Source organism: Aythya fuligula, chromosome 2 (assembly GCF_009819795.1).
Source record: "Aythya fuligula isolate bAytFul2 chromosome 2, bAytFul2.pri, whole genome shotgun sequence".
In the NCBI taxonomy this organism is placed as follows: Eukaryota; Metazoa; Chordata; class Aves; order Anseriformes; family Anatidae; genus Aythya; species Aythya fuligula.
Window position 1 is genome coordinate 32,996,313 of NC_045560.1, and position 72,089 is coordinate 33,068,401.

At 38.2% G+C, this 72,089-nt stretch overlaps 1 protein-coding gene across 8 annotated transcripts; it reads left to right on the plus strand.

The window, feature by feature from the left end:
* The first annotated feature begins 5,836 nt into the window (after positions 1-5,836).
* ABCB5 (ATP binding cassette subfamily B member 5) lies at positions 5,837-40,483 on the plus strand. 8 transcript variants are annotated; one of them, XM_032181502.1, is made up of 29 exons: positions 5,837-5,931; positions 6,652-6,721; positions 7,837-7,924; positions 8,037-8,082; positions 9,113-9,266; positions 9,673-9,739; positions 9,970-10,161; positions 11,270-11,441; positions 12,640-12,764; positions 13,824-14,001; positions 16,004-16,117; positions 17,000-17,110; positions 19,477-19,602; positions 20,890-21,093; positions 21,746-21,916; positions 24,118-24,279; positions 24,496-24,735; positions 26,759-26,905; positions 27,934-28,038; positions 28,802-28,879; positions 29,952-30,035; positions 31,968-32,171; positions 32,957-33,057; positions 34,486-34,626; positions 35,103-35,259; positions 36,787-36,984; positions 37,858-38,064; positions 39,054-39,200; positions 39,754-40,483. In XM_032181502.1, the coding sequence occupies exons 2-29, from the start codon at positions 6,673-6,675 to the stop codon at positions 39,949-39,951; spliced, it is 3,966 nt and encodes a 1,321-aa protein (XP_032037393.1). In that variant the 5' UTR covers positions 5,837-5,931; positions 6,652-6,672; the 3' UTR covers positions 39,952-40,483. The 8 variants fall into 8 exon arrangements, with proteins under 8 accessions (XP_032037393.1, XP_032037394.1, XP_032037396.1 ...); XM_032181503.1 differs by lacking the exon at positions 27,934-28,038; XM_032181505.1 differs by lacking the exons at positions 39,054-39,200; positions 39,754-40,483 and having other exon boundaries at positions 37,953-38,058.
* The last annotated feature ends 31,606 nt before the right edge of the window (positions 40,484-72,089 follow it).

Here is a 72,089-nt window from a genome sequence, read left to right on the forward strand (position 1 = left end):
TGAAGGGCTTCTTTCACTACTCTGATGGTAAATTATTACTGATACATTTAAGACTACACTGGACAAAACTTGTTTCTAAACTCTGCTCACCTCTCAGCTGAAGAACTGGATTGTGAACTTATGGGAAAAGGAGGCAGTGTTAGATATCAATCTGCAGAGTATGCAGAAGACATCAGAAACAAAGGTCAGTGAATACTGTTACTACTCAAATGAAATGAGGAAGAAGTAGAAAAAGGAGACTGTAGTGACATCTGAGAGCCTACCACACAGTAATAAAAAGGGGTGGATAATTAGAAGATGCCTGTGTCTTCCTTTTAATCACTGGGGTTTGAATAAATCTGCTTTGGACCATGGCATTCTTGATCTATGTCTCATCACAAGCTATCAGTAACAAAAGTAATACTTCAAACCGCCCCTCAGCTCTGGCAATCAGTTTTGTTCCATCCTAACCAGAATTTGGTCCCACAGAACTCAGCATCAGGATTAACCACCACGAGCACAGAAGTCTGAAAAGCACAAACAGCAGATTGGCAGAAATCCTACAGCTGTTGCCTGTAGTGCCAAAACACATTTCTTCAGAGGAGAATAAAGCCAAGTACATGTGAATGGGCTGCCACAGAAAAAAACAGCTACCCCAAGGGAAAACAATACTGTGATAACATAGTGCAACTTTAAAAGCAGAAGCTACTTCTCCAACTCAAGATTTAAGCAAGGTTTACAACCAGGTTAATTTCTTCTGCTGATCCATAGTACTTTGTACATCTTAGAAGAAGGCAGCTACTTTCAGTAACTTGCTCCATCCCCCCTGTTTCAAGATAATTTCTCATTAATACTAGGATGTCTTTCCCTGTTCATGCCCTCAGGAATCATTTAACTCAGAGGTGCCGCAGCTCTCAGGAGTGAGGACAACTATGGCTTGGAGCACTTGCTTGGGGGTCTGTAGAAGGTGATTTAAGAAACAGCTGTGCTACTGTACCACGTGGCATCCATTGATGTTATTTAAATAGGGAGCTCATTTTTATTTGTCTTCTTAATAGAAGAATATTTGAAATTGGATTTCCATTTTCACTGTGGTCTGTCCTGGCAATGAAAACATTCAGTGATGTGCTCATAAAAGTCACAAGGTGCATGGAAATAACCTCAGTGAGCAGGAACTTTTATACTGGTTTAGAAGAAAGGGACAGCATTCATTGATCCTTGGGAGCATGTAAACAATCCATCAGAATGTTATTCAGTCATAAACATGCTCTACTTATATGAATAACACCTGCTTGATTCAGTAATTTTATATATATATATACACACACACACAATCTACAAAACTGGATTATTAGAGGAGAGACTAGACCAAAAGAGAGAGGTCCTTGCTCTCAAGATTTGAAAAGATTTGTATTAAGAAATACAAGTATTTAAAGAAAAGTAATTGTCATTTAGTAGGTCCCTAAACTGATAAAAGTAGGGACTTAAGTAATAAGCGAACCGAAATTCTCTGTGTTGCCTGCACCCCGGCTAGGGCTTTGCAGCACATTCAGAATGTTTTTAAGATCAAAACAAGAGGCTTGGCTAGTGCTAAACTTGCAATAAAAGCATCTGATATTTCCTCCACGTTTTCAGATGTGAAGTGTTGATAATTCTACATCACCTATTTTTTTTAATGTGAGATAGGACCAATTCCCCGAAAAAAGATCTTTCAGAAACAGGATATGTGGTTTCTACCCACAGGACTTCATTCACCCAGGGTTATGTTAGGAAAACACTAAGCAATTCTGCCAGTGAACAAACCCTTTCAGTGGTTATGTCTACACTGATAAAAGTATCCAGCATGAGGAGAGGTCTATGGCCCTAAAGTTACAGATTTCAACAGCTTTTATCAGCTGCAGGACTACCTCATACATTCAGTCATTATAGAACATTTCATGGCAACAGAAAAATAATGAAGTAATGAAAGTGCTGTCAAGAGGTGAGGCTTTCCTTTTGTATTTATAATCATAGTTAACTAGCTTAAACCAGCTTAAGCTTAACTAACTTAAGCTTATGATTAAGTTTATCTTAGTCAACAGAGTTTACCCCAACTCTTTGCCCAAGCTGGTATTAAATGGTGGGCTTTCTGTTTTGTACTACTCCAGCTAGGTTTAGTATGGACCACAGTAACAGAGAATGGGGGAAAAAAGGGCATCCTCTAAAAGACACAGAAGCCTAGAAATGCTCCACAATCATGCATTCCGTTTTAGTCATATTTCTGAGAAATAAGAATGAAAACAGATTTATTTTTGTACATAAAAATGTATATAAATAAATTTAATATTTATATACATTATATAAATATGTATATATATACATTATTTATATATTATATTTATTTATATAAATATAAAAAATATATAAATATATATATTATCTATATATACATACATTATCTATATATACATACATTATTTATATATACATATATACATTATATAAATATGTATATATTTATATAATATTATATCATATATATTTGTGTATATAAATATATAAAATATAAATATATATTTTAATTGACTATGGCAAGTCTTTTCTGGCTGAATCACAAGCATAACAAAGATGCAAGAATCACAAAACAACTATTCCAAATAGCAGTAAGGAAAGATAAAGCTTTTTATAGCTCCATCCTGCTAATTATGACCCAGCTACATAGGAAGGGTAAGAGATCAGCTACAATTAAGGTAATGAATCAAATACCACCCATGACTGCCCATATGTAGCTCATGGGTGCAGACCGGGTGTCTTACTGATGCTCTTCTGGGCTGTTGCAAAAGTTGAAAAGCAGTAAGTTGTTACAATGCTTGTAAAATGCAATGCACCTTCTTTCTGTTTGATTATTATTTTGATGAGATGTTCCAGTAAAATTGGGTGTCTTCTGCTTTCACATACCATGCATTGCATTCTCATTAGTACTACTGTTTTGCTAAAGACATTAATTCTTGTTTCCAGCCTGTGCTTTGGGGGAATTTTTGGTGTTGTTTTGTTTTTCTATTTGTTTTTAATTATGCTGTGATTCTGATTAATAGATCTTCAGATTAGGTATCTCTTCTAGTTAAGTCAGTTATAGAAGGTGTTAATTAATGCTACTTGATTGTGTTTATTTCTTCAATTCCTGTTGCTAGCTGTTCTGGACATATCCAGAACCAAATGCATAGAATCATACTCTCTGTTTTGATTAGAGGAGAGTTTTTCAGATGTAGCAGGTGTTTTCTGAAGTTAAAAAATATTTTTGGATAAAACAGAAAACAGTATTTCACCTCCAAATCACATATGATATTTTATTGTACCAGTCCCCAAAAAAGTTACAGAGGCATTACTACAAACTACCAGCTCTTGCATTACTTCCTTGCCATTCTCTATAAACTGGACTATTTTATCCTTGACATCTGCATATTTTAGTGCAGAACTTCTGTTTCTGAAAAAAAAAAAAAAAAAAAAAAAAAAAGGCAAATTATGCTGACTTATTTTTGATTGAAACAAAGAGTAGTTTACTGTTTTTATACTTCAGTGAGGAAGGAGTCCATGTTGCTCAGTAGACTGGATGAAGGTTCTTGCTAAGAGGCTACTCCTTATCTGGTTGGTTGATTGTTGTGGTTGGTAAGGGTTTTGTTTGTTTGTTTGTTTCTTTCTTTCTTTCTTTTATTTTTTTGTGGTTGGGGTCTATGTCTCCCTTTGGGGTTTAATATCACTCCTGAAGGAAGAACTATAAGGGGAGTGGGGAGGTCAAAGGAGGAAATAACTTTCCTTGCAACACCCTGTGATTCTCTTCATTGTACTATGAGATGTTTGCCCTCATTATTTTCACACCCTTTTGAGTCTGTATTTTCTAAGCTGGGGAGATCTGAGACTTTCTCTTACCAGGTGTGCAGTGCATAAAGCAATGGATCTGAATGCTAGTTGACGCTTCAGTGCTACTGTGTGTGAATGACTGATAACAAGGCTTTGAAAAGTGAACCCTACTCTGTGCTGGTGCAGCCTCACCTCAAGTACTGTGTGCAGTTTTGGGTGCCACAATTTAAGGACACAAATTAGTGTCCAAAGGAGGTAGAATAGTGTCCAAATGAAGATGGTGAAGAGTGTGGAGAGCAAGACATATGAGCAATAGCTAGGGTCCCTTGGTTTGTTCATCCCAGAGCAGAGCAGGCTGAGGGGAGGCCTCATGGCGGCCTGCAGCTCCCTCATGAGGGGAGCGGAAGGGCAGGCACTGAGCTCTGCTCTCTGGGGACAGCGACAGGACCTAAGGGAACCACATGGAGCTGGGACAGGGGAGGGTCAGTCTGGGGGTTAGGTAAAGGTTCTGCACCCAGAGGGTGGTCGGGCACTGGGACAGGCTCGCCAGTGCAGTGGTCACAGCACAGAGCCTGAAGGAGTTCAAGAAGTGTTTGGACAATGCTATCAGACACATGGTCCAATTTTTTGGTTGTGTGGAGCCAGGAGTTGGATTTGATGATCCTTGTGGGTCACCTCTAACTTCTTGCTCATCGTGAGAGAAATAAATAATAAAAATGATTTTTAAAAAGTTGTCTTTAGTGATGAAAATTCTGCATGCAGCTGTGAACCTTGGGGCTGGGGCAGCAAGGTATTTCAGCTTGCCACTCGCCCTTCTGTCAAAGTCCGTAAATGAAGATTCTTCATGGCTGCAGAAGTTAAAGCTTTCTGTAAGCTTTCTGGAACAGAAAACACAGTTGCTGATGTGGGTTATGTGGGCTTAACTTGAGTCTGGAATATAAGACTTGGGTAATGCTAATGAGATAAGAAAGGTAAATATATATATATTTAAAATAATAATAATAATAATAATAATAATAATAATAAGCCTGACACAAGTTTCTAAGTTTTCTAAAGTGAACATAGACAGTCCCAGTGAGCAGCAAGGCAATGAAGGCTCAGCAAGCAAAATGCCTTTGCTTCTGAGGTTCTTTCAGGGCACCACAATAAATATGTAAAATGTAAAGTGAATCCCATGGGGCCAGCTGAAAAGAGAAGCTTAATTTTGTTTTAGTTCTGAACATGTTACTCAGGAATAAATTCAGCTATCTGACTGACTATCTTAATTGACTGGGACTCAGCTTTGGGACAGTGGTATTTGAGTGGATGGGAAAACAACTACAGTTTGTTTTTCATAAATTCTGAAGATGTTACTGGAAGCAAATGATAGATATTTCAGTATGTGCAGGTGAAAGTGATTAAGAATCCCTGTTTTTAGGGCTGTGCAGAAAGTTCAGTTTGTGTACCTGTTTGTTTGTTTGTTTCCCAAAGAGGAGTTTGAGGGAGCAACTTCTGAATTAACCCAAAGCAAGAAACAGTCTGACTTTTGCCAAAATGAAACTCCACACAAATTATGGGGAAGGAGCAAGAATTACATGAGCAAAATGTGATGCTCAAGTTTTCATGAGTTTCCCATCCCCGTGGACAAGTGACTCTACTTCATCCCCCTGCAACCTCTGCCTGCTAGAACAAGATGACAGGAGGGAGCAGAAGTGGTCACTGTGATACTTTTCCCAACTAAAATCCTTCCACCTTTATTAATGGTGAGAACCGAGTCGGAAAGGTCCATTCTGACAGCATGGCCAAGCGGCTCGCTCTGTGGGACTTGCAGGGCCGGAGCACCCGACCTGGCTCTGAAGACAGGAACCGGTGCGTGTGCCATCAGCCAACCGAGACGTGCCTGAGGGCCCCTCGCCGAGGCAACCTCCCGCCGGGCTGCGGCACCGACCTTCACCTGAAACCCGAGCCGCCGGAGGGCGGGCGGTGCCCGGCGCTATAAAGCGCACGGCGGGCAGCGGGCAGCCTGCCCCGTAGTCTCTGGGTGGCGGCAAGCACAACCTCGCCTCCAGTGAGGGGCGCGAGTGGGGCTGATCCCCACGGACACCCCCGTGTGTGGGCACAGCACTGGGTGTAAAGGTAAGCCGAGGTAATACGAGGACAGCAACAGCCAGAAATCTATCAGAAAGGATGCTTATATGTAAATATACAAGCTTTAACGTCAAGTGTTAATGTCAGGTTGATTCTGTGTTTTCTTTCGTTATTGTTTGAACCTGCATCAAATTCATATCTATTTCTGCTTGTGTTTTTTAAGCTGCTATATATGAAGCATCAAGAAGAAAAGCTTGCGGACACTGAGCATCAGTCACTACCTCTAAATTTTGCTTAGCTAGTGCATGCAATAATACATATGTGTATCTGTAGTCTTTACCATTATAATCATGATCTTGTCACAACTGTTAAGTAAGTTTTGCTCAAACTAATGAAGGAAATCATCTATTCTAAAATAGATCATCCACAATAATCTGAATATGAATGATCTAGGGCTTTGCCATAGACTACTAAAAAGACCAAAGACTACTAAAACAAGCTACTGAAATAAGTGCCACTGTTCCAGTTTGTACTGTTTATAATATCTCCTTAAAAGTAGTCTTTTTATTGTGCTGTTATATCTTTTTTTTTTTTTTTTGTTGATGTTAATAGGACAATGTTGGGACCAAATATGATTCATGTAAAAAAAAAAAAAAGTAAAAAAAAAAAAAAAGTAAATATAATTTAAACTCTTTAAATACCTACTATTTCCAAAGGTTTTGTTGCATATGCAGATCTTGCTTAATGTAACTTTTATCTTCACCTCAGAAGCATACAACAAAGAAAAAAATGAAGGACCATTTTGTAAATCCAACAGAAAAGGACCTCTCTGATGCTGGTAAGCCACATACATGAAAACAGCATGTGTATTTAAGGAAAATATTCCACAGCTCCAAATCTGAAAGTCTGTTATAAATCCTTCCTGACTGTCATAGTGGTTTTAGAGGAGATAAAGTGTTAACAATATCTGAATCTTTGTATTCTGTAGTGACTTGCTGGGCACCTCTGATTTTCTCCTTAGTGATTCCAGCTCCTTAAGTTTCTAGTGAGTTTCTAGTGAATTAAAGCCACCACCTAGAAAACATTTATGCATGAGTCATTCCACCAAGTTCAACGAACTTATTCAGATGGGTAAAACTATTTAGGTGGGTCCTAGGCTGGGCAGGAAAATGCTTCTAGGATAAATTCATTAAGGTAGAAGCATATTACTGCCTTTAAATGATTCTCTAAGTTGTTCTTTTTGGACTGATGGATGAGAGCACATGAAAAACTGTATACAGATAATTATACTTACTCAGCTTAGTACAGATGGGAGACACTTGATTTGAACCCTCTTCTCCTGGTGTAATTGATAGCTGGCTCCCTACTGTGGTTGCTCATCAATTTTTTTATCCATTTATTACATCCTGTGTTTTTAGATTTATGAGCTTTCAAGGGTAGGATTCCTCTTTTGTATAGACTTCTAAAGTCCTTAGTACAAAAGAAGCTGGGTGTGTGGCAACTACTGTAATACAAAGAAAATATAATGAGGGTTATTACAGGCAAAGGCATGATTCTTCAGTGAATTAGCATGCCTTTACTGTTAAATACATCAATTTTAACTGATAAGCAACTCAATTTTTATCATTAGAACTTCCATTTTTTTCAAAGGAAGTAGTAGGTGTTTGCAGAATCACTGCTCAAGTCTTGCTTTTAGTCCTTGGTAACTTTTCTCTATAGGTATATTTTTAATTGTATTCAACTCAGAAATGGAGCTGGCAGCTTCTTCTGAAGAGGAGGAGATGAACTGAAGAGAAAGGAAGTTTCAAAAAATATCATTGGGCTATTTCAGGAACATGAGGGAAAGAAATGATCTTTAAGCTTGAAAAGCAAAAGAATAAGCAATGAAAGTTGCAGGAAACTGGAAGAAAATACGGAATATTATGTTAACAAAGTCTGCCGCTTCTTCCACAGAATCGGCAAGTAAGGGATATGACAACCCTTCTTTCCAACATGATGAAGATCTTGAACAAAGTGACCAGTTAAAGACCAAGAAAAAAACGTAGGCATTCTTTGAACTGAACATATTGGCCGTATGTGTTGGGTGTATGGATTTATTTTTAATATGGCTCTCCTAGAAAAAGCTTATCTTAATTGTATCTTGTATTTTCTAGGAAGGAAAATAAGCCAGAGAAAAAGGTGGTTGGCGTTTTTGAACTGGTTAGTGTCCAGGTTGATGGTCTATCTTAGATTTCCTTTTCTTTATTTGTCATTGCAAATTGTTTGCCTATCAAATCAAAAAAGGAGAAGTATCCTGAGACCTATGAAATGCTAATGTTGATGACAGTTCTCTTTTAAAATTTGACCTGTTATGTCAGGTTGCCATCTTAGTGTATTGGTAGCACTTAAAGCAATTCAATGTTAGTGCTTTTGAAGAATGAGTTTCACCCATGCTTAGCCTGATCTGGGCTACACATACTGTGCAGGTCCTTGCCTTGGTGATATTTAGTAAAGGATTTATCCTGTGTTTGATATCTGAGGGAGTTGCTGTCTGAAAGAACCAGGGGTGCATTTTTGCTTCCATTTTCTATACTATAGCTATTAACCCTACGTGTAAACTTGCTTGTTCCAGAATAAGAGAACTTTTATTCTTCTCCAGTTTATTCCATGTCCATTTATGCTAGGGCAGTCAACAATAAAATGGGCTTGTTTCAGATGAATCACATCCAAGAACAGCTATTGAGATTTAAATTTGCATCCTTTTTTAAACCAAAGAAACACTGAAGGATAGGCAAGTCTTAAGATACAATCACTGCTGCAAACACTCTCCCATTAGATACAAGCCAGGTGCTGATCAATAACTCACTCTTGTTTACATTTCAAAGGCATTATCTTGGTAAATATGAAACTTACTGGAATGCTAAATGTAGTATATTGTGCAGAGAAGTCCATCACTTAGAAAATGTAAGATATACATTTTTATTTTTTCTAACTTTCTGCTGAGCTGGGGAGTAACCATATGTCTTGCCAACATTCCCTCAGCAACCTTATTGAATAAGTGATTTAAAGATGTGTGGAACCTACTACAAAATTCTTCTCATTCTCTTTTGCCTTCAGCTGTAGTATCATTGCTTTTTAGAATACAAACCATTCTATGATTCTAAGAAATGTGTATTCTGTAAGTCTGTTGTATTGTACGTAGTATGAACTGCCAGGCATAACTTCTACTCTTTCTTTAATGTTCACATAGTTTCGTTATGCTGATTGGTTGGATATACTTTTGATGGTAGTTGGCTTGATCGCAGCTGCTGCAAATGGTACTGGATTACCACTTATGATCATTGTCTTTGGAGATATGACAAACAGCTTTGTGCTAAGTGGTGTGAATTCAAATGCATCAAAAGGTAAAGTTAAAAATAGACTTTGCTGTGTACCAGTTATGTTTTGCTACAGGATCTAAGATTGTTCTCTAGACAATGTACATGTTACCTATCAGAACAAGAGTGAAATTCATCTTGCTGCAAATTGCCCATTCATATTAAACTTTAATGGTTTGAACTGGACAAAGGCAGTGTGTTGGTTATGTTCCCTATTTTGGGTAGTATAGTAAGGAGAATGAACCACCTTTTGTATCATGACTTATCAGGTATCTACTGTTATTAGAATTTCAGAAGAAATAAATGTATGTGTATCTGCCACATGTCTGACCCTACTGCCAAAATACAAATCATTCCAAAAGTGATGACCCTGTATCATCATGATTTATCATACATAGAAGACACTTTCTTAAATATTTGTTTTTCCCCGCAGATACTTCAGTAAATAGCTCCATCTGTCCATCAATTCCAGGTATAGATATAGAAGCTGAAATGACAAAGTAAGAATCTTTGTAGTTATTCTGTTAACAGAGTACTGGGGGATTTTCTTTTATTGTGTTATCCCTTCAAGCAGAAACCAAACTTCTACCTCCTCAGAAAGGCTTCACAATAATATCCCAGACTTCCATGTTTAGTGTGGTGGGATAAATAAAGACTGATTGTAGCTTATCTGTGTATTTCTCCAACAAAATACCTTGTGGTTATATGGCCTTTTGTCTCCTTATTGCAGGTTTGCTTACTACTATGTGGGAATTGGTTTTGCTGTGTTGATCCTAAGCATGATCCAAGTATGGACATTTTTGGTTGCTGCTACAAGGCAGTCAGCAAGGATTCGTCAGAAGTTCTTTTTTGCAGTGCTCCATCAAGAAATGGCTTGGTTTGATAGTACCCAGATAGGAACATTGAACACCAGACTGACAGAGTGAGAGAGCTGTTGTGTTTTTTTTTGACCTCCTAAGCATGATGATAAATGGCAGTTTTCTTTTAAACATCTATGGGAACACCTATAGACCGCTTTTACTTTTTTTTTTTTTTTTATGAAAAAGAAGAGGAAAAAACAAAACAAAGCAAAAAAAAAAAAAAAGCAATACTGCACAGAGGGAGAAATTTGTTACTGTTTTTCCACTTGCTTTGTGCAGTTTCTGTGATACATATACTTGAAGGGGTTATGCTGTGAAATGCAGTATTCTACTTATCTGGCACCACCTTTGTAACATTTGTGAAGTACATGGCAGACAGCAGTAGATAAACAGCTCTGCTTTCTCCAGCTAGTTTACAAACACTGAAAGCTCTGACACTTGAATGGAAATGAGCTTGTGCTTACATCTAGCCAGATCTCAGACTGGACTCAGTCCAATGTCAGTTAGTCTTTGGTCTTTGGTCCTCTTCCAGATCTCTCAATAGATCTAGGGATGAGGACAGTATGCATGAGCACAGACTTTTCTGGGTTTTGAGGTGGTTTTGGAAAGAGCTATGTCCTGAAAAGTGCAAGAGAAGCTTAAATAAAATCCCTCTCAGATCTTATCTGTACTTGCTGGGAAGAGAAAATGTGAAAGAAAAATGTGTATGGAAAAACAAAGTTTCTTCCAAATAATGTTTTTCTGATAGAGTGAAAATAACACCTGATCTGAGGCTGTAACCAAAATTAGGAACATAATGCATTGAAAATCATAAAGGAAAATCCTTTGGGTAGGGTCACAGGAGGTGAGGAGGCCATTTATCTGTTTACTTTTACTTCTCCATTTGGATACTGGATAAGGAAACTAGGTCATTTGTGACCTAGTAACGGTGTATAGAAACACCAGAGAATGATGGAAAGTACATCAAACTAGGAAAAAAAAGTGTCTGCTGTGCTTTGGCCACGCAAGAGACCAGTGGTACTGCACAGTAGCTGTGGTTAGAAATTTTGCTATGCCAGTTAGGAAATGACAAAACTTCTGACATTAGGCCACATAGTATGAAATGGGGGGAGGTAGAATGAAAGCCATTCAAAGCTAACAAATCTTTCCTTTTATTATTGTTATTTAAAGTGACATCAACACCATCCATGAAGGCATCGGAGACAAAATCTGTATATTTGTACAGTTTTTTGCCACATTTCTGGCAGGGATTATTATAGGATTCATCCATGGCTGGAAGCTGACACTGGTGATTTTGTCAGTCAGCCCTCTGCTAGCTGCATCAGCAGCAGTTTGGTCAACTGTAAGTGTTTGGGGATTAACAAACAGAGCAAACCAGAAAAACATTACATTTTTTCTCATGCACAGGAAAGCGGGGGGGGGTGGGGGGGAGGGCGTTTGGGGGGGTTTGGGGGGGAGAGAGAATGGGAGAAACCTAGTGTGGTTTCTAACTTGGGAGGTTTGTCCCATGCTTCCTTCATGATTTCTGCTTCCTCTGTAGTTTTTCTGAGTTCCCAAGCATGTACTTGCATGTCATATTCCTCTCATTTCTTTACTCTGTTCTCATGCCATGTGGCAAGAGGATAACTGGCACCAGCATCTTCCTCACATAGCATTTTCCTTGTGCAGAACACTGCCTGGGGCAGCCCAGGCACATGCTCATGATCTCTTCCCTGATAAAAGAAGTGCCTTTTAAGCTCTTTCCATCCATATGTACAGGACACCACATTTCTTGCAAATGTTTTTTACTAAGTTTCATGCTGCTTACAGTTGACACTAGGGTGTATATACAGCTACCACAGACAGGACTGAAACAAATTAATGAAATAGTTGGACAGGTTTCACTTTCAGGCAAGGAAATGTGTTTGTTTTTTTTTCCCTTGCGATCCACTGTGGCCACATTAATGGGTACTGCTTGTATTTCTGAGTGCTTACTCTTTTTTTTCCTCTTAAAGCATTTAAGAAGAAGTTGTAGTACAACTAGCATATATATACTTAAAGTTTGCTGTTGCTCTAGCTTCTGAACCACCTCAGTAGGTGATACTTCTATGCTCTGAGCACCATTACGTAAAAATGCTCCTTGTCCCCATTATTTAGAGAATGCAGCTATCTCTGCAGTCCATTAACTTCTTTCCTATGAAGCAGAGTTCCCAAACCTCTTCATAGGTATGCCAAGGGACACTCTGCAGAGCAGCTGCAACATGCCTCCCTGATCCCACACACACAACACTGTGGGACAGTATGGGCAGATCATAGGCTCTCCTTTGTGTGGGAGAAAAGCGTTAAGTCATGGAGCCCATGTGATGCTGATGCAGGTGTTCACTGTAACAATGATGCAATGAGAGAAGCTAGAGTTTGGAGAAATTCAGGGCCCAAAGGAGTTGACCCTAGCTTTCCTGAAATGTCATCTTATGCCTTGACCACTGATCATTCTTATTCACCAATACAATGTGTGTATCCTTTCAGGATGCTCCAATAACACCCATTTTTCAACTTTCCAGCTTTTGGCATCCCTTACTGCTAAAGAGCTGTCTGCTTATGCCAAAGCAGGAGCTGTGGCAGAAGAAATTTTGACTGCAATCAGGACAGTTGTGGCTTTCAATGGACAGCAGAAGGCATTAGCAAAGTAAGTTTCTTGAATTAATAATTGTATTTAAAGTGAGTTTGAGTTTGGCTCTGGGAGTTGTTTTGGTTTGTTTTATTGGAGGGTCAGCCAAAACCAGGACAGCATCATAGACCCAAATTTTTCTTATGAATAAGATCTGGACTCTCATTTAGAAATGAAAGCATTGGGAGGATTATCTTTACCTAGTTGTCAAATGCAGCAAAGCATGTGATCGATTAACTAACTTCTAGAGCATATGTACTGCTGTTTTTATCTTTGATTAATGACTTATATTTAAGCTTCACTGGATAATGGTCTTAAGTAAAATCATATCACTGCTTTTTATTACTTTGGTTTGCAAATAACACCTGTTGGCCTAATCCAGCATGTCCTAGTCACATCCATCAAATGATTTATCTTTTACGAATCAGATATGGCTGATCACTAGGGACTGAGTAGAGCATTTTCTAATCTATGGATTGTGACTCCTACATAGCTCTTGAATGATGACTTTAGAGTTAGGAAAAGCAATCTTTCGCTGCACAGTGCCTTCACAATGTTTATCTTTGCAAGGGACTTTTAGTCATCTTCTGGTCTGGCATCAGAAGGCCCTGGCTTTTATACATTTGCCTGCCTTCAACCACAGTACCCACTTTTTTGGGGGGGGTTCATTTGTTTTTTTCAAATGTGGAAGACCAAACCTTGCCTTTGATAGGTAATGTTGATAAATGTTTTTCAAGACTTCCTCTCAGGACTAATGCAAACAAATTGCTCAAGAGTGGTATCTTGTCTTTTGTCATGATAATGAAGTAATGCTACCCAATTGTTTTCAAAGTATGTCTTCCATAGTGGTATCATCTAAACCTGTGAATGACAAGATTAGATATTGTCGGAATGTCAGAACAGATTTACACAAAGGAGTAAATCTGAATACCTACTAGTCCCTTGTCAAAAATATTCTCTGCAGCATGTGAGACTTCAATTGCTTTTAAGGCAGAAAGACCTGGTAACTAAAAAGAGGCATGGGAAATATCAATCTGAATGGCATGTCAGATTAATTGTTTCCTCATCCATTTTCAGATATGATGCTAACCTAGAGCTGGCTAGAAGCGTTGGAGTGAAAAAATCCATTACCACCAACGTATCTCTAGGTGTTTCACAGTTCCTTATATTTGGATCCTATGCTCTTGCATTTTGGTATGGAACCAAGCTCACTGCTGAGGAGAAAGAAAATTATGACATTGGCCATGTTTTAATTGTAAGTATAGCAATGCAGCTTTGAAAAATGTTCTGCAAATTGAAGAAAATACTGATATGTAAGTAGTATATATGATTATCCCTATTTTCTCCTAAGTGCTTGCTAAATTAGCAAGTTACAAACTTGCTTGGTATAAAATAACTGGAAAGAAGGCATTCATCTTACCTAGCTTTTGACGTTACAGGTTTGAGCAGGGCACCCGGGTTCCCACTCTAATCAATGTAAAGACAAAATTACATGCAGAGGATTGATTATTTTTTTTAATATATATTTTTTTTTTTACCCTGTCTTAAGCACAGGACAGGATGAACAAGCTAGAGCTGATTGTTATGAGGCAAAGATAAATTACTTGGCTTTCCAACAAAACTCTGCTTAGCTCCTAGGACTAAATGAATCTCAATGTGTTGAATGTGTACTGCTAAATCCTCCAGATCTCATTTAGCCATGATGTCTGCTGTTATTGTTTACTTGCAAGGATTTACCATCCATTACTAATATGACTAAGTTAGTATTGATTTGAGAATATTTAGCTGTCTTGTCATCATAAATTTGGCTACATGCTTGGCTATGATACCCAAGTGACTTTTAACAAGTTCTCTGACTATGGCTCCTCATAGCAAGTGAAGTTAATTATGCATTGGTCTCACATGTGAGACTTCAATTAGGAAACTCTGGACTAAATTTTGAGGGTCCCTTAACTTTGGTGACATCTGGAAAGCAACAAGAAAGATGTGTTCTGTTTGTAGATAACTTAAAGACTTTTCTTTTTGATTATTTTTTTTTTTTATGCCAAAAATCATGTCAGTATCCTGGTGGTTTTACTGGTTGTGGCAGCTGAACTCTACCACAACTGCTATATCACTCCCCCTACTCAAAGGTAAAAGGGGAAAAAATATGATGGAAAAGGGCTCAAGGGTTGAGATAAGGACAAGGGGAGCACTCCCAAATTATCATCATGGGCAAAACAGACTCAGCATAGGGAGATTAATATAATTTCTTACCTATTACTAATAAGCCAGGGCAGTAAAGTAAAAACATCTTTCTTATCCACCCTCTTCTACTTTCTCCTCCCTAGTGGTGCAGTGGAATGGGGAATGGGGGCTGCGGTCAGTCCCTGATGCTTCAGTCACTAATGCTTCCTCTCCACCATTCCTTCACAGTCACTCTTTGCCCCTGCTCCATGTGGGGTCCCTCCCACGGGATGCCATCCTTCCAGAACTGAGCGTGCGGGGGCTGCCCACAGGCAGTGGCTTCTCAAGCACTGCTCCCACATGGCTCCGTACCACGGGGTCTATCCCCTGGGAGCAAACTGCTCCAGCACGGGTCCCCCAAGGGTGGCAGCTCTCCCCAGACCCCCTGCTCCTGCGGGGGCTCTCCATGGGCCGCAGCCTCCTCCAGGCCATATCCACCTGCTCTACCAGGGGCTCCTCCACGGGCTGCAGGGTGGAGATCTGCTCCATGTGGGACCCATGGGCAGCAGAGGGACAGCCTGCTCCACCAGGGGCCTCTCCACAGGCTGCAGGGGAACTGCTGCTGCATGCCTGGAGCACCTCCTGCCCTCCTGCTGCACTGACCTCGGGGGCTGCACGGCTGGTTCTCACTCCTTGCTCTGCCAGCTGCTGTGGGACAGCAATTTCTTTTCCCTTTCTTAAATCTGCTCTCACAGAGGTACAAACTACACCATTTACTGACTCAGCTCTGGCCAGTGGCAGGTCCCTTTGGAGCTGTCTCTGACCTGACATGTGGCAGCTACTGGGCTCTGCTCACAGAGGCCATCCCCGCAGTCCCCTGCTACCAAAACCTTGCCATGTAAACCCAATACAAGTAGTTAACTATTCACTTCAGGAAAATGGGAGTGGACACAAATGTCTGAAATACACCTTTAACTTCAACATTTAATTTTCCTATAAAAAAAAAAAAAGGCTTTTAACATTTAACAGCCAGGCACTAATGACTCTGAAGTCATGATTAACCACAAGGCTTCTCTTTCTCTCCCTTGCAGGTGTTCTTCTCTGTGCTTGTTGGAGCCTTCTCCCTGGGACAGGCAGCTCCCAACTTGGAGAGCGTGTCTAATGCGCGTGGGGCTGCCTATGAAGTATATCGAATTATCAATAAGGTAAGAATCTGAGTAAAAAAGCTTTTCAACCACACTTAAAATTTTCATCTTTCCTTGATGTGTAACAAAAATAGCCAAAAAAAAAAAAAATAAACCATAAACTCCATAGATGCCTACCACTGAAGCCAGTATTTCCACATATTAAAAATAAATAAATAAATAAATCTGCCTCATTATTTGTTACAATTAATATTTGGAAACCTGACCTGGCATGTACAACATTATTTATTGGTACAGTTTTTTCCAATATTAGATTTGCAACTCCAGAGGGAAAGTAATAAGGAGCTATACTTTTTTTTTTTTTTCTTGAATGCATGTATACATGATTTCAGGTGAGCTGTTTTTTTTTTTTTTTGTTTGTTTGAGGGGGGTTGGGGAAAGGGTGGGATTGCAGAAGGGATTAAATAGTGCTATTGAAAGCTATATTAATGTAAAGTGACATGCTGATGTTGCTGTGAAAAATGGAAAATGGTTTCCACACTATTATCTCCCTCTTGCTGTGTTATTGCTGGTTCGATATCTGTGTATATAAAATAATTAAAACAAGTAGGGCTAGGAAGTTCATACAGAAATGTCTATATCATTCATCTTGATGTGTGTCTATAACCCTCCTATATGCATAATTGAGAGCCATGTTTTGGCTGCAAGAACGTAAAGTTATTGAATTACTGATTTTCATTTTTTTCCTCATTTTCAAATGTGCTATACCTGTAGAATTAAAATTCGGTTTCTCTGCATTCAGCATCTTGTAAGTAAAATGTAGCTTTGTAATGGTGTGGTGCAGTGTTAATTAGTATCTAAGAAAGTATTGAACAATGTAACCAGCAGAAATAGCAGTTCCAAAAGTGTAGTAACAAGCAGTATATTAAAACCTCTTTCCAGAAACGGCTTATAGATAGCAGTTCTAAGGAAGGCTACAAACCTGACAAGCTCATAGGAGAAATCGAATTCAGAAACATCCATTTCAGTTACCCATCTAGACCTGATGTTAAAGTAAGTGTTCATGTTAGATGCACCTGCTGGACTGAAATCCTGAAGCCTGTGTCCAAGATTCTTTCTCTAATCTTGATTATGATGATGTTCTTGAATGCAAAATGCATCCTATCTGGGGGATTGTGCACTACTGGGGATAAATCCATAATGTCAAAAGACAAAGCTCTAGAACTACTGCCACTGGCCACTTGCTCACTATTCTTCTCTGTTGGACAAAACTAAAAAAAAAAAAAAAAAAAAAAAAAAAGGATATGTGTTGTTCTTAGTCTGAATTTCTATGAATAAGATCTATGATAAACCAAATAAGATTTTTTTTTGTTGTTTTGGTTTTGTTTTGTTTTTTCCCTTCAAAATTAGTCACTAAGACTTCTAGAGCTTACACAGTTAATCCATGAAGTTGCTCTTTTCAGTCCCTCAGTTGTCCTGAATTGCTGTGATGTCCTATGTGAAGAAAGGTGACCTGTGAGATAGTTAGGCTTTATAACAATAGGACTTCAAATGAATTCAAACCTACCTACCTTGGAAATCAAATGTTTTTCTGGAAAAATGTTAAAATTGCTGTTCAATAAGCAGATGTCCATATTTTTCTGCCAGCTGAACTTCCTCAGTAATCTTATTGTGCAGTGTTATGTTGCCATGGTGATCTGCTCCTTTGGTGATACAGTTGTATATTGTTGTTTTATCTCTACTATATTCGGCAAGCAGTTTCTTACAGACGTTCAAAGGTAAAATACAGTGATTTGCCACTGCCTTTTGATGATGAAGAAATTAGTAGAAATAAAGATTTCAAGTGTTAACAAGTAAAGGCTGGTCATGCCAACGGAGGGGTGAGAATGGGGAAGTTTGTATCACTGTGGCTGTTATTTCAGATTGGTCATCTCACTTCAGTTATATGGTGTCTGTCCCATCATGTATCAAATCATTATGCATCAAATCTGTTTCCAGGACACTGAGGCTGCTGGAGGACAGGCCCAGAGCTGGGCTCTCTGCCTAGCCGAAGGCAGTTTAGTGCATCTTATTTAACTCTTGGCTGAGAAATCAGAAGTGACAGAGCAGACCCTTCGTCAGACTGTTAATCCATCTTCCTAGAAATTCCCAGGCAGATAAGCTGTGTTGTGAGCCTGCAAGCCAAAAGGGAGGGAAATAAATATTTTGTCATCCTTCCCAAGTCTACTGAGTCAGCAGCTTTCCCTGCTAATAGTATCTGTTATTTAATAGAGCCAAAAAGAATCAGCAAAGATGTATAAATTACCTACAATCTCTCAAGTGATTGATGCAACACAGTGTAATCTCTCTGTGTAGACTAAACTAGATTAGGGTCTAGCTATTGTCAGTGTTAGTCTTGACAACAGCTAACTTGATAAGAGTTAGAAATAGCCTATTTTTGTTGTGACTATTTGCACCTGGAGAAATTATGGTATCCAGAATGTAGCTCTAGACTGACAATGTAGGCATCAGGATATCAGCTTCTCTAAGTACAAACCACACTGGTTGTAACACAGGGAGAAGAGAACAATATTGCAACTATTTTAATCTCTCATTGCAAAAACATGTGTAGGCAAAATTATAAACAAGAAGAGTTCCCATAGCAGCCAAATATTTTGGCAATTACACAGCATTACTCATATATGAAATCGACATCTTTTGAGGTAAGATGTTCCTAAATGTGAAAATGGCAACAAAGGTACCATTTATCTGTAACTACTCCCTGGATTTCTGAGGCTGTTAACAATAAGGATTGGGTTTTAGTAAGGACTTTCCAGCAATTACCTTGTCAAAACAACTTTGTTTTCTAAAAGTAGAAGAAAGCAAACTTGTTTCTCAACAATAATATTTCAAAGGTGCTACATACCCTTGAGATTCATTACTGTTATGCCACTGTCTAAGCACTGCAAAATGGAACAACAGAACATTGAGCCTGCTACCAGATCACACCAATAGAATAAACTGAACTATCACATTTAGAATACTGTGGCTGTATTAGTTGATTTTGAGTGTGCTGGGAATTTTCCCAGGCAATGGAATGTAATGGTCTATGTAGGGGAACTCTTAAAATGTTTCTTGGCATGAGCTTGGCCTGTTCCAGTTATCAATCTTCTCAATTCCCAGGCTTGGTTTGGTAGCCAGAAGAATCCAGGGACCATTCCCAAAAGGCAGGTTGTATGTAGCCACCCTGTTTCAAAATCTAATAAACTTCAGAAGCATAGATGCATGTTCTTTCATAATAGTGCCCCAGAACATTCCTAGCTAATAATTAATTAAATGCCCAGCCTTTAAACTCTGTGCCTTACATTGATTATTGCTACAATTACCTTGACAGACTGTTTTCTAATCAAATTTGTCAAAATAAGATGTATTTTTTCTAGATTCTCAAAGGTCTGAACTTGAAAGTTCAAACTGGGAAGACCATTGCTTTGGTTGGAGCTAGTGGCTGTGGAAAAAGCACTAGTGTTCAGTTGCTGCAGAGATTCTATGATCCTGACCAGGGAGAAGTGAGTGCCTGCAAGTGAATTGTATTTGAAGAAAAAAAAAATGCTATTAATATAAGCATGAATTTTCCCATGTTAACTGAACTTTGATTTTTTATCAGATTTGAGAATTAGTCTTCACAGATCTGTATTTCCATGATTTAAGCTTCCAGTGTACTTTTTCTGGTGGCCTGACTTCATACGTCTCCTCCTCCAAGTGTGATGCCAAAAGTAGTAAACACCACAAGTCTGTAAATTTATATCCTTGCATCTATCTATTTAAATTTCTTTTTGTTAGTAGACTTTTAAGATACTGTAAACTTTTTAAAGTAAAGAATAATACAACAATACTTTTTTTCTGCTTTTTTAACGACCGTAAACTAGAGAGATTTTCCTATTTTAAGTGGTCTTTTTTTTTTTTTTTTTTTTTTGGCTTGTTTTGTCTCTGATAACCCAGAGCAAAACTTCCCATCATTACACAGGATATGTCTGTTCTACTGACACTCAGCACTAGATATGAGAAGCATTTATCATTTTTCTGATTGCAAATTTCCAAAGGGGTGAAAAAAGTAGAATAACGACACTAACATGCTTAAGAATAATGTTCTTTTTGTATTTAATAGCCAAAGAATGGCACTCAGTAGTTACAGATGGAACTATGTATTAACACTAGTTCAGTGCTATTAACACTAAATAGTTGAGTGCTATTAACCATTGAACTATTTATCGCTGCATGTCAAGGTTATCAATTATCAACACAGTTGCTTTTTATACTTGCCTTTTCTGAGGCATGGGGACAAGAATGAACAATCACAGTTTTGTTTCACTCCTGTGCTTATACTAATGTTCATACGGTCACATTGCAAGTGAAAAGAAAAGTGGTAAGAAAAACGACCTCTCACTTCACTTTAGTCTATTTGGATTATTCTTTGATGTGGTGTAAAGCATTGCCACAACTGAGAGGACCACAAACTGTGGCACAGGGGCATGAAAACATAGTAAATAATGTGTAGGGAAGCTGGGAAACTTTTAAGCTGGGTTTGTTCTTGGACAGCATAGTTATTGGACAAAACCCTGATTTCTCTGGTTATGCTGTTCCTCACTGTTTTTTAGTTTGTGCAGTAGATGGAAAAAATACTGTTGTAATTTCTTTGGCTTAGTTTTCTGTTAAAGAGGACACTAATTTTCTTTCTTCTGTTTTTTCCTTTTTTCTTTTTTTATTGTCCTTGTAGATGATACTTAAATAATAACAATGGATTTATTATAAACAAAATGCATTTCCTCAAATTCTAACATACACTTTTTTCTCAGGTTACCTTAGATGGTCAGGATATTCGGGCACTAAATGTAAAGTGGCTAAGAGAAAATATTGGTATTGTGAGCCAGGAGCCTGTTTTGTTTGCAACAACAATAGCTGAAAACATTCGCTATGGCAGGGAAGATATTTCTGACGCTGAAATTGAGAAAGCAGCCAAGGAAGCCAATGCTTTTGACTTCATATCTAGACTGCCTGATGTGAGTTCATGAACTTTTTTTTGAGTAGAAGAACGAAAGGTCCATTTAAGCTGGTGTCCCATTTCTGACATGGAGAGCATGGGAATTCATGTTATATTATAACTTCCCAAAATACTCATAGCCTCCAGCAGCTTTCAGTTTGGGGACTCTCTAAGCTAGATATTGTACTTTTGTTTAGTTGCCTTCAAGGGATTTGTGCCTAAGTCTGGAAAAAAAAAGTGTTGATGCCTTAATTCAGGAGAAAGGAAGCTACACAGTTGTATTACCATCCATACTGATCTCACATGGCACGGGAAGAGTTGGGCTTTAAAAGAGGAGAACCAGAAATCCAGAGCATTATCAGGAACATTTCCTTAGTAGGAAATGAGGGAGGAAAGTATGCCCTGAACCAAGACCATTTTTAGCAGCTGGAAACTTTAGCTCTTTCTATACCTGGCATTCAGTTTTGAGCTAACTCAGTAGATGCCTTACACCTTTCAAAGAAAAAAAAAATATTATTAACTATTTAATCCATCCTTAGGAATGGATGATATTATAGCCCTCCTTTTGGTCCTGATATCTCTTGTCTAGAAACTGAGTGCTTATTACACAAAGAAGTAGGGATTTCTTTTGAGACATTCCCCAACTTCTGTTTTGTTTTCTCTTTTCTCAGAAATTTAACACCATGGTAGGTGAGAGAGGGGCTCAGCTGAGTGGAGGACAGAAACAACGAATAGCTATTGCTCGTGCCCTGGCAAGAAATCCTAAGATTCTTCTTCTGGATGAAGCTACATCTGCGCTAGATACTCAGAGTGAATCCATAGTGCAAGCAGCTCTTGATAAGGTAAGGGTTATGTTATTGAAGTCAATTACTATGAAAAGGTGCAATAGCAATTAAGAAACATTAACACAGTTTTCAATGCAGCTTTCCACTGGAATCAAGAATACTGGAAAATAAAATTTGGATGGATGTTTCAATTTCAGTGTTAAAACTGAGTTTAAAGCAATCAAAACTTTGCTTAGGAATCATTTCAGTTAGTAATTAGTAATAATGCTAAAAAACAAATGCATTTGTACTTAAGTGCAACTGTAACTTAGGTCTCCTGTGCTTTCTTCTCAAATCATTTGTTCATTTGCTGGTGAACTATGGGGACCATGTTATCAAGACAAGGCATGAGGACTTGGACTATTTTCAGGAAGAATAACAGCAAAGTATAGTATAATATTGCTTGTACTGGTTCTTCATTGAACAGTTGCTTCATAATATTCAGAAAGCTTTTGGAATTAGCCATTTCATTTCTTTACAGAGGCTGAATGCAAATTTTCCTTCTTATTTATTTATTTATTTATTTTTATCAGCCCCGCTGCTCTAAGGCAGATAGTACTGCAGAGCTGTAAGCTTATACCTGTGCCTCTGTACCCTCCAGCTCATGGTCCTTTCTTCACTTCACTTTTACATCAGCAATTTCCACCAAGATGCAATGGAACCTAAAGACTTTAAAAAAAAAAAAAAAAAAAAAAACCTACTACGTGTTTGGATGGGAATGTTGTTTCACATATCTAATACTTAATGTATTTTTAAAAAGCTAAGTGAAAAATCCTACCTTTCATTTCAGTAGTTATGAACAGAGGTGAGAGTTGCAAGTATGGCTCAAGGGAAATACAGAATTTACCACCTTTGCCACCAGTCAGTTTAAATCTGAGGTAAAATGTAGCTGTCTGTTATATTCACCAGACTGCACTGGTTATTGGTTCTAAGGTAATACAAAGATGTCAAAGTAATATTTGTATATCAGTGATATCACTGCAAAGTCGAGTACTAGAAGGTTGCTGCTTCAACTATAATTTAGCCTCCTTTTGCATGTTCTTTAATTCCATACTAACTTTTTTCCAGGAACTTGCTTCATTTAGTGGTTGACATAAAGGGAGAACACTGAATTAAGGCAACTGTTATATATAGTTAATCCTCAAGCTTCAGCATGTTCCCAGATCATGCCATGATGAACCCTGAATCATAACTTAATCCTTTTTTCCACAGCTTTTTGATGTGTAGTCTCTCAATGGGGTTTATGAATTTCTTCTCCGCATCCCTGAGTGGAAAAAGTGGTGCTAATATTAGTCATTTGTCTACAACTGGGGAGCAAAGATATTAACCTCACAAATGCACACCTCTTCTGAGAGGTCATGTGCAGATCCTTATGATCTGATGTTTTTTTCAGATAACAAGCAAAATGCTTTAAAAATATTAAAAGTTCTGATCACAGCTCCCAGCTACAGTGATGCACCTCTGCATATTAGGGCAAAGACATGGAAACCGCACCAAGACTGACCTCCTGTGAAGGCTCTGAATGACTCATGTCAGATCTGTGAGCCAGGGTAGGGCAAGAATACAAATCTGCATGGAAGTGTTCATCTACCAAAGATGTCCTCATCTCCATGCCCCTGTTCCTGTGCTTGTACACTGTACGACTTCTGTGGCAAGTAACTTTAAACAGGCTCCTTGACTACAGAACATAAATGTTGCACAAGGTCCCCTCGAATATGTCCTCCTGCCATCAAGTCACTGTCTGCTCCAGCTGTCAGCCATGAGGGAGGTCACTTTCTCCAGCAGCTGCAAGTTGACCTGTGTGTGTGCTCAGTCACTGCATGAGGACTGTGCCAGCAACTCATCTGCATGTGGGAACTGTAGAGGGTTGGAACATGTAACCTGCAGACTGAGGCTTTGGAGGCTCTAGCTGCAAAATCTCAGCAGGCTTCTGTGGAGAATGTCTTAGCTGAACATTTGAGCTGTACTTTATTTCGATGGACTGGGAAAGAGTTTTAGGAAATTGATAAAATATATTTCTGACTCAAGATGTGCTCCACTCCTCTACATTTTCTCATTAAGCTTTATTGAAAGCCATGCTGGTGTTATACCTCCTGAAAATATGCATGGACATATCTTAACATTGCATCTCTTGTATTGTAAATGCCTAAATTAACTTCAGTTAATTTCTGATGTAGTCATGCATCTTAATGTGAACTGCTTTTGTTGCTTTTCATAAGGCTCGGACTGGACGTACCACTATTGTGATTGCTCACAGACTGTCTACCATCAGGACTGCTGACACTATTGCTGCATTTGAGAAAGGAATTGTGGTTGAGCAAGGAACACACAGTGAACTCATGTTGCAGAAGGGAGTCTACTATTCTCTTGTAATGCAGCAAGTAAGTGCAATTTATTTGCTTTATTTATCCATTTCATCAAGATGTGTAATGTCTTATGGATGCTAGTCTGCTCTTCTGCCATTAGACACTGAAACAAGTGGCCTATAAGTAACAGCAGTCATGTGATTGAAGCAGCAGCAATCATGAGAAATAATTTTCACTCTTGTTTTCCCTGCTCAAAATGTCTTATGACCTTGTATCCTGAATTCTCACTAGGGCTGTAGCAATAATGTTCAAGATGATGATGCATCAGAAGAAGATGAGAAGACAGAAGATGAGGAACATGAGGAAAATGACAGAAGTGATTTTGTGGAGGAACAGACCCTTCAAGATCATTCTGAAGAATTGGTGGTCTCTGGGAGAAACAGTATTCGTAGAAGATCCAGCAGATACAAGAGCAAGAGGTGCTCTTCTAAGAAAAAGTCATCTGAAAAAAAGAAAAAAAAGGAGGTGGAGGTTAGTATTAAAACTTCCAGTTGGAATTTTAGTGATAATATATAAGCATAATCACAAAACACATAATTTTAATTGTTTTGGGATAGCACAAAGGGGTTGCCATGCAACCCTTTCTCTGGTCCTATGAGAAGCAGTACTCAGCAGGTTGAGTGTTTGCCCTCGGAAGACAAGGGTGGTCATGTCTTACCAAAACCTTTGCTTTAACACTATTGACTTAACGAAGTGAGTTGGGAAACATTTTGTGTTGTTGGTTTGTCATACTTCCTAAAATTAGGTATATTATTTCATTACTACTGAAATTTTAATTCTATCTAATTAAAACAAGCTGTGAGATTTAATTTCCAGGATTTTTCTTTGCTCCCTGGTAATCACTGTTGCAAATACTACTGGACAATATAATCCATGTGTACTAAGCTTTACAGCACTTTAGAATACTGTGTATCAAATGGAAAAAAAAACATATCAAAACCCTGAAGCTTTGGTGTTACCTAAATAACAGAATAATCTGTCTCCCACAACACCACCCTCCTACAGCCTCTCAATCTCTATGCCTTATTATATGGTTTCAAACACTGAGCTTTTCGTTCACATAATACACTTTGACCAATACTAAATAAGAATATAAGTCATATAGGAAATTCAGTTTTAAAAACAGAACTTTGACTTGTCAAAGTTGAGTAAAACTTGCTCACTGCAGTCCATAAGAGAAGACTTCTAGTGGATGTGGTTAGCTTTTGGGCAGGCAGGTCAAAAGAAGCTTAACTTTTTTTTTCCTATTTTGTACTGCTTGATCTGCAGCTTTTTTTTTTTTTTTGTATGTGTGTGAAATGTATTAAAAGTTGTGTTATGTCTGTGTTTTTTTTCTTCTTAACCTGACTTCAGGACCATCAAAGTGAGGAAATAAATTATAAATTCTGAAATACAAATCATGGATTCTTTGAAATCTATTGAAGTTAGGTTTTCATCTGTAACTGGATTATTCAACACACTTGTGGAAACCTCAGTGTACTTTGCATCTATCTTCCTTCTCACTAGAATATGGATTCCAACTAATACATTGAACAGTATGAAGGAACTGGATCCATTCCTATTATTACTAAAAGTTATACAACTTCAAAAAATACTTTGTCTATGTATTTGTACAGTTTAAGACCTTGTTAGAGGAAGTAGTGGATGTTCATGCTTATGACTGAAGTATTCATTACATTCATACACATGGGGGAAGAGGAAGAGAGAAATCAAGTGCCCAGCTGTTGTAATTAATTATTTCAAAAAGTTCAACCCACTTTTATGGCTAAGGCTTAGCCCCCCTAATTCAGCATCTGAAGCATGGGATAAAATAACCAGGAAGCAAGAGCAATTTACTTATAATCCTGCCTAATATTTTGTCTCACTTCCAATGTTTTCATTTTTTGCTTTTCCAGAACTCCCTCTGTGGAGGCACAGACACTTGAATAAATTATTAAAGCAGAACAGGACATTGTTTGTAATTTCAAAGGAGATACAGGCTAACTCACTGTTAAATACCCCTCTTTTATGCTCTTGGTAACAATGCATAAGCTATAGTTTGCAAAAGAGAAAAATTACATCTATGCTCAATTACATTATTGCCAACCCACTAGTATTTAGCTGAACTGGAGGGATTTTCTTTTGGGCTCTGAACAGTGAGACTCTACGTTCTTTATAATGATGCAAGTGTTAAAGTCGCCATTCATGGTGACCAGCCCTGTCCAACTTTCAATGAAGTGCACTGGCCCTCATTCACCCCTCATGACTTAGCCTTTTATTAAATCTTTGCCTCTGAACTTTACAGTGCAGTTGAAGTTCTGGAGTATGGAACAGCACAGCTGCAGTTCTCCAATATGTTTGCTCACTTGGAGTGCACAGAGAGGGTTTTCAGTAGTTTACAAAGACAGATCGCTACTCAAAGCATAATGAACTGCTGCCTGAGGATTTTCATGTTTTGCAACTTTCCAAGGAAAACTTGCAACCTTCCTTTTTTTTTTTTTTTTTTCTTTTGTAGGAAGAAAATCTTCCTGCTGTGCCTTACTCAAGAATCCTGGCTCTGAACAAACCTGAGTGGCTGTATGTACTGCTGGGAGTGATTGCTGCTGCCATCTCAGGTGGGGTTCATCCTGCATTTGCTGTTATATTTGGAAAAATCATTGGGGTGAGTTTTTTCACAAATGAACACTGCAATCCTGAGTTTCATTCATGTTCAGCCAGTTCCCTCTATGCAAGACTAGTGAGATTCACGTGTATAAGTGTAGGTTTCCTGACACCTCCAAAGGTGTCTCAGATGCCCAACATCATGTAGAAAGGCATTAGCTACATGTTTAGACAGCAGAATTACATCCCTGCCACATCAGAATTGCATCCCTTACTGCCTCTGGATGCTGGTATTTTTGTGGTTTGTTGTTGTGTTCTCTGATCCAGGTAATTTCAATCAGAACTTCTCTCCAACTGAACTGTATTCTCTGTATTCCATCCCCATAGTTTTATATGTATAGGAATTAGCTGTCTTGTGGGCCTCAGGTTTGTCTTAAAAATTCACCAGGTTTGCTCCAGTTGTGTACATACCCCCTGTTTATGCTTGCCCTTAGAGCTTCTTTTTTTTTCTTAAATTCTTCAAGGATATCTCAAATAATTCTGAAAGGCACTGACAATCAGACTTTGTAAACAATTGCTTCTGTATTTCCCACATTATAAGGGTTAAGGAATCTCCCATGCATTTCCTACCCCAAACTGTTTGAAAGTTGTCAGTGCAGAAGTAGGATGACAGACTATCATGTTGGAGAAGACTGGAGTGAGATCATAAAGGAGGGTGATAGGATTTCCAAGCAGCTTGATGAGTGATGGATCCTGTCTCTCCGTCAGCCAAATCCAATGAAAAATGGGTAAAAGTTAGTGACACTCTAGAGGTAGATCCCAGTGTGACTGCACCTGACTAGTAGAGGAAAGGAGGAATAGTTGGAGCTGGAGAAATGAGTTAGTGACATGTAGGCTAAATAGAAAGCTGGACTGCATTCTGGCTTTCAACAGAAAGTTGAGTGCAGGTGGGTTTCAGGATCTAGAATATATGCCACGAGAATTCAAAGCAAGCATGTTTCTTCAGATGAAAGTTGGTTTATGTGTTAGTTTATGTACATAGCAGTCACTGTCTGTGTACTCCATTTTATTTATTTTTTTCTCGCACAGGCTTTTCAAGAAACAGATGCAGAAAAGAGGAGTAAAAACACTTTGGTTCTTTCTCTAATGTTTCTTTTACTTGGAGTGATTACTTTAGTTGCTTACATAATTCAAGTAAGTGTCACTACACAGAAATGTTGGAAGGTCTTAACTCGCCAGCAGGCTGCAGGTATAACTTGTATCAGTGCAGTTTGAGAAGCCAAAGCACCAATCAGAGTTTACAAAAACATGCACAAGTGCCAGGATTCTTCCTGAGATGCCTGATTTTTATTGATGTATTTACTTAAATATATGGCCATGTTTTCTGTCTAAATAAGCACGGGTCCACTGAAGGCAATGTCAATTCAGCATGACTGAAACCAATGCTGAGTGTCAGACCATAAAAGTCAAAAACCAACATTTCTAACTGACAGTCTGTAGGCTCTTGCCAAAGGAAATATAAAATGGCTTTCTGAAAGGGCCATACCATCAAACAAATTCCATAATTTGCTGTCCTCTCACTACTGTTTTGCAGCTTGCAGGAAACACTGCATATTGATGTCCATCCCATAAAGTGCATTGGTATGACTGCTGTGAGTGGACGCCTCTGGTAGTGGTTGGAATAGAGGTCAACAACTAGATAGGCCAATTTATCCTCTAAAGCTGTTGAGGCACGTGAATAAGGCATTACAACAAAGCTCCTGACTTCTTTGTCACGTTGCTCCCTTTCTGTGGGAAAAGAGAGTTTCAGGTTCCAGGAATGTGAATGGCACACTTCCCAAAACTTACATATGTGCAGAGGGTTGTAGGAGACTTTTTGATGTAATTGCTTTTATTGTGTGGTTTTATAAACAGAGATGAAGCATCAAATGAGAAAATGTGACTTTTTCCCCTGCAGGGATTCATGTTTGGGAAGTCTGGGGAAATACTAACAATGAGACTGCGTTCTTTGTCCTTCAGAGCATTACTTCAGCAGGTATGAATTATGCAGTGAGGTTGCCATGAGAGCCAGATGTTTTTTGCAGACCTTGCAAGGTACATGTTGGGTTTCAACTGTGTGATCTGGAGACAAGAAAAACAAAAACATTTCTCTTCTACCACTAGCTTAGAAAAAAATATAACTTAATATAACATAAATCTCCTGTAACATGTAACTTAGCTCAATAGTCTAATTCTGAAGGAGTGTCACTGCAAACATGAGCATTTCTGACACTCTAATATGCGCATGGTTTGCAGCTGTCTGTGTGTACCCAGATTCCTGCAGGATGACCAAAAACTTAATCTCTGCTTACTTAAATCTTATCTGTTTGGCTATTCCAATTTAAATATATGTACTTCAATCCATAATAAATACAGACTGGTAACTTTCTAATGCAAAAATTCAAATTGCCCTATTGCATCAAGAATTAATTCAGAAGAGTGAAGTTACTTGTACTAAATATTTCCTGTTCATGAGACTTTGTGTTACTTGCATAGGACTTTTAAGAATGCATGACTTAGAATACCATGCACCCACTGGGGGACAGCTGGCAAGAGCCCAGATGTTCATAGAAACACCTGAAAGGAACTAGGGGAGGGAAAATTAAAAGTGGTTAAAAAATAACTCATGTTGTCTCTGGAGATATATATAGAGAGAGTAAGGCCCTTTTATGTAAAAAATAGAGATGAGCAACTCATTCTCTATAGTTAAAGCAATAGATAACTTGTAAAAAGAGAATGGTTAACCTCTTCAGGCCCAAAGGAAGACTGGATAAAAGCAGATTATAATAAAACTTGCCTAAATAGGCACATTCAGAAAAACATTACCATTAATAACACTTTATTGTTATTCTGCATGGAACATGTAATTATTCATGCTCTTTAAGCTTTTTCTTTACTTTATTTGGAAGAATAATGCAGTAAGCTGTCACTTGACTTATACTTCCATTTCCCTGTATGCTATTTGATCTGGAAATATTTATCCATTTTACTGGTAAACCTGATAAATCTGAAATGTGATAAGAACATGTAACTTCATAAAACAAAAATTAATAACTTTTTTCTTACAGGAGATTGGATGGTACGATGATCAGAAAAATGCTGTTGGCATTCTATTAACTCGACTTGCTACAGATGCTTCCCAAGTCAAAGGGGTATGTTGATTGTATTTTGTGTGTTTATTTATTTATTTATTTATTTTTATTTCAGGAGAAATAAATTTTTTATTTCAGGAGACAGGGTAGTAAATTATTTCAGGAGACAGGGTAGTAAATCTACCTCTACAGACTGACGGATGCATTTAAATAGCATGTTGCTGACACTTTGAGCATGGCATCCAACTGATAATTAGAAAACTATAGGAAATCCAGCAGATATTCATGTACCTTTCATTTCTCTCTCCACAAGCCTTTAAGCTAAACATATAATTGTAGAATACATCACTATACAAAATAGAAACGGTGTATGTGCTGGGGATATACACAGTTAATGGACCCCCAAGTGTTTGCACTCTATGATGTGTATCATCAGGGTACCATGAAAGCTGCATCTGCAGATGAGGCAGACTCTTACTGGCCTTAATGAAGAGAATTCTTCCTATCCCCTACCAAATGTGCTTTACACACAAGAAGCCCAAACAGAAAGAAATGTTATGGCACTAATAAAGAATACTAGAGAGGGTAATACCCAAGGAAGGAGATGATTCAAGGTGCTGATACTGGAGAGGTGGCCACTTGATGGTGGCAGGAGAATATAGCAAATTGTGCACAGTTCCACCTACTGCTCATCTCATTAGCATTCCTTGGGAAAAAAAAAATACATTGCAGGACTTGCAAGGGAAGGGTTGGCTTTTTCATTGTAAGATGGTTTTGTTTCCTTCAAATGTGTAACTCAAAAACCCTTTAATCCCTTTATTTTTCATTCTCGGTAGATATTGTTTGTTTCTTTCAGTCCTCTGTCCTCCTCCTTTCTTATGGGTTGGTAGTGAGAAAAAAAGTCTTTGAAAAAATTTCATCATTTGCATCTTTCAAATTTGCAGTTTGCTTCAGTGGCATTGAACTACATCATCATGCAGGGCAGAAATAGAAAAAGGGGATGCATTGGGCCCTCAAACTATAAAAACCAACCAAGGGCATGAATTGCTCTCCAAGTCTATTGTGTTCTCTGAAGCGCTGCAGTGTCAGTAAGTGCCATGCCTCATGCTGTGCTGGCTGAAGTTTCCAAATTCATCTTTATGTGCAGCCCCTGGAACATATGGCAGCAATTCACCTTGGCATTGGTTTAATTATTACTATTTTAAATTGTATTGAACAAGAAAAGTCTTTTTAGGGCAGGAAAGTCTTTGGCAAAAGAGAGGAATTTTGTTTCCTGCCCGAGGATTTTTGTTTTTTCCATCAAGCCAAATATTGGAAGACAAGCTATTTCCACGGGGCTGTTTTCAGGCCTTTTTTACTACACATCAGAGCAGTATCCAGCCACCCTGATGCTGGATACTAATCATATCTCATTTTGAAAGCTCTCAATGTAAAGGTTATACAGGCTGGGAGGAGATAGGAGTTCTTCAGTACAAGTTAATATTTTCCACTCATTAGCCTTGCTGAGATTAAGCATTTTTGCAGGGTGGCCAAATTGGGGTTGGGTTCCCAGAAAAATGTTAGATGGAGCAATGCAAGGACTTGGAAATGTGTAGTTTCACTGCTGCTAGTGGGATGGGTTAATGGATGACTGTCATTAGAACTAAGCTCCTCTTGCCTACTGCTGGGCACCCAGTCTGTCTTCTTACAACAGTGACCACAGTTTCGTGTGCCTCAGGTAGCAAAGGAAGTTTCAGATATATATTATACAACTTCTATGAACAACTTTTGAGACATCTTTAACCTCCCTTGAAGGCTTGAACACTGGGAGATAGAGGAATGTCGAGGAACAGTTACATAAGTACATGCACAATGTCAGTGCAGAAGACCATGCATGATTTAGTTTTCCAGCTGAACTGTTGGCCTCAAGTAAATAGTGATTTCAAGTGGTGATATAACTAACAAAAAGAAAACCTAATGATGGATATTTTGGGGTTTCTGGATTTTTCTTAGGCAACTGGAAGCCGACTTGGACTGATGACTATGACGGTCTTTACCCTTCTGACTGCCATCATTATTGCTTTTGTGTACGGTTGGCAGTTGACTTTGCTTATCCTGGCCTGCATTCCTTTCGTTATTGCTACAAATGCTGCAAGTGTTAGCTCGGTGTCTGGTCATGCAGCAAAAGATCAAAAAGCTTTGGAAGAGGCTGGAAGAGTAAGTTCTCCAATTTTAACTACAGGGTTTTGGTGTGAGATCACTTTTAAGGACAACATTACAGCTGACTCAATTATCCAAAATAAATGAAGGGGGGAGAGGCCAAGACAGGGTGGGGGGATGGAGGAAATGTTTATATATCCCCAAGAAAAGCAAAACATAGATAACGCAAAACATCTGTAAATTGGATTATAAAAATGCATTTGAATGCCTCTGTAGCAGATTTCTGGGCAGCGACAGCTGTAGCAGTACTGCTGTGTTTTGTGCCTGTGCTGTAGCCAGAAGTGTTGCAGGGCTGAGCTACCAAGCCCTGACACAACTGCTTCTTCATTCTGTCACAAAACACAAACTCTTAATGTGCTCAAGAGTTAGGGTACTGCCTTCATTTACCTGATACTGCTTTTCAAGGAGACAGAAGTAATCCATGCAAAAAGGTAAACTGTGTCTAGATGACTGAAGTTTATTCTTATTTTATTAAATAGTATTTTATTTAGATCCCAACTTATGGGATAGGGCAGGGACTGTTGACACTTCCTACATCCTGATGTAAAGGTTCAAAATTCAAATACTTTGTTGGCTTCAGACTCCCCTTGCCTTGTGACCTTGGGGTAACTTCATTATTCTGGGCTTTCCTTCCCGGAGATAACAGACCTCAATTTCGTTTCTTAAGTACATGCTTTCTGATCTAAACTAATAAATGTTAGAGAAGATATCAAGCATTTAAGAGAGATGCTGTAGATTTCAGGTGTAAGGTATTACCTCTTATTTTTTATCTCCCAATTTAGATATCAACAGAATCAGTTGAAAATATAAGAACTGTAGCTTCACTGACAAGGGAAGAAGCATTTTATGAAAAATACGTAACAAGTTTGAATGGTCCGTATAGGTAGGATCTTTTTTCTTCAATTCTGTTCTTTGAACAGTTTAGTCTTCAGATTTATTGTAAATACACTTCTTGCAAACTGTCCAATACCCACAAGATTAGAAAGGATATCAATAACCTTTTTCCATATGCTTGAAACTTGTTTGCTTGGTGTCTTTCATGCTTTCTTGGTGTCTAACATACTTTCTTGAATGCAGAGTTTAGAGGAGATTAAAAAATAAATAAATTAATTAAACACACATTTGCAGGAATTGCATTTTCATTATGCAAACACTTTATAAAATTTATTTTCCTCATATTTTACAGAATATTGTTTGCTTGTGTATACATAGGATATAGGATATCTTTTTCACTCAATTTCAGCATGTTGGATTAATACTTGTTAACTCAGGAACAGACAGTTACCTCCCATGCCACACCCATTATAACATAAACCAGCTTGATTCCACCCATGTGACATCGAAACCTCAAAATAAACTTCATACATTTCCCTTGTTTGACCTACTATCTGCCACTGACTTCGTCTCTGCTGAAATGCATTCAAACCACCATGGCTGCCAGATTTTTCTAACCCCATTTTATTTAAATGAAATAGCTTAAAATCTTATTTGTTTCTTTCCTCCTTCAAGGTGAAAATGTAAAAGATGGAAAATGAGGAAGGAAAAAAAAAAAAAAAGAAAAAAAAAAAACTACCCTCAGACAAAACAGTATTAAAATTCAGTATCTGGTAAACTAGCATTATCCAGGATATAGGCAGGATGCTTGCCTAGACTATCAAAAGTCTCTGATTTACTGCTCAGATTGGAAAGGAGATCTCCATTCCTTCAGAGAGAGCATCCTAAACCACAAGGGCAGAGAGTCCTCCTGACTCTGATTCAGTGTGCATTCAATTAGCTACACAAAATGAAACTTCTCCAGAAGGACAGATTGAGAAAGAGAGGCTTAGTCTAAATCCCTGAGGGGAAACCCAACAATATGTCCCTGCTTCGAATTGAGATGAGATGTCTCTGCTTGGATGGGAAGACCTGTCGGAAGGCCGCAGGCAGCTCTTAAAGCTGGGCTGAAGCCTGCCTGTTTTCTTAATACGCTGGGTCATATGTGGTAGTTATTAAAATATGTTTATCTGCTCCAGTGACCTGCCCTGCTGTAGAAAAGCAAAGGGAGAGATTCAGAATAGCATAACTGAGGATGAAGGATCTCATTGCTCTAATTTTCCGTCCTAAGGGCAGCTCCATATCACGAGGCATGGTGTTTTTAGGGTCAGGCAGGGGTGGTTTGTGAGTGTGTGCACATTCTGGGTTATCAGTTGTGTTTTCAGGGAAAGAGCTGTGTTCCTTGGAAACCTTAACCCAGAAAGTTGGCCATCCCCAAGCCAGTGTCTGCTGTTTCTATTTTATGAGTTATTTACAGAAAGTCTTCTTCCTTTATCAGAGATTCTCTAACAAAAGCCCCTTTCTATGGATTTACCTATGGAGTAGCTCAGTCTGCAAACTACTTTGTTAATGCAGCAGTCTTCAGATTTGGGGCATGGCTCATTGCCCATTGTTTGAGCAACTTTGAAAGTGTGTTTATGTGAGTATAGTTTGTGAAGGTAAAGATGGATACATGGGATAGTGATTTAAATGCATGCTAAATTTAATCTAATTACAGAGGTAATGGGGTGTGGAGACTCAGGAATCTGCAGTCTGGTTGGGAGTGCAGTTTGAGCAGAAGGGCTGTTTTGGGGAAAGGTGTGTATTTGGGCAGTGAAGCAGCAAGCATGTGACTGTGCTCAGTGCACAGTCTCTGAAGGGGTCTTTGCAGTTTGACATTCCTTCCAGGCAGAGGGTTTTACACAGGCAAATGACATGACACTAACCTAAACTACTTACCTATAAAATAGCAACAAATATTTTTTTCTAATACTCTGACATTTGGGGTGGAGGTGGAGGAGGGAGGAGAAAGTGCTCTACAAATGTCATAATCTAAAGATGCTGAAAACTTTATTTTGAGGGCTTGTTTTACATGTGAAGAAAAAAAAATAATGATGCTTTGTCTTTTGTTTTTAGAGTCTTCTCTTCTGTCATATTTGCAGCTATGAATGTTGGTCAATCTGCTTCCCTGGCACCAGATTATGGTAAAGCTAGAATTTCAGCTCAAAGAATCTTTCATCTTTTGGACAGAAAACCTCAAATTGACAGTTACAGCAAAGAAGGTGAAAGATTGGTAAGGTTTTTCAGAAAAACCTTTATATAACTACTTAGTAATGCTTTATTGTCTACAACTGTATGTACAGAGTTTCATATTTGTAGGGTGTCACTAAAGACAGACACTATAAAAATAATGGTACTGCCTTGTTATTTTGCGTTTCTTATTTTAATGGACCATATTATTCCCGTTTTTTGGTCAGAAGTGTATAGCCTTCAAAGCTTTGCTCTGAATGAGCTCAAAATGATTTTTTATTCATCTGGCCCACATTTTAAGGGGTTTCAGGAAAACACTGACAATGTCAGTTCCACTCACAGTTGCATTGTCTTTGTAAGGGTTTATGGGAGAAATAAAATCCAAATGCACTTTACTGCTGTTTTTGTAGACAAGTAAGAGTAGTTCTTTCAGAGACAGAAGAGTATTGCCAAAATCCGTCTTCATACAACTGTGGAAACTCTCACAAGCAAAAATGTGCTCTTGAGGATTCAGAACTAACCTAATGAATAATCTATTTTACTCCAGAGGCTTAAAATATCTCACTTTTAAACCAACATAGTCGTTAAGGAAACTGATCTTGGCACTTAAACTGGGAGCATTTCATGCAGAAACTTGACATGATCTGGAAGGATTATGTTTGCACATCCAGTTCAAAATGAACCCCCTTGTAGGTGTTATGTGGTAGCCACTACTCAGGCAACTGTAATCTGGTTTCATTAACATTAAGCTCTTACACAGGGTTTTCAACCTTTATAGTTAGGATCATGCTTATTTATATTCTTGAAACAGAGCCCTCAGGCACAGACTTCAAAAGATTTAGTAGAAAGTCCCTGGTAAAATTAAACTTGAAACTAAGTATTTCTGTTATAGACAAGACTCAAATATGAGCAAGACTTGTGACTTCAGCAAAGGAAAGATTTGAGGCCCTTAAATTAGATCTTCAGCTGCTGTGCTAGTGCTGCTGTTTACATGTACGTGGGACTGGCTCCTGCCCCCAAATAATAGGCAAAGTCTTAATGCATGCCTCCTTTCTTCCACTTGTGCTTAGAAATCTGTCTGTCTAGCTAATTAATAACTGCAGTTACTTTTTAAAACACATCTTGCCCTACATACTTGTAAATTATCTGCTAAAGAGTTTTGCTCTGTTACCTTAATATCTGATCATGAACTTGTGGTTTATTCATTCAAATCATGCTACCCACAACATGAGGTCAGGAAAGCAAATGCTGTAGAATTGCCTCAACTAAGTGCATCACAAATGAAAAATATTAACATTATTTCTGTGAAATAAAGATAATCCTTGAAAATTGAAATGAAAAACAAATACAGGAGTGAGATGCAGAAAAATCCAAAGGATCTAGCAATTCACATCTGGAGGTTGTACCATAAATAACAATACTGAATGCAGTCCAATATGTAATAGCAAAGAGCATCAAAAGTGATTTCAAAAACTCCATCCCAAACTCAGCTCTCATTTAACACTTGGTTATTTTAGTTGAAGCTACTAAATGCTAATACAATCATGTGATCTCTTTTTTTTTTTTCCAGAGTAATTTTGAAGGCAACATTGAATTCAGAAACATCAATTTTGTATATCCAACAAGGCCAGAAGTTCAAGTTTTGCAAGGACTCACCGTGAAGGTTAACAAAGGACAGACTCTGGCATTAGTAGGAAGCAGTGGCTGTGGCAAAAGCACATCCATTCAGCTCTTGGAGAGATTTTATGACCCTGCAGAAGGACAAGTGGTAAAAATAGATTTGTGTGGCTATTAATAATTGTTGAATCTACTGAACTCCTTATCTTCCAGAGTTTCAGAGGCCTTAAAAAATCCTGGCAATATCTCTGGAGAGCTGCCTCTTTCAGAGGTATGGGCTACTGAGGTTGCAGCTGTAATCAACCTCAAGACCCCTGTCACTGCCTGCCTCCACGCATTACCAGGCCAGCGCTGGCACCTGTGTTGGCACACAGGCACTCAGGGCACAGATACCACTGAAAAAGGTAGTTTCAGACTGCATTGTCTCCCCAGAGCTGCTCACAATGTGGTCACACTAGTGCATAACACTCATATCACTTGCTTGGTGGTGTATGAGTTCTCTCATAATACAAATTCACACATTAGAGCCATAGCTATGCACTCCGGACAATACAAATGTAATCTCACAGGATCCTACCATCAGAGGGGTGCAATGGGTTTTGCGATGTGTTGCTAATAATATGTATAGAAGGTCCAAGAAAACTTTCTTGGGGGTTTTAAAATTGGGCTAAAGTTGTTGCATGCAGCATCTTAGGGATGTTTTTTATGTGTAAAGTTTCCAAATACTGTTTGGCTTCGGCAGGGCTGGATGGATTGCAGGAACAGCCTGTGCGATGTGTTCTCCATGCTTCTGTTTGCTAGGAAGTAGAAGTGAAAACACACACAAAATTAAAAACTAATGAAAGGAAATATTTATCTATACTGCTGGTTCAATTCCACTTTGCATGAAAAATGTACTTGATTTCAGCTGGAAATCTAACACACAACAGGTTTCCTGTTACAATTCATGCTTCCTATTTACACCGTGTATCTCTAGATGAGCTCTGTAGTGAACTTGGCATCATTTTTCTCTTGCTCTTTCTAGTTAGCAGATGGATTTGATACTAAATCTTTGCATTTACAATGGCTGAGGTCCAAACTGGGTCTGGTGTCACAGGAGCCTATTTTGTTTGACTGCAGCATCGCAGAAAATATTCAATATGGAGACAACAGTAGGGTTGTTAGTCAGGAGGAAATTGAAGCAGCAGCTAAAGCAGCAAATATTCATGCCTTCATTGAAAAATTGCCAGAGGTAAGAGATAGTGGTCTTCTCTTCACAGCACAATTAGATATCTAGAGTGACATAGAGAAATCTAGGCAATATGCTTATATAGATCAGAATTAAAGTGCACACTTGAAAATGAGAAAATACAGAATTGATGCTTAAAAATTTCAGCATGTGTGATAAGTTTAAAATCCCTGTTAAATTGTTGAAAACAAAAGTCAATATTCCAATCAATATAGCAGTAGATAAAGGAGAATGAGTGGAAAAAATGAGGACACTGCATAAAAATATTTCCTCATGTCCTCAATTTTTAATATTTTTTTCCTTTTACAGCTGAAACTTCTCACATTATTTTAGAAAAAAATCATCTTAGAGTATTTCAGTAAAACTAAATGCTTTATTTCTAATTGGATGTGCATGCATAGGGAGTGATTCTTAAAATAACACATGCTGATAAATCAAAAGTGAATGACATGGCATTTAACCTTCGTGCCTGCCAAGAATTTGCTTCTAGCAAGAAAAAATGCTTTGATGGTTTGTTTTTGCTGTAGTTCTGCGTAACTGAAAATGATGTAATGATGCTGAAAAATACTGTATTTTTCTTACTACTAATGATGTTTGGGATCTTGTATTGTTATTCACAAGTAACAAGGATCAAGTCCATGATGTATATGTCACAAAACATTAAATACATTGTTACTCTTATGGTCATACACTCATGGCCAAATGTCTGGACGCCTTACCACTATTACTGGCAGTACTCCAGTCTTTGGAGAAGTAAATTTTCAGGCCAGGTATAAACATGTGGCTTATATATAACTGTTTATACTTGAGGTGCTTATAAAACCTTAGCTTTATTAAAACCATTTGTACTTTTCTTTACTTTCATCATGGAAATACCTGATTATTTTTATAGCTACACGTAAAATCATTCTTTCTAATCTTTCTCTCCTTTCTCTAAGAGTATTCTCATGATTATTATTTATTTTTCACCTCTCTTCATTTTTAATATCCAGAAATATAATACCCGGGTGGGTGAGAAAGGAACACAACTTTCTGGAGGTCAAAAACAAAGAATAGCAATTGCCCGTGCTCTGGTTCGTAATCCTGCCATTCTACTTCTGGACGAAGCTACTTCTGCACTTGACACAGAAAGTGAAAAGGTGAGTAGTGAATGTTACATGAACTACTTATGTCTATATACATGGTTAGTTACTTTCTGTAGAACAAAATTTTAAGAGAAATCAACATGAAGTATTGCAGGTGCTCAGCTATGAAACAACCAGGCAGGTGTATATCAGTAGCTTTTCCATTTGCAAGCTTTGAATTAAAAGGCGGCAGGAATCTGTGCATATCTATTAAGAAAGTTTCCTTTTCTTAAGTTAATTATATATATATATATATATATATAATAACCAGCAACATTAGAAAGCACCTCCAGAAAGATAACTCCTCAATAGTCTTCATGTTAGCTGCATTTGATAGTAAATACTGAATTTACGTTCTGTTCCAACCTAAATGCACAAGAACCAATTTTCAATGACAAGTCTGACTGGCCTCAAAGCAAAACCCTGTTGAGCAAGGGTGTCTTATATGCACTGACTTTACATATATATCTACAGGAGATGTACTGAGGTGATAACAGTAAGAAATCATATGTGGTTCCTACAAGTAAGGCTCTCCAGGTACTAACAGCATTTTCACATCTGTGTGCAGATTGTTCAGAAAGCTCTGGATAATGCCCGGCAAGGTCGAACCTGCATCATAATTGCTCACCGCCTGACGACCATACAGAATGCAGACATCATTGCAGTGATCCAGAATGGCAGAGTGGTGGAGCAGGGCACCCACAGCCAGTTACTGGCAAAGGAAGGACACTACTATGCCCTTGTAAATGCACAAGTCTCTAATTAGTGCTGTTCGGACACTTTCACATCTTCCTGGAAAAAAAAAAAAAGCTTACAGAGGAGTAATGCTAGCTGTATCTGCCATGATGAACAAGGACTGGTTATTCTACCTGGTAGAATATTCTTTTCCCCATATACCCAGGGAAATGAGCAATGTATGCCAAGAAGCGGTAGGTGCATGGGGGCATCCCAAGGTCTGAATCTGCATCTACATTTGTAGGGATCATTCAATCAGCAGAGAGCAACATGAGACCATATCTGGACTGGTCTCATCCATTCTACTGGTTCTGGTGGGGTACCCAGATCTTTCTGGCCCCTCAAACCCTGACCCATAAAGTTGGCACAGACTCTTGCACATTGGTACAGGAGTGTGACAGTGACCAAGTGTCATGGTTAAGCAGAGGGGTTGGTATTTATGCTTGTCCCTGGGCTTTTTTCACCAACCAGATGCAGCCATAAAGTCTTCTTGATTATCTAATAACTGTTGATTCTCACAGATGAGATTCAAAATAAAATAATTTCTATTAAATAGAGAGAGAAGGGAGTGTTTTTTGTTTTTGTCTTTTTTTTTTTTTTTTTAAACACATTTCTTATACAATTTCACACGTTTCTTGGGGATTCAGTATTTTATTTCAGACATTAATTGTAACAGTAGCAAAATAGCAAAACTTCCATATAGAGATAAATTGACATAAAATATACTATTGTTTTGCTTAGTATTTTTCAACTGAGGACCTAAATTTAATGATTCTTGGCAGCCATCAGGGTCACTTCAGAAGTCTTCTGGGGAAAAAAAAAAGAAGTTAGGTTGGCTCCTTTGGAGTAGACTCACATCAGCAATGTAAATAGCTTTAAAAAAATCTGTTCTTGTTTCTTTTCTTTCTTTCTTTTTTTTTTTTTTTTTTTTTAATAATTTTGAAGCTTGTTTAAAGTGTTGAAAAATTTAAGTTTACACAAATTTTCTGTAGTAATAGATTATTCACCTGCTCCTTCATGATGCTGCACTACCTCCTTCAGCAGCTGTGGAATACCTACTGTGTAGCCCAAGAGTGTGACTTGGAAGCTGTTTTTTTGGTTGGCTAAACCCAATTACAGCATTTTAATTTTCCAAGGCTTGTGGCTTTGTTTTAGGATTTATGGCCTGGAGCAACCTGCAGTTCTTTATCGCTTCCAGATAACTCTTGTCTGCTACAGCTGAGCAGACTTACAGTAATGATCATCTCTGCTTATCTCAATTGTTTTCCAGCATTGAGGTTCATGACGGGAAAAGAATACACACAAGAAAACAAATGCTGGTCTCAGCTTTGCCAAAATAAATAGTCACTCTCCCTCGCACAGCAGTCATTTTCAGAGACTGTTACAAAGAAGTTATCAATTATTCAGGCACCCCTGTTGTGTGACCTTTTACTTGTGGTAGGCAAAGACTGCTGTCCTCATTACATTCTGAATTATTCAATGGACTATAATTCCCTTTTTCTTTGTTTTATTTCTTCACTGGAGTTAAAATAGGTAGCAGATTTTGACTTACAATTTTTTGAGGGAAAAATACAAAAATATTAATCTACCCTCATGTTGAAGCAAAGACTGATTTTTTCCTTTAGATTGCATGCATCTGTGTGTTGGTTCTTTTGCATTATTACTGTAATAAATTGCAACATTGCAGAAACTTTTTCATTACACTTTTAGAACAAGTAAAATATTTTTTTATATAAATAAAGATAGCACATAATAAGCTAAGGCTCTGTAACAAAACTAATCATCTAACATCTGAGGTCAGTTAATGGAACATCTTTGTGGAAAATACTATGCGTACATCCATGCAGGTAAGTGAAGAATCCAAAAGGTGCTTCCTACTGCCCAGCTTGGAATTATTTAGTAACACAGGGGCAAGAGGAGTGAGGAAATGTGCACTATTTGACCTGGAAGGTGCTGAAACAGCTACACCACAGTCAGCCTAGAAAAATAAGTTTTGTGACTACTGGGACTTGTTTCCCCTTATTTGCTCTTACAGAGGTCAACATTACCTACCATGGAAAGAAAAGTGATTACCCTTGCATCATTTTTGGCATGTTCCTCTTCCCTGTTTATATAGAACATTCTCATGGTGCAATAGCTGGACAGTCTCAGTACCAGCTCTGTATTTTAGGGATAAACAAATAAAGGTCTCAAAGTGAGATGCTTGGCAGCACGTGTGGAAAGATGGACTTGAAGTTTGGCTGGGGCCAGAAGGAGCAGGTGCTGATGTCGTGACAAGAGGAGTGGGTGTGCACTGCTTGGGGCTGTGGGAGCTGAGCAGTGAAAGAGCAGTGTCTAACAGATGTGCCTCAGGCTGTCCTCTGCTCTTATGTAGTTAAAACAGGGAAACAGAAAACATGACTGACACAAATTGCATTCATTTACTTAACAAATGAAACGTTATTTAACATAAGAATGCGTTTTACAGATTTATCTCAATGGAAGGATACTGCTAATGTCGTAGCTGCTAATGTCGTAGTCCCCATTAAAAGATTCTCTGCGGATGTGAGAAAACCATTAGACAGAATCAAGTTTTACCCCCCATGAAAGATGGTGGAGAAGGAAACTGAGCAAAATCCCAACCATCAGTTAAAACAACAGAAAAGCACAGTACTGAATGCCTGCAACTGTCAGGCTGAGCTGGATGACTTTAGTGACTCCCTTAATCTGTAAATAGATTAATTTGTTCAGCCTGTAGGCATTACCAGCAAACTCAGTGCTCTGATGGTTTATTTCAGACCATTCACGTCACCTTCCCCAGCTGGATATGCCCATACAGCTTGCAGACTGGCTGTGCTCCAATTAAAAGCAGATGTAAATTCAGAGACAAATGCATGTTAAAAGCACCTTTTCAGCACCAGCAGGCTGGTATAGAGATCAAAAGAATTAACCCTGACAGTAAAGAAAAGCCTATGAACTATGATCCTAAGAGCTGAGGATTTGTTGGCCCCAGCACTCTTTGTCCTGTGCTGCCATCTACCCCATGTGCTAGAGTTACGCTTCCTTATCCCTGCCCAAGAAGAGGCTGGAGTTCTCCAAACATGTCCAAAATAAGGTGAGCTGCTTCTGCGACCATGATTGATGAAGGAAGCTCATCAGCCCATACTTGCCAATGAACACCAGAGGCCTCGTTCTTGACTAGACAAGCAGCACTTAGTTCATGTACTTGCTCTATGCCAGCCCTAGTCTAAGCCTGTTCATAAACTGATGAAGCACCATGTGCTGAAGAAGAGTCAAGACTTCAGAAAGCATTCTTAAGGTGTTTTGGAGAAAGAATTGACAGCCTCTTAAATTGACAATCTAGTTTAATAAGTTAGTTACTAACACAAGCTGATGACCTAGCCTAGAGATGAGATAAATAGTTGACAAAAATGTGAACTAGAGGGCATGGGAACTGATTATCATTATGGCTCAAAGAGTTAATTGTCCTCATGTGAGCTATGGAGCTCACAGTCCTAGTGGGTGTGGATGTTTCCCATTCCTGGATGTACTATTTCGGTTTGAAATACCTGTCAGTGATTGAAGTAAAATGTTTGCAAAACAGTAAAGGAATGCAAAATTTACCATCTCGTGTTTTTTTTTTTTATTATTATTATTTTTTCCCCAAAAGTCTACTTTCCTCTGTAGCCTGTAAAATTTATATTCACTTAAAACCTAAAAGAAGTGCACAGCCTCATAAAGAAGTTATTGATAATGATGATTGTATAGCAAAGATAAATGTTTTTGTGAAAATTGTTATTCTCAATCCTTTCCTTTTAGAATTGTTATTTATTTATTTATTTATTTATTTATTTTAAGTGGGAGAAAAGAACAATCACAGTTTACTTAGGGTCAGCTGAAATACTATATTAACCATTTTTTACAAAATGATATTAAATTTATGAGTTTAATTAAAATTAAGGAAGTTTGAAAACTTCCATTAATCCGTGGCAGGCAATAACTAACTCGTCCTTTTTTTGGCTGTAATCAACATTGTACCGGTGACTTTTTATTGTTGAGTTTGTAAGTACAAACAAGGCTAGGGGAGAGCTCTCAGGGCCCTTGTTCTGCCAAGTGCTAGGAAAATTCCTGTCCCACTTAGAAACAGGCCTATTTAGATGGTAATGGTAGGTGATTTCACCTAATTAATAGGGGAAACGTTAAGAAACTATTCAGGATCGTTAAGGTCCGTTCACCTGACATTGCTGGAGGGTTTGAAGTGAAAGTGCTTTACTGGATTGCACCTGCTCTAGGAAAACAGCAACACTTGTAGCACTGGTAATAAAAAGCCAGATTTTGATCTACCAGATCCTAACACATAGATATCAGTAGGACAGCTGATAACCCAGCACCATTACCTTCAGTGAACTTCTTTCGACATCTAGCACAAGAGTTTGGCTTTCTGTTTGAGGATTAAAATACTTTTCTGGACGAGGCCTTCTCTTCCATGAGTGAGCATTTCACAGCAATCAAGGCTGGAGCTCCGTCTCAAAGCAGAACTCACCTACTGCCTGCAACCATGGGTGGTTTTGAGAGATAACTCATCTTTCTACAAAGAAACAACCAAAATCAGGAAAGTTCATACAGTATTTGGAGCCATGGTTGTACCTTGCTGAAGAAGGAAATCAAGGTTTTTTTTTTCCAAGCTTTTATGTACATTACTTGACCTCTTTCTGTACATCAATAGTGCTATGTGTAGGACAAACTTCTGTTAAAAAATTATTGTTGTGTATCTAAAGTCTGATATACTGAGGTATTTCTAAACTGTTAGGAAAAAATATAATAGCTAGGCAATGAAGCTATCAAGAACATATATGTAGTATCTTAAAGTAAAATATTCTCAAGGGACTAATTTGTTAAGCACTGATCCTTAGGTACTTGCGAAGGACTCCTAGTTTTCCATGCAAAGGTAGAAGAATCCAGATGCTCTGCTATTCTTTATCAACTTCCAGCTGCCCTATAATCCTTATCACAGATTGCCCATCACTTTGACATTTTCCAGAGTTACAGCTCTCCCTGGATGTTCTCTTCCAGCTGCCTGAGCTGCTTTTCCTCCTCAAGCACCTGCACGAGCACGCAGAGCAGATGCTGTACTATGTGATGCAAGGTAAAAGGACGGATAGAGATGAGAGGGGATGTGCCAAAAGCAATAGAGATGCAAAAGGATTACATTCTAAATTCAAGAAAATTCCTCAGCAGAACTGGCCATTGCTCTCAGTAAGTGAATCATTTCCACTGGATTGCTTCCATCTGCCACTGTGCTGTGCTTTGTCAAATATAGACTTCAACCAGCTCTTATCTACCTGAGATCCTAGCAATCATCTTCTCATTTGAGCTTTTATTGCCTACCTGGTTCATCAGCAGTTATGTCCAGAAACTATTTTATGAAGCATGTCTCTCCGTCTGGAAATAATAATTTGCTGTGCCCTTAGGGAGGCTCACACATCCGCTGTAGTTATCCCTAGCCCATCCAACGACATCAGTATCTCATGCTCCAAAGAAAACTCACTAAGCCTTCCTGTAATTCTCATGAAGATGCCAATCTTTATTTTACTGAATGCTTTCACAGAAAGAGATCATAAAATCATGTCAACTCAAAAACAAAGTTTTTATGGATGTTTGAATTGATTATTATATATTTGTTCTGTTGTTTCCATAGGAGTAATACTTTTTTTTTTTTTTTTAACAATTTGAATGGCATCTGTGACATCATCCTTTTTTCCATGTCATCCTTTTCATATATATTCCAAAAGCAAAAACACCTACTGTTAGTCACCACGAGAATAGTTCCCTTTGTTGCAGTCCTTCAGATCCTAATAATAATAATAATGATAATAATCTGAATGTGGTTATCTTTGTGCAAATAATTGTTGAGATTCACCCAGACTTGTTAGTATTTGATCCAGAACAGGCAGCGCTCCTGCAGAAGCGCATGGTATTCTACAAAAAAGGGGGGAAAGGCACTGTAATGGGACACTTCCACTTCAGATAGGTAGGGATGAAGCAATACATTAGATGGCTTTTAAAGCACCTCTAGGATCTGACTCATCTCTCCCGATGTGTCTTGCTTAGAACACCGTGAGCCACAACAGAGAAGTGCCTGCTTCTTTACCATAAATGTAAATGGAGACTCTCCATTTTCATTCAGGTTGTGCATTTACATGAGGTGAAAGGAGTGCCACCCTGAATGTTTGATCTTTCTTTAAAAGGTTGCTACATTAGCTTATCAGTCCTGCAAATAACATTTGGAGTCCCTGATCACAAAGGCAGCTCTTGCAGACAAGGAAAGCTTTGAGGAAGAGGAAAGGCCTCTGCAGCATATGAGAGTGAAGTTTCTCCATCTGGATATCAGCAGTGCACGAAGTTCGAAGTGAAAGACAAATGTTCAGAAAACAGGAGTTATTTATCCAGAGTATGTAAAATGGAAAATAAATTCACACATTGCAGAAGCATCCAAAATGGCTTAAAATAATGAATGAATTAGCAGAATTAGGATTTCTCCCCCAAAATAGCAGGAGGGGAATTTTAAACAAGGAGTTAACATTTTCAGGGATCAAAATATGATCTCTCTGCCAATTCTTTGCCTATTTTTTATGAAACCACATTAAAAATAGTAAGTGGAGTTCTCATTCTCACATCTGCTATTCATATGAACATACACCTGGCAATCTAGTGTATGTGTTGCTTCAGAGGAAACTCAACAAAACAGCTATCACTTTATACAGCACTAATGGACTCACTTATAAACTCGGTACATGTGTTTTATTTACTGTGAATGAAGTGTATATAAGCAATACAGAATATGAAAATGAAATTTTAATGGGTCACCTTTATGATTCTAGAGCAATATGAAGAGGTATCTGCAACATGATTTACTTTTTAATACTTAGTAAAGTAGTTTTAGTTGGAATAAACAGGGCTCCCAATAAATACCCACATGATTGTTTTCTTCAGTTTCTTACATTTCACACATACTTTGAGACCTGGAACAACATTTTCCATGAATATATGCCAATCCTTCTGGAAGTTATGTTTGCTTTCTTTTTTTTTTTTTTTCCTGTTAGATCTTAGTACCTTGACATAATTATTTCACAATCCTACATTTAGTTGCACTGTGTTAATGTGTATTGATCCTGATAAATTTGCCTTTGTCCGTCATAGTTCAATAATATTTGTATTGATCATTTATCATTGTTTCTTTAAAATAAAGGGAGTTATGGGTGGGCTTTTTCTAATTTACATCCTATAAGGACTAGAGGAAAGTATACATATTACACTACATGAGCATACTTAATATATGAGCATACTTAAATGGATATATAGATTAATATTTAACCAATATATATTCATATATATTTAAATGCACTAGAGATTGCTTCATGGCAAGAAGTTTGAAATGAACTCAAACTAGATGATCAATCAAAAAAAAAAAATAATCCAATTTGCTTTCAGTGTTTTGGTTCTTTTTCCTTTTTTTTTTTTTTTTTTTTTTTGACAGTCATCAAGCTTTGATGATGCAATTTCTCTGTTCAGCTTAGTCAGACACATAAGCCATCACTCCTGACTCACATACTGCTCTTGCCCACATGATGTTAGCTACACATGCAGATTTATTCCACTTTTCAGTAGATAAACCTCTGTTAGTTTCTATGTCTGGGCCTTTTAGCCATACCTCCTGGGAAAGCAATTAAAATCCATGCACTTGAAAAACCCAGACTGCTCGCTTTAGTAGCAAATCAGTCAGTAGCAAATCTGTCAGGACCCCAGAAGCTGTCCTCTGGCTTTCATGAGGAACGGTATTATGAAAAGCTACAGAACCCACACCAACTTCTCTGACAGAACTTTTCAGAACAAAATTAAACCTCTCTTCATCTCTCCGCTTTGCCAGAGGCTTGCTTTCTTCCAGAGAGTATAGCTTTCCTGTGAAGGTTTCATATTTACATTCTGCTTCCAGCTATCCTCATTCTCAGAAAAACACTGCCAGCAGTGACTACCACTGCTCTGAACCAGCACCTTTGGGGAACCGCAATAGAAGCCTACAAGTGCCACCGCATGCCGTACACCAGAACACTGCCAGACTGAGCACCCTTAAAAAGTATCTCAGGGCAACAGGAGCACGGTTCATACCACCCTAGTCATAATTGTCTAGTTATTGCCAAGAATCGTTAAAGAGCTGTACTACGTGGGTGTCATTTAAAACACATTTTGTTCCAGTTCAGCATTTGCCATAACTTCTTCAGCTTGTTTTCATCTTCCTGGGGAGTATAGTACATCTAAAAAATGTATTTTATCCTCTTTTCCTCTTTAAGCACACTCAATCATAATGCCATCAGGACTGGCACATTCATATAAGCATTCACATGTGTTTATAATAAACTTGTGCTAACACAAGTCATATTTAATCTTTCTCTCTTTTTATTTTTAATAATTAAAGAAGCACAAGCAAAAGAAATCAGGCCTTGATAAATATTGTTGAATGCTATGTATCCTGAGTTGTGTTATTTGATTGGGTAATTTGTAAATCATTTTTAAAAGCTACATATCTTTTTTTCTAAATAGTAGGTTTTTTTTTTTTTTTTTCTTCTTCCCTCTCCAAAATCTACTGGAATTTCCTTTACCTCCCTTCATTTCTTCTTAGATTGCCCCACATATTAGTCAATGTCTCAGTTGCAACCACTGCCATGGAAAAGGAACTTAGGCTACCCTGGTATTTCAGTCTTTCACTAAGACTAACAAGAGCCCACTTAGTGAGACTGCATTACTCACCATAAGGCTCCCCTTCAAACAGCAGTATGTCAAGAAGTTGAACACAAACTTGCTGCATTTCATTTACCAGAAGGAAAAATAAAAATGACCATATCGACTAGATGTCTAGAAACTTTTAGTACAGAGGCAGATGCTCCATGTAACCCCAGTTTGATGACACATCAAAGTCAGAAGGGGCTTTACTGTAATTTTTACCATATTTATTATTTAGACAACTGCCTCTAAAACATGCCAGCTATTTTCTGAAGCACCAGGGAGAATCCTGTGCCCAAATGAGATCAATCCAGAAAAAAATAAATAAATAAGGGGAAAAAAAACTAAACACTTTAAGTTCATAGTTAGATGGATATGTACAAGCAAAAACATCTCCAAAAATTATTTTTTCAGGTCTCTGCACTATATTAACCTTAAAAAAAAAAAAAAAAAAAAAACAACAACAACAAAAAAAAAAAACTTGGCAACAAGTAAAGGCTGAATTAAATGACAGTCAGATGTATGTGCTTTCTGGAAATATTTCAGGAGGCTCAAGGGGTAAGTGATGTGCCACAAGGACGTTAGCCATGCAGCTCTCATGTGGCCTCCCCTCTTTCAGCTCATCACATTCACTTGTCCTATCTTGCTTCAGATTAAATGGTAAATCCGTCAGCAGAGGGGGATATATTTCCCCAAAGTCATTTATAACATGACTAGCATGGTTCAGCTTCAATCCTCACTGAATACTTTCATCACATGGAACACAATAATAATAAAGTATCGCAAACAAAGAGTCTTACAAACAAAAAGAGTAAGCAAACTCCAGAAGTGATGAGTAATGATGCTTCAGGAAACTAACAAAGAAAGAGGATTTCTGTTGGGTATTGTTGCTCTCTGGCTGATTAGTAGGAGAGATTTCAAAAGGTCATTTTTTAAAGAAGCCTCATTATGCTCAGATCACAAGACAGGGAATTTCCTCCATCCAACAACAGCTGAGAAAAGCAATCTGCTCACACAGTCACAGGTTTTAAAGCATAAGGGCCTTACCTGACACTGCTAATTCTGTCATGGCAAGTTTTGCCCTAGCAAATTGTAATTGCAATACCATTACAAAGATGTTCTTGCCCAGATTGTTTTGGGGAAACCAGAATGAAAATGCATCTGCTAAAAAAAATATTTTAGCTAAGCCAACAACTTCAAAGAGCTTGTTGAAGCAAAAATTGAAAGTATAATGAACTGAAAGCAGATATGCTGTTTATAAAAATTCTTCATTAGAAATAATTTCTTAAAGTAAAAATTATTTGGTTTAGAAGCACTGAGATGAAGAGCTTCAACCTTCTCAGCAATTTCGTGGCCAAAGCTATTTTTCATATTTAGAAGCAAGCAGTTTTAACCTCCACTGGCCTTTTTACTAAATAAACTGTATATTCAAAGCCAATCACCCAGTCCTAGTGCTAATGGGCTGGAGATACAACCTCAGCGGGTGACTCCTGTTGGGGAAGGGAGGTTGAGGAGCAGCAAATTAATAAACCAGCAGCAAGAAGAGCATGTGCACCTTGGAGAGCTCTTCTCATCCAGCTGGGACATGGCCACCCCACATAAATTCATGGTTGCTGCCCAGAAAGAAAGGTGGAAAATGTATGGAGCCTGTGGTGAGATCTGTAGGAGAGGAAAGGGAGGTCAATGACAGGAAGCCACAGCTGCTGCCCATCCCTGCTGTGCCTCTCCAAGCACTCACAGCACAAACATTCATTTCAGAGGATGGCTGCTCTACACCTGCCTACCATCTGCACCTCACCAGTGAGGATGTCCCAGGTGGGACAGCCCTGCCACCCCTCTTCTCCCATGGGAAATGAATGGGGCCTGGACCTGCTGGTAGAACCCTGTGTGGGCTTAGCAGGAGAAGTTTGACTCTCTGAGGTACTTGCTCATGGTACGAATTGGGGCTGGAGGAGAATGGGGAAATGTCGCCCATGTTTTCTATCGTGTTTGGTTTGATTACATGATCTTAACACTTTTCCTAATTGGAAAAAATGACTTGATAGTACTAAAAAAAAAACAAAAACAACAACAAAAAAAACCACTCTTCCTCCTTCCTTAGCACAAATCCACACAACTCAGTGGTTTTTAATGCTTCAACAGATAGTTGAAAACATTTTTAAGTTGCCATAAATCAAGCGGCTTATAGAAAAAAATGTTCTCAAACAATGTTTTAGTGAGAAATTCTGTTTTCCCAGTCCAGGAAACATCTGAAATTCCTGAGAAAGAGAAGTATTAGCAGGGCAAGGTGATGATGCTCAGTTTATACCTTCGGCTCTGGTTTCTGGGATGACAAAAGTTTTGAGGCAGTTTAATGACAGGACAATGGGGAATGGTTTTACACTAAAGAATGGGAGATTTAGATTAGAGATTAGGAGGAAATTCTTCACTCTTTGCTCAGAGGGTGGTGAGGCACTGGAACAGGTTGCCTAGAGAGGTTGTGGATGCCCCATCCCTGGAGATATTGAAGGCTAGGTTGGGTGGGGCCTTGGCCAACCTGATCTAGTCAGTGACATCCCTGCCTATGGCAGGGGGGTTGGAACTAGATGATCTTTAAGGTCCCTTACAACCCAAGCCATTCTATGATTCTGTGGTTAAGGTTGTGATACTTTGGTTCTTGATGTAAGTTTAATAGTTCACATACAAGAAGTAAATTCTAATAATTAACCAGATTTTTTTTAAATTATTATTTAATTAGGAAAGAGTAATGGGATAATGGAAAAATAGCTTTGACTAAATATTTCTCTTTTATTTTTTTGTTATACACCTTGCAAGTCGTATATGGTATAATATGATCAAGGAAAGAGATGGATTAAGAAAAGGAATTGCAGGAGGCCAAAACCAAAACCTTCTCACCAGTGGGACCCTTCTGTGTGAATGACAAGGCAAATCCCTTAGGTTAGAGCCTCATCTGTGGCGATTTTCCACTTCATCACACTCAGGAAGCATGGAGGCCATTGCACATCAGCATATGCTAACACCCACAGAGAAGTGAGCTGTCTGATAAGAGATTACTTTGGTCTGCCTCAGGCTCCCATGAAGGTATCCAGAGCACAGAGCAGCATTTGTGTTAGGCCAGGAGGAGAAGGAGTTAGGCCAAGAGAAGCTGGCAGCCATGGCTTTTTAATGAGCCATGTGCTGACAGGCCTGCTTGTGAGTTGTTACAGATGTGCACCGAGTGGCCTAATGAGATGCAGGAAATTTGGGAGGCCAAAAAGGCTCTTCAGACTTTCCGGTTATGTCAGTAGGATCAAAATTGCTTGTGCTCTACCTGGCATCGCTGAGAGAAGGGCATGCTTGCTGTCTTTAACAAAAACATTGCCATTTGGGGTAAAAGCACTGATGCACATGGATTGCCATACGGGGAAGAAAAGCAGGGATGAGTCATTAGCCAGGAACGAGAGCACAAGCAAGACGGGATCCTGAAGTGGCACATTAATTATAGTAACATTTTCTGTATTTCCCCTGCTACACATCCAGAGGTGCAGGAGCATGAGAGGGGGAGATGGCGTGAAATGAGACCAGGATGAATAAGCCGGTGAGGAAGGGAAAGCAAGCCCTTGGTGAGAGAGCAAACCCCCCTGGAAAATGCCTCCTGGCAGCATCTTGGGCTGACGAGCAGGGTAAGGACAAGGCACACTTCCCCAATGCTGCAGCAGAGAAGACTTCTGGTAACTCTCCCAGAGTGTGAGTCAGCCACAGGGGCTGCCAAAATGCTGTGCCAAGCCCTGCTCTCAGATGCATGTGCCCACAGCAGCACGGCATGTGAGGAGATATTATGTCAGGACTAACTGGGGTGTCAGAGTGGCTAGGCACTGCTGGGCACAGCTCTGCAGCTCCTCTGCTTCACCTCTCTTATCTCTGGGCAGCCTAATTATCACTGGATTGCAGATGGTGTTGCTAATTGCCAGGCCCACAAATTCAAACAGATCCATGGTAAAGGTCTGGTTTTATCATTAAGTGACAAATGCAACTTATTTTTAACAATCTAGCTGATGAAGCGCTAGCCAACAGAATCCCCAGTTCACTTACTCCTTGTCGTACGGGAAGACGTATATATTAAAAATCACAAACAAGAGTTTATAAAACAAAACAGGACACATTTACAGTTCTTGCCTAGCACATCTACATCTGACAGCATTTGCCAGAAATGTGAAGCTACATAAGGTATGCAACAGTGACATCTATCGGCACACAGACCTCGCCTGTCATTGGTTGTTTACCACATTTTTTTTTTAATCTGCATTAGCAATACCATGAGTGCATGTAGCATGCTGCTGTGATTACAGGTAAAGACTTCCTTGGATAACTTGCCCTTAAAAAGCATAGAAATTTACTCTCGACTATGAACAGACTATTCTCTTTGCACAGTAAAAGCTGCAGTTCATGCTTCTGCAACACACAGAGTAGACCCATTTCTGCCCCTCCCCCCCCCCCCCCAAGATACATCCACCTGTGAAAATATGCACTTGTAGCACAAACATTTGTGACGTTAGCTTAGAAGGAGAAGAGAATTCACCACAAAAAAATCTTCTCTCTTGGGAACCCAGCAGTTCTCCAGGCAAAGACCATTAGATCCAAGGCTGCTAGTAAGACTATTTCTCCCTTAGGGATGTACAGAACTTGAGGTTATGTATTAAGTGTAGCCCCAGGGAACTTGGTCGTCTTCAAGGGAAATTACACTGTCAGAAAACCTAACTTGTTGCATAGGACTAGGAAGAGAGAAGGTAAATGTAGGGGGAATGCAAAAAGACAAAACATCATAATCAGACAGACAACTACGAGAATAATACTTACCACTTGAAGACCTCCTCTCCATCTTCTCAGAAGGTTGACTGTAAGGGCAAGTGCCTTCCTTCCAGCTCTTGTCCTATCCTGCAGGGCAGTGGCTGTGGCCAGCATGCTCCTCCACAGGTCTAAGCAGAACACCCAGCCTCACACAGAACCCCAGCTGCTGGGGAACCTGAACCACCTCCTCACCTTGCACCTGCAGTCTCTTGCTTGGGTTAAGGTCACCACACATCCTTCATAAACATTGTACCTTTTGCAGGGCAGATTCCAGGGCAGAAACCAGATTGTATAATATATATATATATATATATTTTTTTTTTTTTAACAGAAACACCTCCAAAATAATGTTAGTTATAAAATGCAGAACAAACATTTTTCAGGTTTGCTTTTAGTTTTCTGTTTAAACTCTTTTTTACCCCACAGGATGACAGCAGTGTTGTGCAAGCCTCCCCTATCTGCTTTCCACGTCACAAGATTTAGCAAGATCAGCTTTTCTATGCAGGCCACAGGCACCAAGCTTGTTTTTTTGTTTGTTTTGTTTTGTGTTTGTTTGTTTTGTTTTGTTTTGTTTTTGGTTGTTGTTTTTGTATGTTTTGTTTTTACTAATTAGCAAGCTAATGCATAATATCACATGGATGTCCCATGTATGAAAATCCTGTCTTCAGGTCTCCTTTCAAAATAGATTTTTCAGTAGTCAAAGGAGTGACACTTCCTTTCCCAATCTTTTGTTGGCATAAAATAGAAGGAAAACAAACAAACAAACAAAAGTGCCACACGCTCCAGATTCCCTAGCTCATGAGGGTGTTGCAGAGTTATGAGAGTCATAAATTAGGCTGCTTCATGGTGATTTTAGATCACCTCACTTGCCAGACCATCTCTTCAGGTTTAACACAATTTGCACCATAAAAGTAACTTTCCTGGATAAGATATCTTATTCTCATTAAGGCCTGAAATTTATTAATTGGCTCCTCTGCCGCATCCCTTTTTCAAAAATCCTGTGCTTTGAGAGGGTAAGTGAAATACTCTCAAGGAAATAGTTCACACCTGTGCTTTCAGACAGAGCAGAGATCTGCAGGTTGTCCTATAGTGCCCCCAGTGAATCACCCAGTGAGTTGGAGGCACCTTTAGGAAGGGTCTTAGGGACAGTTTCCTGCAAGTAATCAAGATAAATGCAAATTTATTATCTCTTGGATTCTTCCTGGAAGAGCAGCAATGCTGACACACAGCAGGCTGAGCAGATGAGTTGCCACAAGGGCATTTTGCATGTACATGTGCAAACGATGAGTTTGCCAGTGAGTGAATTGAGGTTGCTGTGGTTGTTCTCCTAGTCAGAGCCATAGTAAAGCTAGGGCTGAAAGTAAATGCAGACAAATGCTATCTAGCTCCTTCTAATGTGGGCATTAGATACTTTACCCATTTTTCATTGCCTGGATGTGAACAATAAACAGGTGATTTTACTCCCTCTTATTTGCTTTTACATGGCTGTCTCACCTTTTCTGATTTGGGGTGGCAAGTTTTAAGTGTTTTGAGGCTTGCTTCTAACTAGAGCTGCCTGATTGCTGTGTGGCCAAAATAATGATTCTAGCTGAGTATTTTGTTCAATAACTATTACTAACTCCCAGTGATCTTTTCCTGTTTCCACAATTGTACGTGATACTGTGCAGCTCAGTGCAAGAGGATAAACTGGGTCCCTAGAATACAGTGTGCTCAGGCATTTCAGGAGCATTGTAAAGTCAAGTTAAATCTCCAGTTTTATTAGTCTTAGAGGGTTTTTTTAAGCAGTCTTTCAGTTAAAATATTCCTGATTATCTCAGTTGCAAGCAGTTTACCTAGCACTGTGGGGCTATAAAAAGATGTAGAGAAAAGCTTAAAAGACCAGTTATTTTAACCAGAATATATTGGTTTGCTGCTTTCCTTGTACATCAGAGAAGTCTGATTAAAAAAAAAAAAAAAAAAAAGAGAGAGAGAGAAGAGGTCATATAAGCATGATTTAAAATGGATTTTCATTTCTACTATGTTAGCTATTCTTTGTAAAAAGTGGTGTCTAGTCAGGTTTTATTATATTAATGGTTTTCAACTCTATAGCATCTAAACCAGCCATGTGAAAATAAACCTAAGCTGAATAAGATCACCCAATATTATGAAATCTTGTGTAACAAAAGCAGAGAAGGAAGAGACTGTGAGGAGACTGGATTTCTGTTGTGGTCACAGTCATTGTTGTTGCCTAGGGAGAAGTGGTAGCTGATGCATTCACTGCTAATGACTAAGAAAATAGAGCTCAAACAGAGACAAATGCTGCCTCTAGAAGAAGAAAGTAGTTTTTCTACATAGCAGTGCAAGAAAATCCCCAGTGAGCAGTCAGGTCTCCTCTAGAGAGATGGTGTTTGATTAAAAACATAAGTAAATCACTCAACCATGATTTGTTTTCACATGCAGGAGACAACTTCAGCCAATTAGTGACTGCTGCTGTTTAAATTGCTTGTCAGTAAACCTGTGGCATCACAGCTATCCTGGGTGAACAGTTTTATGCATGCACTACATGATAATGCTTCCTGGCTTACAGGGTTGTCCAGCAATCATCCTGCTGGGTGTCATTCCCACTGTGTCCCTGGAGCCAGGACTGAAGATAAGGGAAAGCAAATTCACAGATGTTTTCACAAAACTTCATTCTCTTTTTCCTTTTTTATTTTTAAATTTAAGATTTCCCTTTTATTTGAATGTTTTCTACAGCTGATTATATTGGTTGTATTTGTGAATCCAGACATGGAGGTTTAAAAGCTATATTAAAGCTGGAAGGACTCGGTATTGATTATAACCCAAGTCACTGTTTTAAGAGCTAAAAAGATACATAGAGCTTAGATGGTCAACCACCTGAAGCAAAAAAGAAGCACAAGTCACATTGCAAATGACCTATACTTTTCTATAAAGTGTCGGTCAAATTGCAATGCTTCATTCTTCAGTTCTGCAGGTAATCTTGGCATTTTAAAGTCTCTGCAACTGGTAGGTTGCAGAGACTTTAAATGCATTTTTAGTAGCTTTTCTACTTTTCTCTAAATTCTGGCTGGTGTCTTCTCCTGGAGTATCAAAATCCACTGGAGCTTGGACTTGGGAAGGAGCATTATCTGTAGTTTTATCCCTAAAATGAAGTCTCCTGATAGCTTGTGATGTCTCCTGATACTTGTGATGAATTTGGAGAGCTGGTATTGATGCCAGTGGCTTGAAGAAACATTATCACACAGAGGGATAGACATGCACATTTTTTTTTCTGGATTGCTTAACATTTTCCAGTATGTTCTGCAAGGAAAATGCTTTCAAAAGACTGAAAGGCAAGGTCCCCCTCATCCAAGTGTTTTGCTGAAGTCAAACCAAATTGAAGAGGAAATGTTCTAAATAAAAAGCCTATTCCAAATTGCAGTATGTCTTTCCATTATCCAGCAACTTTCATAATTCTGCAGAGAAATGGCTTGTCATTTAAAAACAAATTATTTTATTGTTTCAGAAAAGAAACATCTTCCTACTCCAAGCTACATACTGTCTTCAAGCACATTTTTCTCATAATCTAAAAGCTTCTGTTCAAGTATGAAGCTTATTTTTGTGGTCCATAGCTGTAAGTTGTGTATTTACTTTTGGCAGTAGTGTTTATTTCCATCAGAATTTTGTTGTAAATTTACAAAGCCATAGAAATTCTCAGGAAAAAAAAAAAAAAAAAAATGTGAATCCAGAAAAGCCTCTGTGTAAAACTGAGAAGCTATCCCAATGAATATGTTTTGGCAAACTATTGATCATGTGCTGGGGGCCAAACATCTCACCAAGAAACACAAAGCAGATGCTAGTAAGAAAATCCTTTAAACATATCAGTTGGAGAGTTACCAGAATTTTGAAATACCGTATGAGTCAAGAGCATTACTCTTGGGGAAAGGGAAGGTCAGGATGGAATTTGTTTAGAAAAGAAAAACTTGTTTGTTATTATTTTAATGGGAAAATATAAAAAGACATTAATATTCATAAGCTTAAGTATGCCTATAAGCATGCAGTTACTCAACATGGAAAAATTGATCACAACTCTTTTTTTAAAAAAAAAAAGTTATACTGTAAAAGCAAGGATAATGCATGAAGCAAACACCATATACTGGCTCAGATACTCTTTCTGCAGAAAACTATATATACCCAGCAGAATGTAAATATGAATTTTATAATATATACACAGTGCATAAGTATGTGTCATGTGCAATGATAAATTTAATGCATGTAACATTGTAAGTAATGTGATTATATAGTAAATAAATCTATTATAATCACACAGTAGTATTTATTTTATTACAAATGTTTAAAAATAAGAAGGTCCATCAATTTATTTTAATCATATAAATAAGTAAATTAATTTTTTTGCTGCACATGACAGACCTCTTTAAGGGAATGTCAGTCCCTATGAAATTGGTGATCAGTTTGGAGTTGAGTTTAGTTAGCATGTTTGGGGGAAAAAATATTTTTTTTTCTTTGTTTTCTCATTCCTCATTTATCTTTTTAACTGTCAGCTGCTTCCTCAGCAAAAGATAAAGATTCAGTTGCAAAACAAATAAGTGTAAAACTTCCTTGCTTCAGATGACTGTTCTCTTTCACTGTTGTGAATGGGTCAGAGGTTGCAGGTTGCAGAGCCATTCCCACTTTTACTTGCTGCTTGGACATCTATAACCTTCCTCTGTGAGTACAGAGAACAGTACTTTGCAGAAAGCCAGCTTGCTGCTAGATAGTTGAAATATGAGGAGACAACTGTCTTAAATGGAAGAGCCTAAAGAAAGTGTTGCAAAAGATATTAACTTTAGAGAAGTATTTATAAAAACTATACCTTCTACCAAATCCACAGAATGTAAGTACAAAGGAAAGTGAGGAGAAAGACATATCTCAAATACAAGCATTTTTCATAAAAACATATTTTTAACCTTAGCTTAATCTTTGCAAGCCAGGTTGTGTGCTCTACACCTCATGTGTGTTTTATCACTTACGATTATGTAATTTATATGTATAATTTATATAAGCCTCAGAAGAGCTTAATACAATGTGAAGGCAACAATGAAATAATCATTCCTGGTCCGAGCTTCTGCTTTATATGCAATAGTAGTGGAATGAATCACCAGTCTTAAACAAGAACTTTGTACGTTAGAATATACTGTCTGGATCTAAAGGAGTTGCAGATTTAATGTTGACATGTCTTGTAAATGGAACATGCTGGTGGAGGTGACCCTGTTGCCTTGTATGATACCAGTTAATATTTTTCTTTTCTGAATTTGCAGGTCAAATTCATCCCTTGGGTAACAGAGAAAATTTGCACCAGAAACTTTAACAAGTCCTCAGTTCTGTATTGAAAGGTACTCATTATTTAACCTGACAATTTAAATTCAATTCTTGCTGATGTGGGAAGAGTTCATTAAATTAAATTACTGGTGATCAAATTGAATGTAAATTACACTTCTCTCTTATTCCTCTTATACATACCACTGACTCACTAAAATAAATTTAAGATAACATAAACAGTTCACACAAGTACAAAAGGTGATGGAATCATTTGTGTTATCTGTTTCTTTACATCCAAAAATATTCTTAAAATTGATTTTCTGCCAAGTAAAGCATACAATATGCCTCTGATGCATCCAGAACATTTCAGACTGTATGCCCCTGGGCAGAACTGCACACACCATTTCCTTTCTGGAACACAGTTTATCTGAGCAGAACCTTTGAGCTCTGTGACCATAAATATTTCCTTCTCCATGCTGTCTGTCCCCTTTGTCATTCTGTTTCTCCTCCATACATGACATCACCAGCTTTCTAAAAAACTGAGACAAGGTGTACTGACTGAGGTCATACATAGATTATGCAGTTATGATGGAGGCAATTACACAGTATGGTCTTGTTGCTTCTTTCATTTTCTATCCAGGTATTTTAAGAACTAATTCATATTAGTCTTTTTTTTTTTTTTTTTTTTTTTTTTTCAGCTCTTGACTTTTTCCTGCTTGACTTCAAAAAAAATCTTATTTCATCTTTATGTTTTCTGACATCTAAAATATAAATGATAATTATATTTTCCCCTTCTGGCGGATTCTTTGTTCACTCATAGTATTCTTTATCAAAGAATATATATTCTGAGTCTGTTCAGTTCCTGGTAACTTTCTTCTGAATAAAAAATCCTTTCAAGTGTCCTCTGTATTCAGTATCTGAGCTCTTCAACCCAACTGACTTCCCTGGAAATTCAATCCAGTGGAATAGAATTCATTCTAAAGTTTTGAAGTTAACACACTTATGATCCTGATGAGTAGTGAAATCAATGGGAGAATAGATTGTCATGAATGTTAAAGGTTCCATTTGTCTTTCAATTAAAATTAAAAGAAAAAAATCCCATATATTGCTAATTACATGTTGTCAATTTACTTTTTCAAGACTAAAATGTTTGCTTTGTTATGGTTCCGCTGTATTTGAAGACAGTGAAATCTATGGGTTAATTATGCTCATGAATTTTAATAACACCTTCACCTTTTAATCACTTAGAGATTTAAATTACATGCCCATTTCCCTGTTTTTCTTACCCTGTATTCCTTGTTATTTTTTATATTGGCACCCCTTCACTCTGCCATACCTCTTTTTATTCTCATTGGCAACTGGGAAACTCTTGGTGAAAGCTATGGTTTCATACAGGTGTATCAACTGGTATAGAATAAGGAGACTTGAACTCCTAGCGTGGTTTGGATAAATGTAATCATTAAGACAATGCTGCATAGTTGAGTTGTGTACTTATTTGCTTCTAGAGTCAAAGCACAGATGTAAGAACTTGCAGATCTGAAGGTGTGAGAGGTCTAAAGAGGCTGGTTTCAGAGGTGCCTTCAACCTTCAGGCTTAACAATGTGACAGGATAGCTTCAGCAATGATTGAGGGACCTTTGACAACTGTCAGCAGCGAAGGCTCAATGCCAAAGGAACAATTCTTTGAGTGCCCTCTTGTACACCACAGGCAGTCAGCAGCTTGGCTTGAACTGCCACTTGAGGTGCTAGTTCTTGCGATGGTTAACACAACAAGCTACATCTTCCACAGGAGATGGTTTTTCTCCATTTTTCTCTTATTGATCCCTCAGACATCAATTTCTTAACGTTTCTCTCAATATGTCTTTTGCTATGATTTTTGATTCTAAAATAAAGGAGTATTTTTTTCTGTGTATTCATCCTGTCTGAATAAGTGCACATTTTGCCAGTAAACATTTGCTTTGATAAACTAAAAACAGTACTCCTGTAGCCATTGCAACATAGTAATAGTTCTGTAATAACCTAAGTTAAAAATAAGTTCATGCAAAACAATCTCCCATGGCAAAAGGCAGAAAATTGGTTGCAATTGAACTAATAATTCTCTGCAAATGACCTGCATGTGCTATTTGTATGCACTTTCTGCACAACCTCAACCAACTCCAGATGCACTGGAAAGCCCTCTGAACCTGCTTACCATGTCCTGTATATGGACAGGAAGTGTGATTTCTCATGTTTGCAACTCTTTGGTACCCAAGAAATGTTTGTCTTTGTAGTAGTATTGTAGAAAGCATTATGTTGTATCAGATGACTTGTTTATAGTAAAAGAAGTGCATCCCTAAATAGGTAACTTGCATCCAGGCTTGTAAGGCAAAATCAGAAAAAAAAAAAAAAGTCCAGTATAGTCTAGGCTAGTGTATTGGACATAAGGCTAGAAACAATTTTTGGAAACGGAACTCACAATGTTCCTGCTGAGTTCCAGATGGACAGTTCTCATGTTCTTGGATATTGAAATTATGCTATTGCTCTTGCACAGGGAGATATGAAGTCCAAATCATCAAATCATGTCCTATCAATGTCCTGTCCATCCTTTTTTTTTTTTTTCCTTCCTTTGAAAATGCCAGTAGAGTCACTGAAAGAACTAGGATACTAGGATGAAGCATTCAAAATTAAAAATTGGGAAACAGTACTGTACTTGTAAAAGTAAGGGTTTTTTTTAATTGGAACAATACATGCTGTGCCATAAAGCAGAGAGAAATGTAATTGCTCTGAATGAATGGAAGACAAACTTATATTTGATAGATAAATACATACACACATATATACATACATTAGATAGATCACATATATACATACATTAGATAGATAGATAGATAACACAGAAATAGCCAAAATGAGGAAATATGGGCTGGGTAGCTGGACTGCAAAACTGGTGAAAAAACAGATGTACTATGCTCTGAGAATAGTCCCTGGTTCAAAGTACAGCAGGTGACCAGTTGCAAGTGGTGTTTCTCCATGAACACTATTATTTGATGCTTTCTTTAATGACCTGGACCATGGAGCATATTGTGTCCTCAAGTTCACAGAAGACATTGAACTGGGGCAAGTGGCTGATACAGCTGGGCAGGAGCCAGGGCTGTCACCCAAGGGGTCTTGGCCAGTTGGAGGAAGGAGTTGAGAGAAACCTCAGCACATTCAGCAAAGGCAAACACAAAGTCTTGCACTTGAGGCAGACTACCTTTGTGCACCAGTGCAACTTGGCAGTAAAGGACAGGGGAGCTGGAAAACATAAATCAGGTGTTTCTGTCACCATGACCAACTGAGATAACACAGGAAGTCTGCACAAAGCTGGTCTACATTGTTTGTTATTTTTTTCAGGTTTATTTCTTTCTGCCCCTTGCCTGTAGGTGGTTATCAAAGTAACCAGTAAGGCACTAATAAACTGTACCTGTGCAGGTGTAACAGCTGAAAACATCTAATCATCAGTATCAGTAGTGGGAGCCTTTGGAGGCAAAAAGAAAGAAATCAGCTGGTTTGCCCTCACTAGCATATAACGGCCTTTTGATGCAGATTTTCATTGTAGGTACAATGCTTGAAGTGTTTCTTACTAGAAATTATGTGTTTAAACTAGAAGCAAAAAACAATAGTATAAAAAAGCAATTGCTCTCAGATCTTTTCTTGGTTGGGTGAAGCAATTTATAAACGGATATTATGAGCTTTGTGGGTGTTTTGTTTGTTTGTTTGTTTATATATAGAGAGAAGCATCTATTTTCACTCTTAATGACCGTATTGGCTGTGTCTTTGAGATTGTTCTTTCAGTAAGGGAGATGTTTTCACATAAGCATCAACCTAAAACCTAGATTTATCGTGAGGTTTAAGTTCGCTATGGTAATTGTAAAGACAGAAGAAAATAATTTATTTACCTATGGATTGTACAAACTGAAAAAGCACTTCATTATTTCCTCCAAAAGCAATTTTGTTTTGTGAAATCTTATCCTAGGAAAATAAAGTATTTACTCTCATTGAATAAATATAAAATTTTGTATACATAATTTAAAAAGTTTTTCTTTTTTCTTTTTTTTTTTAAGTGTAATATAAAAGGTATGAAGCTTCTTCATGAAATTAATGCATTGTTTATGCTGAAATCAAGCCTTTTTATCTTTTCTATCCACCTTGGTTTGTTTTTCACAAACAGGACTAAATTATTTCTTATCTTGGTCAACTACCTAACAGAAATTAAATATAACAGGAAAGAAAAGTGGTCTTAGCCATATTAAAGCATGTTTTTTCCTGTCTGGTGTAAATACTGTGCTAGAAGAATTGAAATGGCTTGAAGTTCGAGAGGTGACCATGAAAATCACTTTCTACACTAATTAAAGCCAAAAATATAACTTATTCTCTGGTTAAATAAATAAATGACATGAACAACATTATGTGACTTCATGGAACATTTAATTGTTGATTTCAAATAGCTACAGAGAACATCATAAGCTATAGATGGATTTAACAGAAGAAAGGGATAGTATTTCTCACCAAATACTAATTAAACGTTCTGTGATTAATAAAGCCTAATGAAAGGTCAGGTTGCCTTTTCTTTGGACAATATCTTGATGTGTAGAGGTGAGCATTTTGAAGACAACAGAGAGAGATGAAGCTGGATTTGCTTCTGTCCACAAGATTCCAGGTGAAATGGTGCTGTTCATAATGTGGCCAGCTAAAAATTCTCCCTGTGCTGACTGCAGGAGCCTGCAGGTTTTCTGTAAAACTTGAACCAATAATAACTACTTATGTTAAGCTAATGAATGTTTGAGAATGACCTTGTTGTCTCTTTGTGACAATCTGGTTCTCCAAAGGAGACATGTAGCATTGAAAACAATTTACTCATCAGTTTCTAACATTTCTACTTATAAAGCATTCTAAGTTTAAACTTAATCATCCTTACATTTTATTTTGCCTGGTTTTAACCATCTAGAAGTTAGATCACAGAATCACAGAATCACAGAATTTCTAGGTTGGAAGAGACCTCAAGGTCATCGAGTCCAACCTCTGACCTAACGCTAACAGTCCCCACTAAACCATATCCCTAAGCTCTACATCTAAATGTCTTTTAAAGACCTCCAGGGATGGTGACTCCACCACTTCCCTGGGCAGCCTGTTCCAGTGCCTCACAACCCTTTCAGTGAAGAAGTTCTTCCTAACATCTAACCTAAAACTCCCCTGGCTCAACTTAAGCCCATTCCCCCTCATCCTGTCACCAGGCACATGGGAGAACAGGCCAACCCCCACCTCGCTACAGCCTCCCTTGAGGTACCTATAAAGAGCGATAAGGTCGCCCCTGAGCCTCCTCTTCTCCAGGCTGAACAAGCCCAGCTCCCTCAGCCGCTCCTCGTAGGACTTGTTCTCCAGGCCCCTCACCAGCTTCGTCGCCCTTCTCTGCACCCGCTCAAGCACCTCCATGTCCTTCTTGTAGCGAGGGGCCCAAAACTGAACACAGTACTCGAGGTGCGGCCTCACCAGAGCTGAGTACAGGGGGACGATCACCTCCCTAGCCCTGCTGGTCACACCGTTCCTGATACAAGCCAGGATGCCGTTGGCCTTCTTGGCCACCTGAGCACACTGCTGGCTCATATTCAGCCGACTATCCACCATCACTCCCAGGTCCTTCTCTGCCTGGCAGCTCTCCAACCATTCCTCTCCCAGCCTGTAGCTCTGCTTGGGGTTATTGCGCCCCAGGTGCAGGACCCGGCACTTGGCCTTGTTGAACTTCATGCAGTTAACTTCATGCCTAAGCTAATCATCTAGGCTCCCTTAATAATCACTGGAGAGAAGATTAAGAGGCCTCCAGAGAACCTAAATGAAAGAATGGATAATGATGTAATTTGGGTTAACGCTTTTGTAGATGGAATTAAGTATAAGAAAGTTAACAGAACTGAAGTCATTAAGTCATGTATATACTCTCCAGATCAATCTGTAATGCCATAAACCCAGACACTAACCCTGTGGCAAAATACACTCAGGTCTAAATTCCAGTACCATGCACTCCTCTTTGAAAATGCAGGGGAAAGTTTATCAGTTCTATGCCTGCTTAATATAAACGTGTATATATACATATTATCACTTCTTATTTTTTACCCAGACAAAGAATCTGCAGGGATGTTTGTATACACACCTCATGTGGACAAACTCTTACTTCGTGACTCGTTAAAATGGTATCACATTGCCCTAAATTCAGTCTGCTCAAGAGATGAAAGGCCATAAAATGAAGTCTTTCTCTCTGATAAGGGTGTGGCATTTTTCTATAGATGACACTGGAGGAACATGATGGAAAAAATATATATATATTTCTGAAAATTCAGGGCATGGTCAGACAAGCAGCCATCCTCACAAGGATTAGAACAATTAGAACTGGTATAAGACAAGACAAAGAAAATAATGAAGAAATCGCAACTGTAACAAAAGAAGAAAATATATATGTTAACCTAGGGGATTTCCCTGTTATACAAACATCTTTCTTCCTTGGAAATGAGCTGGCATGAAGTTCAGTATTGAATAGAAGTTATTTTTTTAATGTGTTTGGAGGAATTTTGTGGGCCTATCTATAAAACATAACTTATCTCTAAACACACAAATGAAAGCTAAGGGATGCAGAAATGATTGAAAATAGAGAGATGGAATAATGGGTAGAAAGAACAAAATCAAAAGCTACAAGGTGGTCAAGTGAACCATTAAAAGTTAGAATGACATCTCTGACATCTTGATGGGGAAAAGTTTTACATGCTGGTCCCAAACAAAGGGTACATCTGTCCCTCTGCAAAACCAGTGAAACCCAGGAGTGGAGGCCTTCAGCATAACCCAAAGAGTGATTTGCTGCAGCCACCTTGTGTCGAAAATGGAAATTACAGCTCTCAAAATATTTTAGTAAGTACAACAGATCCCTGCTTCAGCAAGATGCTCGATATAAATATAAATTGAGGCTGACAAATGTCGCTGCTATTACCAGGGGACTCGCTCACATGCGTTAAGTTATGTCAGTGGACAAGTGTGCTGAATTAGAGTGGGTTTGCACTGATATTCAGTTTCTAGGAGGAAATGTCATGTAACAAGAAAACATTACTTTTATCTACAAGTATTGGAAAAGTGTAAGGGTGTAAGGAAAGTAAGTGTAAGGAAAAGTAAGTGATTTGTCATTGATATAACCCTTATTTCTCTTTTCTCAAATCACGCATTTAACTCAAATTCAGAGAAGAGACAGAAGTGACAGTTATCATTTTCCATAGCAGATTTGAAGAAATGACATGTGTTATTTCCCCATTCACTGGGAAAAAAAAAAAAAAAAAAAAAAAAAAAAAAAGGAAAAAAAAAAAAAGCCTCTGCTCTCTGTTCTTCTGTGGCAATATTATCATATCTTCCACCTCACCACCACCAAAACAATGATTTCCACTTGGCCTCACTTAAGACAATTCACTCCTTTGAATATTCAACTCAGAACAGTTAACTCAGAGGGAGGCTGAGTCAGAGGCTGTTTGGAAGAAGTCTGTCTCTTCTTTGGTTATACAGACAGGCTGCAGGTACTAACCTGTATATTTGTTTGTTCCTGGAAATTAGGCCTCTGCTTTTGGGTGACATCAATAGCTTTCCTCCATACATTGCAAGATTGTGAAACCTTTGTGTCTAGGTGGAAATAGAGGCCCAAAGCTATCTATTAAAAGCAGACAAGTTGTCTTCAGCCAGGTAATGCTAGACAATGTTTTCAAGTAGCAAATAACTTCTGCCCTGCTATTGGAATCACTGGGACTTACAGAGCAAAACACAGACCCTTGTTGTGCCCTCTGCCAACAAGCCAGCCTCCAGGGAAATAATCCTAACTTTATACCTCTTGGATGGGATTTTAAATAGAATTTTAAACTACAAGAGATACTCCAAGAAAAGCAGAAGCAGCCAAATAAACCAAAACAGAAAGCAGGTTATAACTCCAGCATGCCAGGGAAGGAAATGGGTTGTAGTTTAAGTCGGTTGTGAAAGAAACATGGATTGTACTGGTGTTCAACAGATGAGATCAATGGGATGTAACAGCAGTATCAATATGATAAATTAGATGAATTACTCTAAACCACCAAGCAACAGGGGACATGAATTACAGTTTGGTATTTTGTTTACAGGCCAGGCAAGGTCAAACTACTGTTATTATTGCTCATTGGCTCTCCAGCGCTCAGACTGCAGATGTAACAGTGGGCATTGTGGATGGCGCAGTGGTTGAATGGGAACACACACAGAGCTGATGGAGAAAAAGGAGACAGATTATTCACTTACAACCTCACAGGTACTTTTATTATTATTGCTATTATTATTTGTATAATCATAGCATGCAGGATGATATATCACAGACCGAGTCCCCACTAAACCCAATCCTATTTGTGAGAGCTGGAAACATGACCATCCATAGATGTATCTGTTACTCAGCAATTTTACAACACTGGATTCTTTTATGCAGCATAGTGACTTTTTTTATTTGTGAAAGTCTCAGATGATCTTTAAAAGAAAGCCTTGTTCATGCCTCAGCCATAACCTTGCATGATTTAAAATGGCACTTAAGCACAACTGCAGAAGCATTGAGTGACATAAGAGCCAAACATTGGCCTCCAGTGGGAAAACCCTTCTGTACCGAGTTGTCAATGCTGCTAGGCGCTGAGACATTGCCAAAATCAACCCATCTCCAAAGTAGGCCACACCTTTCTTGTAATTCAGTTCCTCTGTAAACTGCCTGCAGCAGCTGTGCCTGTAATCTCAGGTAGAAGCGTGGGTGAAGGTTTTCACTGTTCAAAGTAGGGTCTCAAGACAAGGTCAGAGGCTTAGACTGTAAATGTGGGACCTACCTGTGTTGTGGAAGCCAAACTAAAACCAAACCGATAGGAGGACACAAAATTTCCCAACACTTCCAGCCAAATATTGGTTTTGTGCAGACATTAAAAGCCTAGATCACTTTTCTCAAGCTGGTCTACCTCCATCAGCAAAATGAAAAGTACAAATGAAGACATAAGAAGGACAGAGGAAGGCCAGGTATGAATGGGTTCTCCACCATGCCATCTAATTAGGGTTGAGCAATTGTCAACACCAACAGGCAGAAAAGTGCTGGCAGCATTACAGAAGAGACAAAGTCTTACCAAGCACATTGTCAGTTCACATACCATTTGTCATAGCATAACTTTAGACACTCCTGTCTACCACAACCAAGTTAAAATGGGTAGTAAAAATAGTGGGTCCAGATTTCCAGAGGTTACTAAAGCACATTAAAAACTATGTTCTGTAAAGCATCTTTAAAACATATACTTATCTGGCCCTACCCAGGAATGCCATGTGAACCATTTGGTAGGTGTGATTCTGCCATGGCTGGAAGTATGCTATGGCCAGGGAGTCCTGCTGGCCTACTACCTAGGATTAGCTACATGAGCTTTTTTTGTGTTTGTGGAGGAAGTGGTTAGAACTATAAAGAAACTCACAACAGAAAAAAAAAATCTTGAAATCTGGTCCTACCTGGCCATATCAGAATCTTTGTTAAACTGTAGACACTGACAAACATGTACCCACCAATTGTAGCATCCACCAAAGACATTTCCTGAAGAGTTTGCCAAAACATTCAAAACAATGGAACTGAAAGTTGTCAATGCCTGTAGGAATCTACTGTTTGCTTGCAAACTTTGCTATTTGAAGAGATGCTGAGTAATTACATCTGTCATTGTAGTCAATGGATGCTTTCAGGAATCTTTCAAAATTGCACAGAATTAGCCTTTCTGAGGGAAAACAAGTATAGTTTTCCTAGGGCTTGAAACAACACGTTCACCCTTTTTTCACTTTTTTTTTTTTTTTTTTTCCCGTTTAGACTTATACATAGTTTTCCTACTAAAGGATAATAGTTTTCCTACTAAGAGATATGTTTATAGCTTTACCCAGCAATAGCTTTGAGAAATGTTGCTGATTTGGCAAGATGGATAAATTTAAAACAAAATACCAGAATAACAAAAACTAAACCAAAATATTTGTTTTAATTTCTGTTTTATAGGAATCTCTGTCCCAAATGTCTTGCCTGAAGATACTGAAATTAAACAAATATGCATGTTCATTTATTGGGCTAGAAGGGCTAGATTTGAAGCTAAGTCAGGCTGCTCAGGGTCTCGTCCAGACAATCCCTGATTATCTCCAGAGATCCCGCAGCCTCTCTTGGCAGTTTGTGCCTGTGTTTGGTCACCCCACTGTGAACAGTTTGTTCCTAATATCAGGCAAAATTTTGTTTAAGCAGCTAATGCCTGTAACCTCTCATTCTTTTGCTGTGTACCTCTGAGAAGAAGCTGGCTCCATCTTCTCTGTATCTTCCCATTAAGTAGCTGAGGACATCAATTGCTATACTCCCTTTCTACAAGCCAAACAAGCCCACTTATCTCAGTATCTCAATAGCTTCTCATACACTGTGTGCTCCAGAGCTCAGTTTATCTCCGCAGCCTTCTGCTGGACTCATGTAGGTATGTCAATGTCTTTTTTGTACTTCAAAGCCCAGAATTAGACACAGTCTTCCTGACATCATCGCTGTTTCTGAACAGAGGAGAATAATCATTTCCTTCCACCTGCTGTCTGCACTCTTACACTAACAGTCCTCTGTACAGTTGCCCTGCTTCACTGCAAGGGCATGCTGCTCATCATGTCCATAGTATCATCCAACAGGATCATCAAATACTAATAGAACAGCACATATAAAACAAATAAGACTGATAAGCCGGTAGCCAGAAGCTGAAAACTGGAGCAAGACTGTCCCTCACAGGATAGGCAGTGCCTTGGTCAAGAAACCATATAAACATTTCAAAAAATGTATTTACATAAATAGTTTTTCAATGTGTGGCTGAAATACATACCTATATGTGTATCTAGGTGTATCTTAAATACATGTATTCAGTGTAGATAAGCATAGGTTAGACTGTCAGATTTGTACAGTAGAAATCCACCTGTCAGATCTAAGCAAACCTCTAATGACTGTGTGATGTAAACAAGGCTGTATAAAATTCCTAAACTGTCATTTTTTTAATGGAAATACTCTATGTAAACATAATCTGTTTTCAAAATCACTATCCTAACTTCATCATAATATCCTACCTTAACATTCCTATCAGCAAGAGTGAATTTATGCTATTGATTAGTCTGTTGGAATTAAAAAAAAAAAAATAAAAAAAAATCAACTTAATCCTAGTATAGATTTAAAATTCATAATTTTCCCCAATACATGTTGTACATGGTCTGGAAAATTCCTTTTCATTTCCATTCTAATTTATTTTGTGCTTTTTTAGGATACCATCTAAATATTTATCTGTGGAAAACAATTTTGATAAAAGCACTATATATAAATGTTTAATTCAAATTGCAAGTTTACCTATTTTTCTAATGCAGCAAACAGCCAAATCCTATTATGTTGAACAATCTGATATCATGAATATTTATCCTAGCACACTGATGATTTGTTATAGTGAGGTTAGATTGTGTCTTCAACAGAAATTTATTTCCACAGTCACAGTTAGAACTAACAGAACCCATACTGACATGCTAATGGTGTTCTTTCAAAACGCACATTAAATCTCAATGACTGTGTACAGAGTTTACAAGACAAATGTCTTGGAAAACTTTACACCAAGTCCTCATTCTCAGTCTGAAAATACTCATTCATATAGTATTTTCCATTCTTCTCTATTCTATTATCAAGACTGTGACTAAGAACAGTATGAAATTAAACAGAATGAAACCATGTCTTTTCAATTACACTTGTGATATTTTGCTAATCACTTAAATTTTGCAGGTAATTCTTATGTTCAATAGAATAACTCTTTGAAGAAATAGTTTCCATTCTGCTTATTTAAATTGTGATGGATTTTGTGTCTGCAGCCAAGGGATCATGGCATGAAAAGTGAAGAAGTGCTTGGCTGTGAAACTGTTTTGATTCAGTCATTTTAGTATTTACTTGTAGTACTTTATTTTAATAGATATTGCAATAAATTATATACACCATGTAAAAATAGCATTGAGTGCCTAATACAGTAAAATTGAAATGTTATATGTGAACAGTTATTTTCTTGCAATGATTTCTTTTTAGTAAAGAGGGAGAAATTCTAAGAACAATGTTAATGCATATAACATTTAAAACGTTTCTTAGTCAGGTTGGTATTAGGCACACTAATATACACAAAACTTTTTTTTATTGTATTGCAAAACTTAATAGGAAAGAGGTTCATTCACGTTTTCCTCTTCTGTAGTTCTTTTATTTTTTTTTAATAAAATTCTACAAGAAAAAAAAAATAATGTTTGAAGCATTTGGAAATTACCTATATTTGGAGTACCTATTGGTATTGGAAGAGAGCTTTGCTAAGTACATCCACAATTAAACATTATTCTCTCACACAATTTCGCTGACCAGTCATGGCACTACAGTGCAGTGTGAATGCTTTGTAGTTCAGCTTCCTTTTAATGATTGGTTCAATTAACCAAACAGACCGTGGTGAATGTTTGTATGTTTATCTCCAACACATATCATAAACATATGTGCACAGAAAGTTTGCAAGAATCTCTCCTGTTTGACTACCTTCCCCATTTCACTGATTAAGACACAAGACATTGTTTCTTATTTTTAGCAGTCATAACTCTGCCTGCCAAGAGCAAGTGATTAATCAGGTCCTTAAAATGACTTAACAGCTGTAAATCAAGTAGTAATTTTAAGAAGCAGGGCTCATGGACAAAATAGCTGTTTCGTTTGCCAGGGAGCAGAAAGATATATTTAGTCCCCTCTGGATGCTAAAATTGCCTCCACATCAGATCTTTTAGAAGGTCAAGCTGATTATTCTACAGTCCTTGTCTGCATGATGCTCCTGAAAAATCTCACTACTACTTGCATAGATTCCCACTTTTTCTGAGGATTCCTTGGTATCAAAACTCTTTGAAGCTGGGCCTTTCTTGAGAAACTAGGTGGTGTTTTCACAGCTGCCCATGTCCTGGAGTTTGTCCTCTACATCTCTCTGAGGTTCCTGTCACTGCCTGCTTTTTATGCTGCTCCTTGCATCTTTACTTCTGCTGCTGCCAGGTCCATCAGCTAAGACAAATCAAACAATTCTGGCTGAAAGCAGTGATTTTTATTTTTATTTTTTTTTCCAGAATCACCTATATGTCTCATCTCCTATCCCAGCACTCATGATTACTCTGAGAGCTCAGTTTTGCCCGTTCCCAGTGTCAGGTCCAGCAGGGTATTTCAGGGACATTGTATCAAAAACCA

Coding starts and splice junctions, on each gene's coding strand:
- ABCB5 (XM_032181502.1), top strand. CDS start 6,673: ATGAAGGACCATTTTGTAAATCCAACAGAAAAGGACCTCTCTGATGCT. Junction 16,118..16,999: donor TATATCGAATTATCAATAAG/GTAAGAATCTGA, acceptor ACCTCTTTCCAG/AAACGGCTTATAGATAGCAG. Junction 39,201..39,753: donor TTGACACAGAAAGTGAAAAG/GTGAGTAGTGAA, acceptor ATCTGTGTGCAG/ATTGTTCAGAAAGCTCTGGA.